This window comes from Eulemur rufifrons, chromosome 29 (genome assembly GCF_041146395.1).
Source record: "Eulemur rufifrons isolate Redbay chromosome 29, OSU_ERuf_1, whole genome shotgun sequence".
Classification (NCBI taxonomy): Eukaryota; Metazoa; Chordata; class Mammalia; order Primates; family Lemuridae; genus Eulemur; species Eulemur rufifrons.
In genome coordinates, this window is record NC_091011.1 from 38,443,286 (window position 1) to 38,515,374 (window position 72,089).

Genomic DNA, 72,089 nt, shown 5'->3' on the forward strand with positions numbered 1-72,089 from the left:
TACCAAAGCTTGTACCCAGGAAGGTCATGAGTGCCTGTTACATAATCAACCTGACTAAATCTGAAAAATGAATAAACAAGCCAACAAACTATTAAATAGAATAATTCTACCTTTATAACAACAAATAGAACTTTATTGGGACAAAGTTCTTAAATATGTATAAAGGAACAGTAACATGGATAGCACAATTTCAAAATTGATTTTATTTTCTGCCAAAAACATTGTGGGGCAAGACAGCCTGGGCAGGGAAGAGCAGAAATTTCTTGGTGCCTTTGAGGTTTGTTATTGCCCCATCTAGTCTAAGCCTGGAATTTTGGGGCCTCTTCTTTAAATATCTTGAAAGGAGCCTGAGGCTAGAAGGCCAGTTTCTAATTTAGAATTTTTAGACTCTACTCTGCAACTGAATATGGTGTTGGAGGACACTGGTTCCCTGCCCCCACCTCTCTCCACTCCACCGTCCTCTCCTCCCCTTCTGACCACCCCAGCATCAACCTGCATTTGAGAAGCTTCCAGTGCCTGCAGGACAACCTCACAACCAAGATCCATGGACATCTCTGCTGACAGCTGGGGACACCCCCGGCAGGCAAGCCAGCAGGAAGAGATACTCCAGGAACCCCACAGGGCTGGGAAGTGGGCTCAGGGCTCACGGAACAGGCAGTCCAGAGTGCCAGGTGCCCATGGCATGATCTACAAGGTGGAGCACAGGCTCTGGGTAGCCACATGCCCTTAGTCCTGTGGGGAGGACATGGTGAAGGGTGCCTCTAGCACCTGCTGAGGTAGAGGCCCTTCTTGTCCAGCTGTAAGAGTTCCATTGATCGTAATGCTATAGGAGTGACAAAATTTAGGGTGTTCAAAACATATACAGTTAACTGTGCTCAAAAATTCAATGTTCTAAGTAAAAAGCAGAATACTGGAGGCATATGACTCTGCTGCTTATTGGCAATCACATCTGGCCTTAGGAAGAATGTGAAGCATGTGGATTTACCATTTATGACCTTCTCACTCCCTGTCCTTTCTCAGGAAGTGAAATCTGCTCAGAACTTGATACAAGCTGGGCACAGTGGCTCAAGCCTGTAATCCCAGCACTTTGGGAGGTCTAGGTGAGGCGGGAGGATGGCCTGGGGCCCAGAGTTCTAGACCAGCCTGATCATCACAGTGAGACCCCATCTCTACCAAAAATAAAAAATAAAAATTAGCCGGGCCTGGTGGTGCACACTAGTTCTAGCTACTCAGAAGGCTGAAGTGGAAGGATTGCTTGAGCCCAGCCTGGGTGACAGAGCAAGATTCTTTCGCTAAAACAACAGCAGCAGCAGCAAAACTCTTGGTACAGGGTTGTCCCATCCAGAATTACTCTCCTCATAAGAGGTGACCTGATTATTTTTCTTCTCTTTCTCACCCTTTGATATTTCCTTTGTCTTGAGGAAAATGATATCAGCTCGGTAAAAAGGAAAAAGCAACAGTGAGAAGAGCAGTCCCCTCAACAGAATTCTCTCAGGGGATTTTTCATTTTAAAGGATGATATTTGTTGACAGAAATGAATCTTTCATTGGTGGAGACCCAGGTGTTACAGCAGAGCATGCTGAAGAGAATATTTGGGCCATTGTACTCTATTTTTAGCTACCTCGGTTGAAATTCAGGACAATATCACAATCACAGTGGTGCATTTTGGAACATATGACAAAAATATATAGGGTTGTGAGGCTTTCTTTTTAACCTGGAACATTAAGAGCACTATCATGGCACACAGATAATGTCAGTGATGGAGGACAGAATAGAAAGGCAAGATGAATATACATATATAAAAATAATGTATGAAATGTATATCAAGTTATAAATTAAACAGTTGAAACATCATTAAAATTTCTTCAGTATGAAAAGATGCATCAAAAAACCTGGCTGTCTCCTCCATAGGAAAAAAAATTTAGCAAGTATTTTTTTCAAACTTTTTATAGCAATTTATATCTTAAGTGTCTATACCAGATTCTCATTTTCCTTCTTTACTACCTAGAAATGACTTTTTAGAGATGTAATTAATGACCCCATTCTCTTTCACTAATATGAGAGTATAATTATTTCATGGGAAAGCACTACTATATATTATTTTATATTTTATTTCTTCCATAACTTTGTTCATATATTAATCTCATACAGCGCCTACCTTATAAGATATTATAAGAAATTATCAGGAGAGATCTAATACAGAAATAACAAGGGTATATAATGTCCCTACTTATTCATTTATGCTTACATAACTTCAAAGGTGCTCAAAGGGTTCCACAAATATTGAGTCATTAAAACTTAGTACCCCTGTGAGGTGCACTTGGCTATTATCATTATAGTTTATTATTATTCAGACAGATCGAGTTTCCCCTGGAGTCCTCAATGGCTCTTGCAGAAAGTGTTGGCTTTTTAATATTTTACATCTGAGAACCACAACTCAGGCTTATAAAATTAACTCATTTTTCCTGGAATTGTCTCTTTTGAGTTACCAGGCATCACCCACTTCAGGTAGCACAGCAGAAATAGTGCTCACCCAGCTTTTAGAAAACCTCTAGTTGAAAGGCTCCTTAGTCTCCTTCCAAAGATACTAAGAAGAGGCAAAATACTTGAGGGATGAAAAGTATTAAGTAGATGACATGAAAATTATTGGTATATTTGTTATCATTTGTTGAAAAATGTGCCTGGATTGTACTTTGTGCTACATCCCTTCCAAATACAAGGAACTGAAGCTCTGAGAGGTTATATAGGTTGCATATGCACAGCTCCCTAAGTGGCAGGGCTAGTCCCCAAACTCTGGCCCTTTGACTTCTAGCCCAGTGCCATATCCCCCATCCCTCAATTTCCCAAAATGTGATATGCTTGCTACTAGTGGCACAGGACTTGATTTTTCTGTGCACACAAAAGCACTTTAATAATTATATATTTAGCTGAATTTTAAAAATAATATAGTTTTCCCACTAAACTGTGATATTATAGAAATCTCTGCTTAGGAGAAAGCTAAAGTAGGTAGAATCTGGGTTTAGGGAGTAAGTAGAAATGATGATAAACATGAAGGTGGGACATTAAGGTGTAAAGTTTGGAAAACCTACTATGCATCTTTTCTCAGATTGAAGTATGTGTGGTAGTGTGAAGAGGGAATGCGGTTAGAATATAAAGATGAGAAAAAAAGGCTGGTGGCTCAAGCTCTAGTTTCTGTTTATTTTTGAGGAGACAAAGCTGTTGAAAAATGTATTCATGCTTCTGCTTCTAAATGAGTAAAAACTATTAAGAAAAAAAACCTTTAAAATAAGCAGCCTATCCTATCCTGAGGATTTAGTTTCACATTGATTGGTGCTGAAACCCTAGTATAGCCACTTACTAGTTCTGTGATCTTAGGAAAGTTAACTAATCTCTCTGAGATTCAGATTCTTTCTTCGTAAACGGTGATGATAACCTCTGCTTTTTAGTGCTGGGGGAGAATTAACAAATACAGTGTATACAGAGTACTTAACTTGTACTTGCAGTTGTTCCATAAAAGATATCTACTATTATTATCACTGCCATGATTATTATTACCTGTTCTGAAACTTGCCTCTTTAAATGAATCATCAGTTACATCAATCACTATAATTTTTAGCCCCTGACTCACCGTCACTTTCTCCAACTCTATTTCAATCTTTGATGAGAACATAAATAGTCCTTGTAAAACATGAGCCTATCAGTTTCTTGACCTCCTCTCTTCCCAAAACCTTCACCCTAATTCAGTCACTCATTCCCATAGTCACACCCCCTGACATTATCAATACCTGGCACCCCCTACCACTATAATCTCAGTATCTAGTTTCCTCATCTCCCAAATTTCAACAACATAATGCACAAATCCTTTTTACTGACCCTCACCTTCTTGTTCTGTCTCCTTCTGTATTAGTCTGCTCAGGCTGCCATAACAAAATACCATAGACTGGGTAGCTTAAACAACAGAAATTTATTTTCCTACAGTTTCAGTGGCTGGAAAGTCCAAGATCAAGGTGCCAGCCAGTTCAGTTTTTGGTGAGGGCTCTCTTCCTGGCTTGCAATTAGCTGCCTTCTTGCTGTGATCTTTGGGATCATAATCTTTCCTCAGTGCACAACAAAGGAGAAAGAGGGAGATCTCACTCTTCCTCTTCTTATAAAGATGCTAATCTCATCATAAGGGCTCCACCCTGATGATCCCATCTAATTCTAATCACCTCCCATGACCCCGCCTCCAAATACCATCAACTGGGGGTTAGGGCTTCAACATGTGAGTCTGAGTGAGACACAAACATTCACACCATAACACTTCCCTCTCCTAATCCAGTTTAAATTTTATGAATATAATCTCTTCAATGCGTACACACTTGACTCTTGGATCTCTCTTCCTCATCATTTTCACTTTACAACACTAAATTTATGATTAAATCTATTTTATAACTACTCTGGGTTTAAGTATAGGGAACTAACTGTGTCTGGAACAAAATGCACAAATACATTGATTACTTTCACTTTTAGTTAATAACAATGAATTCAAGCAGGTGCTTAATGCTGCTGGACACTCACACAGTTCTTTCCCGATACATTCAACTTTCTTATTTCTCCTAGAACTTTGCTACTCTAAGGGAAACATGGGCAGAAATGATTTATGCTAGTCTGGGAATGGAACCTAAAAACACTCCCACAAGATCCTTCATGCTCTTTTTTCTTCTCAGTTTAGCTTGCCACAGCAGAAGAGGTAGAGTAGGTATTCATTGTTTTAAGAGATGGAAACATCTTCATGATTCTAAGAGACAGCCATGAAACAGAATAACAATTAGCTTAGGACTGGAACATAAATGAGAAGTAAACTTTTATTAGGATAAAGTACTGAGATACTAGGATTATTTGATTTAGTAACTATCCTACTATAACTAATAACAACTACTAACTTCGTATTTTTAATTTTTCTACACCTTGAAAAATGCTTTATAGCTATTTTTTAATGCTTAGATCAGGGGTCAGACAAGTTTTTCTTAAAGAGCCAAAGAAAAAATATTTTAGGATTTCTAGTCCATATGGTCATTGTTGTGTCACAATTCAACTCTGGTGCTATGTGAAAGATGCAATAGACAATACATAAACACATGAGTGTGCTTGGCTGTGTCCCAATTAAACTTTATTTACAAAAATAAGCAGCCAGCCCATGAGTTTTCTGACCCCTGGCTTAGAACATTAATTTCTCTTGATTTATTTTTGTGAACAATATGGGGCATGGATTTAACTCCCCCCCCAAATGATTAGTGAATTCAGACACCATTTATTAAATAGTATGTCTTTACTTACTAGTTTTAAAGGCCAACTTTAAAGTAATGGGAGATTTATGGATCTGTATTCAGTTCCTAAACCTATTTTTCTATTTCTGGGTCAATACTAGGCTGTTTTCATTTCTATAGCTATAAAATATGATGTAATAGCTAGTATGGAAAACCCATAATTTCAATTTATTTTTCAAAAGATTTCTTGGCTAGTCTTGCACATTTATTCTTCTGAGTTTTAGAATTAGCCTGGCAAGTTCCATGACAATTTTTGTTTGTTAAGATTTTGCTTAAGATAACTGAATTTGTGAATCTGTAACATTTATCCTTCCAAGTTTTAGAATCAGCTTGTCAAGTTGCATGAACATTTTTGTTAGGATTTTGGTTGCGATAATGCTGAATTTGTAAATCTGTTTTTGGAACAGACTTTCTGTATTGAATCTTCTCATTCATGATCATGGTATATGCCTTAGTCAGCTTGGGCCATTATGACAAAATATCATAAACTGGGTGTCTTATAAACAACAAAAATTTATTTTTCACAGTTCTGGAGACTGGGCAATCCTAGATAAAAGCAATGGCAGATTTAATGTCTGGTGAGAGCCTGCTTTGTGGGTTATAGATGGGTGTCTTCTTGTTGAGTCCTCCCATGGTGGGAGGGAGCTCTCTGGAGTTTCTTGTATAAGGGTAGTCATCCCACTTAGGATGGCTCTGCCCTTCTGACCTAATCAGCCATCAAAGGCCCCACCTCCTAATACTATCACAATGAGAGGATTTCATCATATGAATTTTGTACTATGTTCTCTCTTTAATACAATCCTGTCTTTTTCTTGTTTTTTATTTCACAGTGATTTTTTTTTAGTTACTAGTTAATAGTTAATTCTAAAATTCTTCTTTTATAGTTGAGTAATTTCCTTTTTAAAAAATTAATTTGGGTTAGGAAGAATATGTTCTGCAGTATATGTTCACTCTAATATGTTAAAATTTGAAATTCATATTTACTTATTTATTCATATCAATATTCCAGAAAGAAAAATTCCTAAAACCAAAGTTGTTGGGTCCAGGCATGTCTATTTGAAATTGAAAGAAGAGTACACAATTAAGACCATTTCCACACATTTGTTATTAATGGTTAATATAAATCCTTTTAGTGTTTTCCAATCTGAAAGAAAAAAAAATCATATTTTATTTACATCATTTGTGAGTTCAAGTGTAAATTCATACTCAGATACTTTGATTAAACTTGGTATCTGAAATAAATGGATTTGAATTACAGAGGGTGGGTTTGTGTTAGTCTCATATTTTTAAAAATTTAATCTTAAAATCATAAACCTATGAGTGGGCTAAAAATCAAGCGGGCCAAATAATCACATGATTACATTACTTATGACATCACTGCTCATAAAGAGTAAACAGACATGGTTACTAGGTTGCCTTAATGCTTCAACTTTTCAGCTACAAAGTAACTTAGACTTGCAAAACAAATAAAGATAAATACATCTGCTATTTACACTAGTAGGAGTTTCAGTTAATTCTGTATACAGCCAAATACTCTGGCTAAATGTCTCTGCAGTTCAACTGGAAGCCTATTAGAATGAACTGTCTAAACTTTTAAATAGGTAGTTTGTAAAACAATTTAAAGTGGTGGCTTGCTGCCACTAGTTTGTCTACAGCTTTAGATAAACTAAATAAAAATGCTCACCACTGAGAGCAAATATTCTTGAATACTGTATTTCTACAATTGAAGAATGAAAAGAGTATCTGAAAAATGCTTCTGGCACTTGAAATCATGTTGCTTTATAAAGAATCTTTCAAGTGACTCACTCTATATAAAGTCATTTTGATTTCGTTGTAAATCAGTATGCCTACACAGCCAGAATTGGTATGTAAGATGGTTGTCCAGGGAAATTAGTTTTATCTTACTGCTGCTTTGAATTATACATATGTTTAAAAAATTATTTCCTTTGATAAGTCATAAAATGATAAAAGCAGATCTAAGTTAAAACCCAGAGTTGACTTGAGGGAAAAATTAAGTAAATAATACGATAGTCTATTCTAATCAAAATTTGGGAAATATGCCACATAGTACTTTCTGTCTGTTAATAGGATTAACGAAGAGAAATTAGTTTGTTCATCATCTCCTTAAAGCATAGGTGCTTCCCAACATTTATCCTCTGTGACATTCACAGAAAATATTTGTTCAGCCCATTAGGACAAACTAACAAGGATGCTCACCGTCTGAGATGATCAGCCACCTGGCCTGCGGAGGGCTGGCACGCCTGTAACCCATGTGCAGCACAATGATTGGAGAGCTCCGCTTAGACTCCTCATTATCTATCTTACCTTGTTTCATTCTCCGAGTCCCTCAAAATGCTACAGTTGTACTCCAGCTGTTCTCCAAAGCAGTATTGAAATTGACACTGAAAAGTAGAATAGGGTAAAGTGTCCAAGAGATAAAGGTGGTGATTCACTTTATTCTTGGCCATTATGCTGTCTTTTTTTGAGGTTGATGTTGGAACTGTATACTTTCATCTCATATCCCCTATAACCAAACACAGTGCCTTGTAGATAGTTGTTGGTGAGGTTTACTGGATTCAAACTTTGGGTACCCATCACCACACCATTTTGAATCCTTGCAGTTCTAAGTATCATGATTAGGTCTTTAGATCTACTATGAAAAATGATGAAAATAGTTTTCATAAAGGGACATTGTGGTACTCTTTACACAATACTTTTGACTTTAATAAATCTTAAAATGATAAAGGTCAACTAAGTTAAAACCCAGAGTAGTGTGCATCACAAGCAATGCATCATTTCCCCAACATTGTCAATGAGTTTAGTTTTTAGTTGAAAGATCAAGTCAAAATTTAAACCCCAAGGTGAACTAAGCCTCAGTTTTTTAAAATGGAAAATGGAAATGATTATATTACATACCTCATAAGGCTATAGATATTACACAAAATAATATATAAAGAATGCTTATTATAGTGCCTGACATAGAAAAATCTCTTAACATTTTAGCTATTACTTTGATCATTAACTTTACTTCATTAAACACATTGCCTGCTGAAGTAATTTTTTAAAGTTTGTTACATTTATATTCCTTAACAGATATTAAACAACTACAAAGATTATAGAGTACCACTATTTTTTTTAAAAGGTAGGTAAATGTATATGGCCTTGTATATGAACAGAACAAATTTTCCCTGATAGCACAACATACTTTTTCAATTATTTTTTTCTTTTTTGGAGAACCAGAAGTCTCTCTTCAAAATTTAAATAGTATCAAAATACAGACTAGATAAATGCATTAATGTGGTTTTTCATACAATCTTCTTCATACATTAAAATGTGAGTTTGACTTGCAGTAGTCATGTACATAAGGCCTAAGCTGACTTTTTAATATGACAGTGATGTTTTGGCCTCCTCTTTTTGAATCATGTCACAGATGTTACTGTTGAAATCACTAACGGTAAAGTAACAATGAAGAAATGCCCAGTTTGTAGCTAAATAATATTTTCATATTGACTATTACAAATGAAAACCTTGAAAATAATGGAACATTTTTAAGATTCTGTAAAAATCTAGTGATGGTATTTGACAAATATTTGAGTGATAAGTAATTTGAATGCTGCAGCAGTTAACGAAACAAATAAGAATCTCTGCTCTCAGGGATCTCTTACTGTTTCAGTATAAATGTGCAGATAATAAATACATAAATCAGTGGCTATGTATAGTATTTTACATGATGATAGGTCCTATGGAAAAGAGAAAAAGCATGAAAAGAAGAATAGGGATTTCCATGGTCCAGGAGTGCTGAAACTATATATTTCTTTTTTTTTTTTAAACCAGATACAGGCTTATAAAACATCCAACTAGTATTTTTGGAAGGAAAAGAAGATAATGGTTGAAGGTTATGCTTTTAAACTAGGTGTAATAAATGATATAAATATCAAATAATTTAATTTTAGGAAATTCCTTACCACTTAACTTAAAAAACACAAAAATAATCCAGTAAGGACAAAATTAGATCATCTCAGTTATGTGAAAGTTTACATTTGAGTAAAACACTCTCTGTGAAAAATAGGAGTTTAACCTTAATCTTAACTTTACAAAGGTTGTTACAGATATCAATGTTGTCTCCATTTAGATTTATTCTAAACAGTGGAAAGAATTGTTAACAAATTATCAATAAGTAAGAAAAATTAGTTTGGTTTGTTTGGGAGGGTGTCACTTTAAATTTAAGAATCAAATATCTAACGCAAATTTGGGATTAGGATTCTCGGTACTTTATTCTGGTAACGGTAAATGCTATTATCAATATATTCCATTATTGAATCTGGAATTCATGAAATGAAAATAAATGTTGGATTTCATTATGAAATCATTTTTAGATGGTATGCCTTGTACAAAGTCTCAAATTTCTTTTTTAAATGTTCCCTTTGAAAACTAAACATTTGAAATATATGTAAACATGGAAAATCACTTCTTAGAAAATTAGGAATTACATTTGTTTTTCTCTTATCATTTTCAAAGCTATTCATAAAATATAAATTTAAACTTGTATTTTCCCAGTTATAGATTATTTTTCAGTCATAAAGCAAATCCGTTTCGGTAAATCACACTCACTAAGTTAACATTAAAGAAGTGACTGTACACCACGCTCAAAGTCACTGGCTCAGGGGGCCCTAAAAGGATGAGCAGTAAGGACTCCAGGTCTCCTGCTCTCCACTAAATCAAAACATCTACATTTTGTAACATATTGGGGATATACATAACAGGCTGTTTAAAAATATACATTTCATAGCTTTCAAAAATTCTGAAAACCACTGATCAAGGAAACAGAAATCTACCAGAAAAGGCCTTATACATTTGTTAATGATTCTTCTCCAGTGAGAAACTGGCTAGGTGGAGCACACTTAAGTAATAAATCTTCTTTTTTTTTATTTTTCCCTATTATTCTACAAAGATATTTTTGGGCACATTTCATCTAATTTCTGATCATGCTACTTGACATAAGGTTTTTAAAACAGTAATTAAAACACTAACTCTAAGCTGACAAAAGTTGTTTGAATTAATGTTGATTAAAAGTTTAAAACAAGTGTTCAGTTCAAAACCAAACGTTTGAGTTCAAAAACCAAAACAAATTTTCTTTGTGATTGCGCATTTCCTTTAAAAGCAGTCAGAAAAAAGTCACCGAATGTTTAAGTTTGGAGGGAGACAGAGAGAGAGGGGTTGAGGGGTGGAAAACTTGAGCTGGGGATTGAAAAAGATAAGATTGGGGGTAAAAGAAATGGTCAAATAATTTTCTAAGAAAAAGGGAACAGCATGAGCAAAGGAATAAAAAAAAGAAGTGTTTCTAAGGGATGAGAAATATCTCAGTTTGGCTGGGAAACAGATGAGAGGCAGTAAGAAGAAATACTATTGTGAATTTAGGTTGTGGCTAGATGATAAAAGGTTCTCAACACCAGAGAAAGGACTTGGCCTTTTTTTCAGTGAAAAATAAGAAAGTACAGGCATATTTTGTTTTATTAGGCATCACTTTATTGTGCTTCACAGATATTTTATTTTTAACAAATTGAAAGTTTGTGGCAACCCTGCATCCAGCAAGTCTATGGATGCCCTTTTTCCAGCAGCATGTGTTCACTTCCTGTCTCTGTGTCACATTTTGGTAATTCTGGCAATATTTCAAACTTTTTCATTATCATTAAATCTGTTATAATAATCTGTAATCAGCAATCTTTGATGTTACCGTTGTAATTGTTGGGGGTGCTACAAACTGTACCCATATAACTGTACCCAATATAAGACAGTGAACTTAATAGATAAATGTTGTGTGTGTTCTGACTACTTCACTGGCTGGCTGTTCCCCTGTCTCTCTCCCTATTCCCAAAGATACACAACATTAAAATCAACAAATCTACAATAGCTTCTAAGTGGTCAAGTGAAAGGAAGAGTCGCATGTCTTTTATGTTCGATCAAAAGCAAGAAATGATTATGGTTAGTGAGGAAGGGGTGTTAAAAGCTGAGTTAGGCTGAGAGGCCTCTTGCACCAAATAGCCAGGTTGTGAAAGCAAAGGAAAAAATCTTGAAGAAAATTAAAAGTGTCACTCCAGAGAACACATGAATGATAAGAAAGCAAAATGGCTTTATTGCAGATATGGAGAAGGTTTTAGTGGTCTGGATAGAAGTTCAAACCAGCCACAAAATTTCCCTTAAGCCAAAGCCTCATCCAGAGCAAGGTCCTAACTCTCTTCAATCTTGTGAAGGCTGAGAGAGGTGAGGAAGCTATAGAAAAAAAGTTGGAAGCTAGCAGAGGTTGGTTGGTTCACAACATTTAAAAAAAGAAGCTGTCTCCATAACATAAAAGTGAAAGATGAAGCAACAAGTGCTGATATAGAAGCTGCAACAAGTTATCCAGAAGATCTAGCTAAGATCATTGAGGAAGGTGGCTATACTAACCAACAGATTTTCAATGTAGATAAAACCACCTTATATTGAAAGAAGATGTCTTTTAGGACTTTCACAGCTAGAAAAGTCAATGCCTGGCTTCAGAGTTTCAAAGGACAGGTTGATTGACTCTCTTGTTAAGAGGCCAATGCAGCTGGTGACTAAGTTGAAACCAACACTCATTTACCATTCTGAAAATTCTAGGGCCCCTAAGACTTATGCTAAATCTACTCTGCCTGTGCTCTATAAATGGAACAAAGGCTGGATGACAGCACATCTGTTTGTAACACGGTTTACCGAATATTTTAAGCCCACTGTTGAAAACCTACTGCTCAGAAGAAAATTATTTCTTTCAAAATATTACTGATCATTGACAATGCACCTGGTCACCCAAGAGCTCTGATGGAGATGTAGAAGGAGATTAAATGTTGCTTTTATGCCTGCATTCTGCAACCCATGGATCAAAAAGTAATTTCAACTTTCAAGTCTTATTGTTTAAGAAATATATTTCATAAGGCTATAGCTGCCATAGACAGTGATTCTTCTGATGGATCTGGGCTAAGTAAATTGAAAACCTTCTGGAAATAATTCACCATTCCAGATGCTGTTAAGAACATTTGTGGGCTGGGAGCGGTGGCTCACGCCTGTAATCCTAGCACTCTGGGAGGCCGAGGCGGGTGGATGGCTTGAGGTCAAGAGTTCGAGACCAGCCTGAGCAAGAGTGAGACCCCCGTCTCTACTAAAAATAGAAAGAAATAATCTGGCCAACTAAAATATATATAGAAAAAATTAGCCGGGCATGGTGGCGCATGCCTGTAGTCCCAGCTACCCGGGAGCCTGAGGCAGGAGGATCGCTTAAGCCCAGGAGTCTGAGGTTGCTGTGAGCTAGGCTGACGCCATAGCACTCACTCTAGCCTGGGCAACAGAGTGAGACTCTGTCTCAAAAAAAAAAAAAAAAAAAAAAAAAAATTTGTGATTCATGGAAGGTCAAAATATCAACATTAACAGAAGTTTGGAAGAAGTTGATTCCAGCCCTAATGGATGATTTGAAGAGTTCAAGACTTCAGGGGAGGAAAAAAACCAGAATTAGAAATGGAGCCTGAAGATTTGACTGAATTGCTGCAATCTCATGATAAAACTTGAACAAATGAGAAGTTGCTTCTTACAGATGAGCAAAAATGTGGTTTCTTGAGAGGGAATGCACTCCTGGTGAACACGCTGTGACCATTGTTGAAATGACAAGGGATTGAGAATATTACATAAACTTAGTTGATAAAGCAGCAGCAGGGTTTATGAGGATTGACTCCAATATGAAAAAAATTCTACTGTTTGAGTCTTTCATGAAGAGTCAATTGGGCGGGGCGCGGTGGCTCATGCCTGTAATCCTAGCACTCTGGGAGGCCGAGGTGGGCGGATCGTTTGAGCTCAGGAGTTCGAGACCAGCCTGAGCAAAAGCGAGACCCCACCTCTACTAAAAAATAGAAAGAAATTATATGGACAGCTAAAAATATATATAGAAAAAATTAGCCGGGCATGGTGGCGCATGCCTGTAGTCCCAGCTACTCGGGAGGCTGAGACAGGAGGATCCCTTGAGCTCAGGAGTTTGAGGTTGCTGTGAGCTAGGCTGACGCCATGGCACTCACTCTAGCCTGGGCAATAGAGAGAGACTCTGTCTCAAAAAAAAAAAAAAAAAAAAAAAAAAAAAAAAAAAAGTGTCAATTGATGCCACAAATTTCATTGCCTTACGTTAAGAAATTGCCTCAGCCATCCCAACTGTTAGCAACCACCACCCTAATAGGCCCGCAGCCATCAACACTGAGGCAAGATTCTCCACCAGTAAAAAGACTATGACTCACTGAAGGCTCAGATGATCATTAGCATTTTTAGCAATATTTTAAAAATTTTCTGTTTTTATAGAGACAGAGTCTCATTCTGTCACACAGGGTGGAGTGGAGTGGTGGATCATAGCTCACTGTAACTTTCAACTTCTGGGCTCAAGTGGTCTTCCTGTCTCAGCTTCCTGAGTAGCTAGGATTGTAGGCAGGAGGGCTAATTTTAATTTTTTTTTTTTTTTTTTTTTAGAGATAGAGTCTTGCTATGTTGCCCAGGCTGGTCTTGAACTCCTGGCCTTGAAGCAATCCTCTCATCCCAGCCTCTCAAAACAATAAACTATTTATTAAGGTATGTACATTGTGTTTTCAGACATAATGCTATTGCACACTTAATAGACTACAGTATGGTATAAACATTACTTTATATGCACTGGGAAAACAAAAAAAAGTGACTTGCATTATTGCAATATTCACTTTATTGATGTCACCTGGAACCAAACCTGCAATATCTCTGACGTGTGCCTGTAACAGCAGCAGAGATTTCAAGTATGAAATAGATTCCACATATATTACAGAGGTAAATGGATAAAATTTGAGAACTCATTGGAAGCTAACTGGATGAAGAAAAATCAAAGATGATGCTAACATGGAGTTCAGGGAAGGACTATAAGGATTTAAGCTTAAAGCTAAGACTTTCACTATCTACACTGATTGGTTTATGTCAAGGGAATGTCAAAAGCATAACCAAAATACATGAATGATACAAATTTTATTTTTCATGCTAAAATTTTTACAAATTTTATTGTGTCATACACAATTACAAGAGTAACAGTTACAACTGAATTAAAAAAATAGCATTTGGGGGCATTTCTATTTGCTACTATCATATGCATGTTTTGTTACATGGCATGTTTTGTTACGTGAATAGCAATCATGGTTACAATTACAGAACTGCTTAGTTCACAAATTTAATAAATGTGTCATGATGGAGGCCACTACATAATATAAACAAGGACTAAGTGCCCAAACATATTCTCATTCTATATTATTCTTTATTCCACAATTAGAATCAATGGTTAGAATCTGGTAACACCATCATTCAAATATCTGACCAAGTGGGTCAAGTGACCAAGCATTTCAAATCATTTCCCAAAATCTTTTTTAGTTTAGTTCTGAAGAAAAATATAAGACAAAACACATAAGGCATGGCTGGCGTGATATTTTATGCCTAAAACCAACCATTACATAACAAAATCTGCATCTTTTTCAACTTGCCATTTGTTTCATCTTACATAATTAAAAGATTAAAGTACTGACAGCACTTAGAATCACCCAACTACAGCGGCTATAGTATCTCCCAGACTTCTAGTTTCTAAAATTCTGGGGGAAATGGGACAATTTGAACTGTTAACAGTCTACATGGTAGTAATATTACCGTTTGGCCATTGGCCCAATACTAATCCTTTTTGTTTTTTAGTATACAAAATATGCTGAAAATATTTCTCCTAAACACATTTCAATTAATGTAATTAAACAGAAGGCAACAACTTCCTTCTAAAAGAGCTAGATTTGCTATGAAAAATTTGCCATATGCTTGTTAAATTAATTTATAGAATATTTTTAGGGTCAAATACAGATCATACTATATTCTCCAATTGAGAACCTGTGCTAAACACTCGTAAAAGGAACTACAAACATAATCACATTAGTTTAAAAAAATGGTTATTCTTATAACTTTGTATCACTTAATTTTATCCAAATTAAAGATAAATTTCAAAAATCCACGGTGAAATTTATATTCTGGCTAAGCATAAAAATACATAAATTTTAGTTCTAATCAGAAATTTCCACTGACAAGTGAAAATTTTTACTTTGAAATAAGTAGATCTGGGATATAGAAGTTAATTTTTGATCTGAACAGGTCACAAATATATTTTATTTTAATGTAAAAATAATTTTTAAAGAAATAATGTTTAAAGTCTTTTTACCCCACCATCTGAAACACACAATATTTTTTCCTTAAAGTAGTTTAAAATAAACATCTCATTTAAAATCTGATTTTACAAAAGAGAAATAAAACTAATTACTCTTAGATGTACTTGAGCCAAGTAGTTGCTGCTTCCAGATGCTGTGAGCTAAAAATCCTTACCTGATGACATTATGGTAAGTAAACTTTTGCTTATAACCTAATAACCTGAAATTCAATTGATACTGCTTATCAAAGAAGACTGATACATATTTGTAAATTTAAAAATTTACATCTTTTAAAAAGTACCTAACAATTTTCTTAAATAAAATATAATTATTATATAAAGAACTGTTTATTCTAAGAACTTTAAAAAACAAATAAACAAAATAGGGGGTGCAGGAGAGTTGGGGACATGTCCTCCAATGAAATATCCAGAATTATTTGCAATAATAGAGCTTAGAACCACAAAAGATTCACTAGGCTAAAGTTTCAAGTCTACTAATATTTTACTTTTATTGTGTTTTGATAGTCATTTCCTATGCATTGCACTTTCATTTCCAAACTATAAGTCAGATGTGACGTGAGTTATATTTTCTTGTCATTTTTTTAGAGAAAATAATTAACTCATTGGCCTAAACAAAAAAGACACAAAAAAACTGCACACAAGTCATTTAAATGTTATGTACTATAATAAAGAAAGTCATTTAACAATTTCAAGCAATTTATCTGGTATCTAATATTTGCATACTATTATTTCAAATCTCAAATATATTTATATTATTCATAAGTAATTTACTCTGACAATGCATCAGTCTTATCTTTATTGGAATCATCAAGAAGTACTAAATTTTAGCAGAAACATTAAGCTATAGATTATGTTCCAAAGTATTTTACAAGTGTTCATTCCCCATTTAAAATATTTCAGATAGCAACTTAAAGCTGCCAAAATCTTAGTCTATCAGTATTGTTTTGATTGTCACTATTGGCTATGCAAATTTTTCTTCTTTTAATCATACTAACCTGAGGCAGCTGGGCTTTCCAATGGACATTTTAAATGACAGAGCACAGATATGGGAGGCAGAAAAACTAGATCTGGTTCCAATTAAACTATTTACTAAATATGTGATCTTCAGCAGTCCTTCAACTTCTCCATGCCTCTCCTTACTCTTCTTAAAGATCAGGATTCTATTACTCTCCTTTGACTGACTCCTAGGACTATGGGAAATCATGTAAGAAAAACATGAAAGAACTCTAAAAAGGGCCAACATGCTATAAATGGTATCAACACACAGAGGCTTGTTATAGTATTGGATTTGGTTAGAATGACCAGTCTATAAGGGTGTAACTTTCAAGTCATTCTGGGAAGTATCAGAAAAAAAATTTTAATGTCTTTATCATGTCCTGTGGATAAAGTCTGAGAGCAATTTTAAAAAATATATTGAGACACCCTATTTTATGTAAGAAACCACATGGGACATTGACCTAAGAAAAACTAAAAGCTTCATTTATTCTTCCCAGATTTTTTATGGCTATACTTCTGCTTCACCTGAATGTGTTTGTACAGTTTTATTAATTTGCAGCCTGTTTTGTTCTGGCAGTTACTTAAGTCTCTCTGATAGTCATGGGCAATCCTTATTTCTCTTTTGCTATTTTTTAATTTATTTTAAATTTTAGTTTTTTTCTGACTCAAACTCCACTGAAACTAGATGTAATAAAGTGTTCTTAATTTAAAAGATGAAGAAAGAAAGATTTGAGTCACTAAACGATCCCTCCATTTTCCTGTCACTTCAGGAAACACTGTGCTTGCACTCTAACAGGAGGTAAGATTCACAAATCATAAGAAAATATCTGTTTAATTTATACAATGTAATTTCCCAAGGTTAAAAGACATAATTCAGGAAAAGTAAATAAGGGTTGATTTTTGTATGAGGTGTATCTGAATGATGATTTTTTTTTTTTTTTTTTTTTTTTTTTTTTGAGACAGAGTCTCACTCTGTTGCCCAGGCTAGAGTGAGTGCCGTGGCGTCAGCCTAGCTCACAGCAACCTCAAACTCCTGAGCTCAAAGGATCCTCCTGTCTCAGCCTCCCGAGTAGCTGGGACTACAGGCATGCACCACCATGCCCGGCTAATTTTTTCTATATATGTTTTTAGCTGTCCATATAATTTCTTTCTATTTTTAGTAGAGATGGGGTCTCGCTCTTGCTCAGGCTGGTCTCGAACTCCTGAGCTCAAACGATCCGCCCACCTCGGCCTCCCAGAGTGCTAGGATTACAGGCGTGAGCCACCGCGCCCGGCCTGAATGATGATTTTGAAGAAATGAATGGTGATTTTGAAGTAAATGGAACATGAGGATAGGGTGGGAACAAAATAGAAACTATATGATCAAATTTAACACAGAGAATTATTGAAGCACTGTATCTCTAGTTCACTAGCTAAATAAACTAGATTAGGTATGGAGAAACAGATTTGGAAGCCCTACTATAGATACAGGTGATTTTTGAAGTCATAGGATTAGAAAATTTGGGAGAAATGGGGGCCTATATCATACATAGACATAGATGATGTCAAAATGAGAAAATGATAGGAAATGAAAATGATTTTAAAAATACAAAATTAATGTATTAGAGAAGTGTACAGTTTTAATGAGAATGGTCATAGTCAGGAAAACACAGCAGAGGAAAAATGAAAATAAAGATTGGTTTTGACAAGAAAGTCCATAATGAATTTAAAAGGGTGATTTGGGTTCAGTAGTAAGGATGGCTGAGTTAGCAATGGATTAAGAGAAGACTAAGTCATAAAAAAAAACGTTAAACTTAAAATGTTCACTCAGGAAAACTTAGAGAAAATAATATGAAAGCTAAGAAGACCTGAGTGTGTTTAAAAGCAGAGTTGAACAATTAAATAAAGTTTATGTTTTACAACTGAGAGAGTCAAACTAATAAATAGGCTGGTTCAGACCTAAGGTAGGCACTTCGGGGGTGGGGAAAGGGAAACCTGATTTCTGTCACTAGAAAACAAAGAAATTAACTTCAACCCAATTACTCTTTTGGTATCATACATAGCCCCTACATTTTGTGGTATATATTTAAAAGGTCCTTAGAAATTGGTAAATGAAAATGCTAAAAAAGATCAAAAATGGAAAATGGTACTGAAAATATAAAACAGCCAAGTGAATAAGTCAATAATCCATTTTGAAAACAATTTTAAATAAAATTAAAACCAAAACTAGCCTTTAAAAATGTAACTGCTAGAGGCATCATATCCGTATGATGTGCAAAGTGATTACATTTTTATATAGGTTTTATTTCAATATAGCTACCATCATTGAATAACAGGATTTCTTGAATAATTCTATCAAAGAAATACTTTCCTCCTGTAAAACATTTGTAAAATTGATTAAGTGGGTACCTAATAGTTGTTAGTTTCATACCATTCTTTAGTATGAAAAGCAACATAAAAAAAATGGAGAATCAAAATACTTTATTTCAAATCTATTTTATGTCAGATTCAACATGTAATTGGAACCTATTCCCATTCTATGGGTTTCTGAATTTCATTTTTCTATTATTTTTATGAGCAACTTGCTTTAATTTTGAATCGGTACCACTTTATTTGACATTTATTAAAGCTGTATAAAAGCCATGCACAGTTTATTTATTTACAATATTGTACATTAGATGACTGTTTGAAGATCACACAAAAATTTCACAAAAGTATAACTAATATGGAAAGATGTGAAACACATTATTTAAGGGCTTTTAAAAATTTTAGCTATGGAATTTTTCAAAGATTATTTTGGTTATAAGTGTCACACAACCACTGGCTTGAAATAAGACTGACAAAAACATGCAAATGAGTAGAATTTCAATAAATGAAAAGCTAAAAACATTTAGGTAAAAGCTAAAATATCATGTAATTGAAATACTACCATGTAATAATGGGAATTTATAAAACAGGAAAAAAAGGTTATTCTTTAAAAGTCTTCCATGAATAATAGGGCTTTCAGTAATTTTCTATAAAAACATTCAGAAATTAAATTTCTCAAATTATGTTCATCACTAAAATTATGTTTTCAGTAGTGATTAGAACTATGGTTTTTAAGCAATTGTTTATTTTACTATAGGGAAAGTCTTTGTTTTTCCCCTTTGGAGAGAGGGGGTAGAAGAAAATCAATCAGTAAATTTAGATTCAAGTAAAAGGTCCTGGTACAAATATATCATTAACATAGAGTGGAGATTTGCAATAATTATAGGTCCATGTACTTTTAACTGTACTCTTAAAATAGAAGTGTAAACTTTAGGTTTGTTCAATTTAAGATCTCCTATTAGGAAATAACTCCTCTTTACGAGTATGGAAAATATCAATAGATATTTGTTCTTCTCTAGATGTACCTCTTTCAGTTTTTACTGTTGTGGCTGAAGTACATTTAGATATTCAGACTGTCCCAACTGGTAAGTTGTGTTCCTTCCGCAGTCGACATACTGGTACCTCTCCTGGGATATCTGTTCAGAGTGGCCAAAGTATGTTGTTGTCACAGTAACCCTAAAGATAAAATAAGTGGGGAGAAATACTTAATAACTATATTAAAATATTTTCTACAGTGAGACTACTTTTACACATGAAAATTCTCTCCAGAGAGAGATTATTTGATTAATGATAACTTAATATTGTGGACACAGTCCTCTAAGGGAGTATTTCCCCAACAGACAACAAAAATGCTAGTTGAGCAAGCCCTATCCAAATAATTATACACAATGAACATAATTTTTAAAAATACTTATCTTTAGTTAAAAATATAAAAGTTCATTATATGCTTAAAATTAAATATACAGTTCTTTCATTATAGAAAAAAGGTTAATCAAATGTCAGCAAATGGCCCAAATACCAAACCTATAATCAACAATGTTTTATTGGCTCAGATAACACCCAGTTTACATGCCAATAAGGAAATGAATGCTATGCTCAGTCCTCTTTATCTTAATCCTTGGCATTTTCCTGAGCTCTTGTCATGTCAACATTCACTATTTAGCAGTCATGTAATCCTACACTACTTCTCTGGGAAACCATTTCCTAATTTGTAAAGTGGCATAATACTTACTTGACCTTATAGCACTCTTGTAAGGCTTAAAACCCAATTGAGATGGTAATTGTAAAGATGTCATGTATGCTATAAGACAATGTTATAAATCTAAAGTTGTTAAGAAGAAATAGCTCTTTCAGAAAAAATTCATACTTACTGCATCATGAGCACTATGTTATGTACTTTGATGGATAGCAGTGTACAGAAATCACTGTCAAAGAAATTAAAATGTAAATAAATATAAGTTGTAAGTGACTAATTTAAAATTCTTCGTATATTAAAATATTAAATATATAATAAGCATTTGTTGGTTGAGCATTTACTATACTTCAAATAATGACTGATATGTTCACAATTTACTCTAAAAATATATATGCATTCATACCACTACAGTTGTAGGGTTGCTTTAACATGGGCTACAGATTACTTATACATTTTGCTCAACTTTTGAAATTTTGGTAAACAGTTTGCTAGTTATCAAGAAATTCTATTAGTTTACCTATTAAGAGTTAATAATCATTTAGACCCAAGTTAAAAACTTCAGAACTATAAACCAATACAGTAGCATACATCATTAGCACTTTTAGTTTTCCTACACTAAAATATCAGCAAATACAAGAATATATGAGAATATGCTTCTTATAGTAACTAAAAATAAAAGGTGACATGGTGTATATGATCCTAATTCTGAAAAATAAAAAAATAAATTTTATGTGTATAGGTTTATGTACATAAATGTTATATATGTTGAAAAAGAGAAAAGAACAGAGATGATCACAGGCCAGAAGGAATATTCCATAATGTAGTTTTTCTGACTGATAAGATTATAGAAATTAAAAAGAGAAAAAATAGTCTTTATACTTTATATACTTTATTGTTTAATAATAAAAACTTAGTAAGAATTAGAACTTACAACATGTAACTCATTTCCTCTGCTATAACAGTAGGTACTGTGTAGTCAATCTGAAAAGCAAAAAAAAAAAAAAAAAGACACAATAGAGAATAGGATCAAACATCAAATATTTCAGATATACTTCATAACTTCAAAGAGTTAGAAAACTCTCCCTTTAGAAGCTTGATTCTACAATTCCATCTTACATATATATATGGGACACATTTCAAAATTAAGGTTTTGGGAAAATATTCCACCCCCTAAAGTTACAATGATATGCAAAGGTGAGACTCATTTAACTCCTCCCAAGTATTTCATGACTGAGACTTACTTGTTTCATATCAAGCGGACCAATATTGGTTATGTTGTTTAAGCGTGCCTTTCCAATAACTGTTTTTGAAAACTGAACTTGAGCAGTGATGTTTTCAACTTCAACAGAATAATAGTTATTGTTCGTAATATTTAGGGTATTCTACAAAAGAAAGGAGGCAGAAAAATATACAAGGTTAGCTAAAAATAAGCATATAGATATTCATAATTAACAAAGAAAATTACTTCAGCTGTAGCTATGCTTCATTTATTAAGAGAAAGAAAAGTATTGCCAAAATGTCAACATTAAATGAACCAGTTATTTGCGTTTATGCATGAGCATTATGTATATAATACGTCTACAATAAATAAACAATTCAAAATAAAAAAAATAAACCCAGAAAATGTATAGTATAAGAATATGGAAAAATAAATGTTAGAAAATGTATTTGTGGCCTTAGTTAGCAGGACTTCAATAAAAACAATTTTAAAATTTCATCTATATTTTTATTAACTCTTCATATATATCTTTTCATTAACTATACTAGTAAGCTGTTTCCTATTCTATTAAATAAAAGATGACATTTTAAAAGGCTAAAAACAGTACTTAAAATAAGCTTTTTGTTTAAAGGAAATTGTTATTTTAACTTATATACTGGTAGAGATTTATACCAGGTCACTATGGAAAAGAAATGAGACAGATTAAAAAGTCTGTTTGATTAGAGAGAAATGTGGTTGCATCATTCCTATACTTAAGTAACAGCTGGGGTCAGCTTCTACATTTCTAATTCACTATTGTTTCACATTACTTTAGAAAACAGTCAATACAAAACAAGAAAAATATTAAATCTAGAAATAAAAAAATCTAAAACAGTCACAGCAAAAGATATCATAAATAAAATCAACAGACACTAAATGATAAATATAGAAGAAATATTTATAAGACAGATAGCAATGGTTATCATCTATAATACACAAAAAGCCCTTATAAATTTAAAAAAAAAGAGAAAGCTATAATAGGAAACAAAATAAAGAGCAAAGGATATGCATGAACAAGTCAATCAAAAAAGTATAAATCTAAATGGTCAAGAAATATTTTTAAATTCTCATATTCATTTTTAGTCAGGAAAAAGTTAATTTAAGTAAAAATGAAATATTGTTTTTCATCCCTCAAACTAGTAAAATTTGTAAAAGGCAAACAAATTCCATTCCTGTCAGAGATGTGAGTAAAGGGTATATTTTTACATTGCTGGTATATATGTGAAGTGTCACAACCATTTTGATAAGTAATCTCATGACATACACTAAAATAAAAATTATGATAGCTTTTGACCTAGCAATCCTACTTCTGAACATCTATTCCACAGAAATAGAAATATTAGGATGTTAATGACAGTATTCTTTATAGTGGCAAAAAATACACTGTTAAAATAAAATAAATGGCTATCCATAAAAAGAATGACTGAATATATTAAGTCCTTATATAGAATATTATGCAGCCATCAAAAAAGAATGGATTTAACTCTTTTCTTTTTTTTTTTTTTTTTGAGACAGAGTCTCACTTTGTTGCCCAGGCTAGAGTGAGTGCCGTGGCATCAGCCTAGCTCACAGCAACCTCAAACTCCTGGGCTTTTAAGCGATCCTACTGCTTCAGTCTCCCGGGTAGCTGGGACTACAGGCATGCGCCACCATGCCCAGTTAATTTTTTCTATATATATTTTAGTTGGCCAGATAATTTCTTTCTATTTTTAGTAGAGACAGGGTCTCGCTCTTGCTCAGGCTGGTCTCGAACTCCTGACCTCGAGTGATCCACCCGCCTCGGCCTTCCAGAGATTACAGGCGTGAGCCACCGCGCCCGGCTGGATTTAACTCTTAAAACAGATAATTAGGAAAGATTTCTACAAGGTATTAACAAATGAGAAAATCAAAAATGTGAAAATATGTACAAAATATTTTTTTGAAGATACTCATTTTTATAAAGTTAAATATGTTTGTACCTATATAAGTTAACATGGATATGGAACAAGACATAAAAAGAAGATATAATATGGAATGAATGGAAAGGAGAAAACAGTTTTACTATAAAGGAATAAAAAAGACATGCTGGAGATCAGCAATTATATGATCACACTTAGTCATTTACATTAATTATAGTTATAAATGTAAACAAATATTTTAAAAAATTCCCTAACATAGTAGAAATCACCTTTATCTACCTACATATAAATTTGATCTATTTGGTTCTTAATATTCATGTCAATTTCTAGAAATGATAGGAAAAACTGTTAATTTGAAGTCAATGGATCTTCTGATGCAGACCAAGGAATGGGATTATGAGAATCTTGCAACCCTCTATATATGCAAAATACTGTTGGTATGTCTTTTTTTGAAGTGTCCATAACTTTCATTAGAGTATTAAAGGGATCAATGATGCAAAGAAGTTGAGAACAAAAATACTTGTGAAAACTAAAAAAGCTACACTGAGAGCTAGAAAGGAAATACAAAGATAAACATTCAGAAAGACAAAGAAAAGATAAGACAGAATAAAAAAAAAATTTGTACTAAAGGTCAGGCATTTTGTTGTTGAGAGGAGAGAGAATCCATTTAATTTAAAAGACAAAAAGGGACTACAATCATAAGCTTTAAAATAATGATTTTTTATCAAAGGCTTAAAATATCTACAACCTTGAATTAGCCAATTTAGTTTCAAGGCATTTATCCTAAAGAAATAACCTATGATGGAAACAAAGTTTAAACATAGAGACATTTTATGAATGAATATTTGTAATAGCAAACCTAAACATCCACTAAGAAAATGGTTGAGTAGACTTCTGGCAAGATGGATAACTAGAGACATCCCTTGTCAGATGGTCCTCGTGGGAAGGCAGGATATAGGATACAAGAGATGGGAGAAGACTTGCTGCTCAGGTGTAGATCACAGAGAGAGATATCAGAGATGGCTGGGAACCCTAGGGAGAAAATTATGAAGCCAAGCAGGAAGAAGATAAAGAGGATTAATCAGCGAGGATTAAACCCAGAGAGGCTCTGAGCCCAGTGAAAGGGTAAGGGGGGATTTCCCACCCCCTAATACGTGTCTTCGGTGAACAGTGGGACACCAAGTTTACTGAAGGCTTTTCCACCCTCCATGAGCCCAGGCATGGCGGCAAATGCGGAATACTGGGGTGAACTTGCAAGCCTATGGAGTTTGGGCACTCCATGAAGGGCACCCTACAGGAGAGTGCCAGGAGAAGCTAGAGTGCCAGGAGGAGCTAGACTGCCAGCTTTCTCCCATCCAGACGCTTCCAACCCTGCACCTCCCCTATCCACTGCAACCCTGCAACTGGTGCTTGGGCTGATGGTGAGCTGTGGCCCCTTCCCCACCCATTACAACTGCAAGCACAGCCTGACCTGAGAAGTTCACGAACAGCCGTTTCTTTCCCACGGGTGTACATATGAGGGTAAGGTCTCCACAGAGAGTGAGACCCACACCTCTTCCCCTTGAGGAATTGTGGTGGAAGAGGGGTGTACAATTTGGGAACTTCCTGCCCTCCAGCATTTCATGGAGTTGCATGCTGGCTGCTCAGATAAGGAAGCCGGTCCTGGTACACAAAGGACTAGAGAGGGGTGCCGGGGGACACAGGGGAGAAGTCTGGGAGCTGGACTCAGGTAGCAAGGAAGCCCACATGGACATATCCAACAGGAGAGTGTACTGGGGTGCTGAGGAATGAAGATTTAGAAGCACACAACGTCCCTACTGGAGAACCACCATATTGGATAAGGGTGTAGCATTCAGAGAGGAACAGCCCAGCCCCTGGTTCCATAGGAACCAAACGCCTCCTACTCAGGCCAGCCAGCTGACCGGGTGCTGCGGCCTCTCCCCCAATCATTACAATTGGGAGTGCAGTTTGAGCTGAGAAGTTCTATAGTGGCCATTTCTCTCTGTGGGGCACGAGCTACAGGGTGAGGTCCTTACAGATGGGGGGGGCCCATACTCTCCCTCTGAGGACTTGTAGTGGAACAGGGATACACAATTTTGGAGCTGCTACTCACTGGCATTTTGCAGAGACGGATGCTAGCTGGGTCAGACATACAGACGGCGGGGGGGGGGGGGGGGGGGGGTAGTTTGAAAGCTGCACTTGGGTGGTGAGGAAGCACACGTGGACTGAACTGAGGGAAGTGTGTTGTGGGGGTCCAAGAAGTGACGATTTGGTGGAGCATCACCCCATCACAAATAAACTCCATTACTAGATAAAGGCAGAAATATCCCACCAGGAGGCCTTAGCACTCAAGCATTTAGGCCCCTCCCCTGTGAACAGCTCTCCACATTTGGAGAGCTCATTCTGACTCCCATACCAGTGGCTCTCCCTAGTGGCCAGTAAAGCAACTTCTGAGCCCTGCTGAGGCTTTCCAAAGCGTCTTAGGCTCCCACAACCTGGCCACAAACTTCATTGCTCCTTCCTCCACCTCAGTGGTGGTAGAGATCAAGCAATTCCCCTGGGAGCTACAGGGTCCTAAAGCTTGGGACACTCAAGTACTCCACGAGAAGGACCAGACTTTACCATGGGTACAAAAGAACATCTTGACAGCTGGCTCTTTCACACAAATATCAACCAAAGACAGGGAGAACAACTCTATAGCTCATCAGAACATTGTCCAACTCAAGCAAATGGGGTGTGGCTGATTCATACTCACAAGTACCACCCCCTGTATCAGAGATTAAGCTGGGGGACTGAACACAATTCACACTGTTGAGAAGAGGTGAAGACAGCAGGACAGATGCAACTTGAGAGGATCATCAAATCTGCTTAAAAACCCCACAGGCAACTTGGGACCAGCACTCTTTTCCCTGGCAGAGTCAGGGATTGATCTTTGGGGACCCGGGGAAGGGCCCAGCTGCCAGGCCCAGTAGCCCCAGGCCTTGATCCAGAGGCCAGATGAGAAGGAATCACTGAAAGAACTTCAGAAGTATGAAAAATCAGAGTGAAAGGTCACCCCCAAAAGAAAACAACAACTCTCTGTCAATGGATACCAACCAAAATGAAAATATTGAAATGACAGAAAAAGAATTCCAAATTTGGATTATAAGGAAGCTCAATGAAATGATAGAGAAAATGACAAACGAACAGAAAGAAGCCACAAAAATAATATAGGAAATTAATGAAAACTTCACTAAAGAAAGCAAACTATTAAAAAAAAAAAACCAAATAGAAGGTCTGGAAATGAAAAATTCACTCAAGGGAATCCAAAACACCGTGGAAAATTTTAAGAATAGGCTAGGCCAGACAAAAGAAAAAAAATCTCAAGAGCATGAAGACAACAACTTCAAATTAAACAAGTCAGTCAAAGGTAAAGAACAGAGAAATAAGAGGAATGAACAAAGCCTATAAAAAACGGGATCATGTAAAGACTCCAAACATAAGAATCATAGACATCTGGAGGGTGAAGAAGAAAATACATAATGGTTGAAAAACCCTATTTGAGGGAATAATTGAGTAAAACTTCCCTGGTTTTGCTAGAAATTCAGATATCCAGGTATAAGAAGCTCAACGAACACCTGGAAGATTCATCATAAAGAGACAATCATCATAACACATAGTCATCAGACTGCAAAGTTAACACAAAGGAGGAACTCATGTGAGCTGTAAAGCGAAAATATCAGGTAACTTACAAAGAGAAACCCATCAGGATAACTGCAGACTTCTCAAATGAGACCTTGTAAGTCACAAAGGATTGGGGTCCCATCCTCAGGCTTCTTGAACAGAATAATGGCTAGCCTAGAATTCTGCATCCTGAAAAACTAAGTTTCTTATATGAGGAAGAAATAAAGATGTTTTCAGTCAAGCAAACACTGAGGGAATTTGTCAAGACCAGACCAGCCCTGCAAGAAATACTCAAATCTGCATTATACATCAATCAGCACAATAGATCACCAGTGTAAAAGCACCCAAAAGCTAAAGCTCAGAGTTCATATACAATAATAGCTCAACAGGTAAAACAAACCAATAAAGTACTACACAACAGGATGAAAAGAAACACACTCTACTTGTCAATTTTTTCAATAAATGTGAGTGGTTTGAATTCCCCACTCAAGAGACATAGGCTGGATGAGTGGATTAAAAAAAAAAAAATACAAGCCACATATCGGCTGTCTCCAGGAAACACATCTACCCATAAGGACTCATTCAGACTTAAGGTGAAGGGATGTAAAAAAAATATTCCATGCAAATGCAAATCAAAAGAAAGCAGGTATAGCCATTCTTATATCAGATAACATAGACTTCAAATCAACAATAGTAAAGAAAGACAAAGATGGTCATCATACAATAGTAAAGGGAGAAATTCAACAAGAAGATGTAATAACCCTAAATATTCATACACCTAACATAGGTACGCCCAGATTCATAAAGCAAACCCTATTAGATCTAAACAAAGTGATAAACAACAGCATCGTAATATCTGGGGACTTCAACATCCCGCTGACAGAACTGGACAGATCCTCCAAGAAGAAAATAAAGAAACACTGGACTTAAATGGGACTCTAGAGCAAATGGGCCTAATAGACATTTACAAAACTTTCCACCCCCAAAACTACTGAATGTACATTCTTCTTATCAGCACACAGAACATTCTCTAAGATTGATTATACCTTAGGCCACAAAACACAGCTCAACAAATTCAAAAAAACAGAAATTATACCATGCATCTTTTCAGACCACAGTGGAATAAAATTAGAAATCAACTCCAACAGAAACACTCAATTCCACACAAAGTCATGGAAACTAAACAACCTACTGCTGAATGATTATTGGATCAAGCAGGAAATTAAGACGGAAATCAAGAGATTCCTTGAACTAAATGACAAAGGGGACACAAGTTATCAAAATCTATGCCATTGAGTAAAAGCAGTTCTAACAGGAAAATTAATTGCCTTAAATGCCCACATTGAAAAGACAAAAAAATAACAACTCAACAATCTAATGATTCATCTCAAGGAACGAGAAAAGGAAGAGCAAACCAAACTCAAACCCAGCAGAAGAAAAGAAATAACTAAAGTCAGAGCAGAACTAAATGAAATCAAAACCAAAAAAATACAGAAAATTAATAAAACAAAAAAATTGGTTCTCTGAAAAGATAAAATTGACATGCCTTTTGCTAGATTAACCAGAAGTAGAAAAAAAAGGACCCAAATAAGCTCAATTAGGAAGGAAAAAAGAGCTACTACAACTGATACCACAGAAATAAAAAATATCATCTGTGAATACTATGAAAATCTCTATGCACATAAACTTGAAAACATTGAGGAAACGGAGAAATTCCTGGAAACACATAACCTCCCAAGGCTCAATCAAGAAGAAATAGAAATCCTGGACAGATCAATAATGAGCAATGAAATTGAAGGAGGAATAGAAAATCTTCAAACAAAAAAAAGTCCCAGACCAGATGGTTTTACAACTGAATTTTACCAGATCTGCAAAGAAGAATTGATACCCATACTACAGAAATTATTTCATAACATCAAGAAGGGAGGAATCCTCCCCAACTTGTTCTATGAAGCCAGTATCACCTAGATACCAAAGCCAGGACAGGACACAACAAATAAAGAAAACTATAGACCAACATCCCTTATGAATACAGATGGAAAAAGTCTCAACAAAATTCTAGGAAACTTAATTAAGCATCACATCAAAAAAATAATCCACCATGACCAAGTCGGTGTCATCCAGGGGATGCAAAGATGGCTCAACATACAAAGCAATAAATGTGAGTCACCACAAAAACATAGCAAAAAAAAAAAAAAAGATAATATGATCATTTCAACAGACGCAAAAAAGCATTTGACAAAATTCAGCATACTTTTATGATAAAAACTCTTAACAAAATAGGCATAGATGGAACTTATCTCAAAATTATAAAAGCCATATATGACAAACCCACACTCAACATCATATTGAATGGAGAAAAGTTCAAAGCATTTCCACTCAGAACTGGAACAAGACAAGGATGCCCACTGTCACCACTTCTATTCAACATAGTGCTGGAATTCCTAGCCAGGGGAATCAGGCAAGAGAAGGAAATTAAGGGTATCCAAATGGGGAAAGAGGAGGTCAAGTGATATGTCACTCTTTGCTGATGATATGATCTTATATCTAGAAAATCCTAGATTCCACCAAGAGACTCCTAGAATTGATCAACAAATTCAGCAAAGTCTCAGGTTACAAAATCAATGTACACAAATCAGTAGAATTTCTATACATCAAGAACAGTCAAGCTGAGAATCAAATCAAAGACTCAATACCTTTCACAACAGCTACAAAGAAAATAAAACACCTGGGAATATATTTAACTAAGGATATGGAAGACCTTTACAATGAAAACTATGAATCATTGAAGAAGGAAACTGTAGATGAAATAAACAAATGGAAAAACATGCTCATGGATTAGAAGAATCAACATGGTTAAAATGCCCATACTACCCATAGTGATTTACAGATTCAATGCAATCCCCATCAAAATACCAATGTCATTTTTCACAGATCTAGAAAAACTAATTCTTTGTTTGGAACCTGAAAAGAGCCTGAATAGCCAAAGGAACCTTAAGCAAAAGAAAAAAATTTGGAAGTATCATGTTACCGGACTTCAAGCTATACTACAAGGCTATAGTAACCAAAGTGTCATGGTATTGGCACAAAAGTAGAGACACAGACCAATGGACCAGAGGAGAGAACTCAGTTATAAAACCATCCACATATTGTCATCTGATCTTTGACAAAGTAGACAACAATATACACTGGGGTAAAGACTACCTATTCAATAAATGATGTTGGGAAAATTGGATAGCCACATATAGAAGATTGAAGCAGGATCCACATCTCTCACCACTTAAAAATAATTCAAGATGGATAACCGACTTAAACCTAAGATATGAAACTTTAAGAATTCAAGGAGAAAATGTTGGAAAAACTCTTATAGATATCTGTCTAGGCAAAGAATTAATGAAGAAGACCCCAATGGCAATCATAGCAACAACAAAAATAAATGGGACTTGATTAAATTAAAAGGCTTCTTCTGCACAGCCAAAAAAAACAATCAGTAGAGCAAAAGACAACCTACAGAATGGGAGAAAACATTCACATGTTATACATCTGATAAAGGGCTAATAACCAGAATCTACAAAGAACTCAAGCAAATCAGCAAGAAAAAATCAAACACCACCATTAAAAAGTGGGCAAAGGACATGAACAGAAGAAGCTTTTCAGAAGAAGATAGACCAATGGCTAACGCATGAAACAATGCTCAACATCACTAATCATCAGAGAAATGCAAATCAAAACCACAATGAGATATCACCTAACCTCAGTAAGCATGGCTTTTATCAAAAAGTCCCAAAACAATAGATGCTGGTGTGGATGCGGAGAGAAAGGAACACTTATTCCTTGTTGGTGGGACTGCAAACTAGTACAATCTCTATGGAAAATAGTATGCAGATTCCTCAAAGAACTAAAAGTAGACCTACCATTTGATCAAGCAATCTCACTATTGGGTGTATACCCAAATTTAAAAAAGTCATTTTATCAAAAAGACACTCACACTTGAAAATATATTGCAGCACAATTCACAATCACAAAGATGTAGAACCATCCCAAGTGACCATCAACTCATGAGTGGATTAATAAAATGTGGTATATGTATACCATGGAGTTCTACTCAGCCTTAAAAAAAATGAATTAATACCTTTTGTAACAATCTGGGTGGAATCAGAGACCATTCTCCTTAGTGAAGTATCACAAGAATGGAAAAACAAACACATGTAACTCACTATTAAATTAGAACTAACTGAACAGCACTCATGAGCACAGATAGAAGTAAAACTCAATGGAAATCAAGCAGGTGGGAGGGGGAGGTGAGGATGGGGGAAATCAAACCTAACAGGTACAATGTACACCATCTGAGTGATGGGCACACTTATAACTTTGTCTCAAGAAGTACAAAAGCAATCCATGTAACCAAAACATTTGTATCCTCGTAATATTCTGAAATTAAAAAAAAAAAAAGAGAAAATGGTTGAATAAATTTTATACACAGTCATGTAACAGACTACATGTCACCATTTAATATGGAAAAACGTAGTGTGATCTCAGTCAAAATGTGTATATATGTGCATTAATGTGTGCATACGTATCTTTTATATATTACATATGAGAATATTTGATTACATTCGTAAATGTATGTGTGTATATGAATTTATACATACATTGGTCTAGGCAGTGGAAATAAAAACCTTTATACATTATAGGAGTTTTCAAATGTCTTTAATGATAATTAAATATTTTCATAAGTAGAAAAACAATAAATGTTACTAAAAAATAAGTAGTACTAGTATACACTACTTATTTTAAGAAACAAAAGCAATGTAATTATATGAATATAATTCAATATAATTTCAAAATACTGATAGAGAACCTACATGAAACTCAGGTTCTTACCTTATTATCACCTAGTTAAGCTTAATGTTTATCTAAATAATAATCCTACTTCTTATTTAATGTTTAGTCTTTCTCAATGTAATTAAGTGGTAGTATCCCAAACTATGGGAGTTCCTACACAATAAAAATATAATATTCACATTTAAATATACTTCCTGGTATTTAAAAGATAATGTCACGTGGTTTTTTATTATTTATTATTATATATTTAGAGTATGTGATAGTAACAGGCTTTGGAGGTAGACCAAAAAAATCTGGCCACTGTTTTAGACGTTGTAGAGAAAAGGAACGAAAATAATACGTTCCTTATTCCAAAGGGCTTTTAAAGTGGGAAAATACCCAACAATAATTCCCTGGTCATATGAAACAATTTGCAATTAGCATTGTGTTATGAATGTTTTATTCACATATATATTTTTCCATATAATTTTTTTAAAGCTCTTAGATTGGCAACTTTTGACAGTAAGCAATAAAGATAAATGGATCCATGGGAGCTCTTTTTTTCCTGTAATTTAGTAGTGATTCTACTTTAACATATCATCCTGTCCCTCTAAAACTCCCTCCTCCTATCCATAACCACAGACATCTCTACTTTAACCTTAACCCTATCATCTAACTCTGCAAGGAAAACTAAGTCCAACATCACTCTTCCAAGCAGATTATGTCACAGAGATACACAACTGAGACCTGAAGCCATAAATGATTACTAATGGCATGACTAATACATATTTTCCTTTTCCCTAATGCAGTGGTTAGCAAACCATGTTCTTTTCAAACAAATGTTAACACAGTAATATAAAACAAGTAGAAGACATTTTCTGGGTTCTTTGTTTTTTGGTTTCAAGAGTGGAGAGGCTACACAGTCCTTTTAAAAAATACTATCTTAAGAAACACAGAGGACATTTTTACACATACTAATTTACAACAGAGAAATCAGTCACTTGTACTTTATTTTTAAACACAATAAGAAATGGTCTGTCAAAGATGGCAAAATATTGTATTTCACAAAATACAAGGAAATAAAAATGTTACATTTATAACATCAATCACATCAACTGTTAATACCTTGCTAGGAGCTATTCAGAGTTAAATGATGAAAGGTAAATTGTAATACTTTTTTTCTTTGCCAGCAATTAGTTGTTTAGTTTAGTATTTATATCCTCTTAAAAACATCTTAAAATACTAAATTATTGTATACACATAGAATTGCCAGCATTTATTAATTGCCATTTTTAGCAGAACCAGAAATGGTAGAGGTCAATATAGCAAATGCATACACAAAGCAAACTGAGCAGTGTCACATTTAACAAACATTCTCTCAACAGGGACAAAGGTACTGCTTAACAAGATAAAAGGAAAAAGCCAAATATTTTTCATATAAAATTATACTTACTGTGATATTTAAATATATTGTACGCTTTTGAACATCATAACTGACATATGCTGATTTTACGCCAATGTATTTCACGTCGATAGAGCGAGGGAAAAGGAAAAACACAGCCAATCCCGAAAGGAGCAGACAGACAAACACAGAAGCCATCACATACAGCTTTCTGAAAAGGAAAAGGGAGTATTTAAATATATGTGCGTCAAAAATTACATAATGCAATATTCAGAGAATATATCTTCAATTTGAATTTTCCCCCATACGTTATACCATCAACATGTATAAAATGCATAATTTTACCAAATTTTCACATTCTAGAAGTATAGGGTAAGGTTGGTTCTGAGTCTATTAAGTGTTAAAATGTTCTCCTTAAAAGGATAATTCACCTTTTTGGGGACTAGGATTTCAGGCTTATAAGTGATAGAACATTTACTGTAGTGATTCCCAAACCAGTCTTCATACTAGAGCCAAGCTGAGGAGCTTTATACAAATACAAATTGCAAGACTTCCTTCTGAATTCACTGAAGCAGAATTTTCACGTGAGTTTGTATATGATCCCATACAGTGATTGCTCATCAGAACCACCTGAGAAGCTCTTAAAACTAATGACATACCCACATGCTGCATCAACGATTCTCACTGATTATGACCAGTCCTTTCTGAGTCTCCTTATCCTAAAGTATTTAAGTATGGTTTTAAAAATATTGTTTACACTGATCAACCCTGCTTTGAAGGTGGTGTCACACTGTTGTTTTTAAATCAAGAGATAACTACATGCAGGTATAAAACAAGAAAAATAATAAACCCTATATATCTTTGCCATTCTTCTAACTACCCTAAAATGTATCTCTTTCATCTCTTGCTCTTTTCTTTCCAATCTCCATAGATGGAAATTACCTCTTTTCTTCAAGACTAACCTCCAAACTAGAGTTTTATGAACTATTTTCTGACCTCTCCAATATACAGTCCTCTACTGAAAACCCACAGCACCCCTTTTTGTTTCTAAGTCTTGCATGTCACTTACTTATCTTTTCCTTATATTCTGGTAATAGAAAAAATTTTCATTTTATCCTTTCTTCCACTCTCTCCTCCCCACTAACTCCTTTCTAAATGCATGGATGAATTTAATCTTTGTATGCCTCACAACAGCTATTAAAGTGCTTCCTGAAGATGTTTTATAAATATTTCTGTGTATTTTAAGTTGCTAAGTTAAGAGAGAAAAATGGTTCACCAAAAAACAAAATAAAACAAGCAAAAAAAATTTTTGCTAAATTACTGCTACAGTCGTCTTGAGCAAACAAAGCAGTTCCCACTCAACTCACTTTGGACTTTCTCTCAACCTGAGTGGGGTAGTGATCACTACTGGGTTACCTAATAGGTAGTTTAAACAAATGTTTATAGTATCTAAAATATACAGAAATATCTAAAAAGGTATAAAGAGTTTAAAAATCATCACAATAAAAAATCTGAACTTTGTTGGAGTTTCTATATTTTAGCATTGTTTTATTTTTAATTACTTATGGGTGGGTGAGCCCACCATAATCTATTTAGTGCTTAGTGCCTATAAATCAGCCCTAATTGTGACTATGAGTCAGGGTTCTAAATTACTTTGGACAGCAAGTTTATAGTTATAAATATTATTGAACCTGGTAGGACAATAAAATAACATTCTGTGTAGCATTTCATCCAAAATAAAAAAACTGGCTAGTTCACTGACAAAGTATATAGATCTTCATTACAACATTCATCAGTAATATTTTTTCTTATGGCTCTAGGGACAGCAACTGAATCCTGATGAAGTTATGAAGGTTGTGAGGTATATTTGGAGTCAAGTTAGAATTCTATTTCTGCCATTTCCTATCTGCAGTGTTTAAGGCAATTTACTCCTTTTCTGCTTTAAAATCCATAGGTTTTGAGGATTAAGTGACATAGCTAAAGTATATAGACAAAAACAATTAATAAATATTTTCTAAATTCCTTACCACAACCCACCCAATCTGTAAACAAATAAAAGACCAAAAGTTGTTCCCAAAATATTATAATTTTACTATAAGCTGAGAAACAGCAATTATTCCTGGCCTTGTGTGAGCTCTGAGGATTAGTCCTTTCGTTCCTATTAGGTGGTCTTTGCACAGCCTCAGGTACTTTCCTTACACATATAATATATATTGATCAGGACTCAGAAGTACCCTCTGGAGCTCTCTACCCGCTGGTACTCGGTCTTGGTAACTCTAGTCATCTGATTTCCTGGAATCCCAGCTCAACTGCTTCAACTGAGGGAGACTGCTGAGTTCTGCCTGAGTTCTTTTCCTTGTGCTGTAGCTTGGAACCTTTCTCTAGACAGTAAGCTGGTACAATCATAGGGCTTATCTCCTTTGTTTTCCCTTTCTCAAGAATCACTGTCCTGTGCTGCTTGATGTCCCATGTCTGAAAATATTGTTTCATGTATTTGTCCAGTGTTTTTAGTTATTTCAGGTGGGAGAGTATATCTAGTCCCTGTTATTACATCTTGGTCAGAACTAGAAAATCTTATTTATTTGATTTTGTACTCTTTGCTCTTATGCTGAAAATCTTATTCCTTAATGGCATTTCCATAATTACTTATTTGCTTTACATATAAAATTTCAAAATTATACCAACAGTACTCATAATCATGCAACCATTGAGAACAGTTTAAAATTTGTTCTGGTTCTCTTTACCATTTAGAATGTATCTTACTAGATATTAACAGTCAAAATACAATGTTTTCAAGTCACTTAAAGTAATTCTTTCAGCTATGTTTATGTCAACAACTTGATATACAGTTAAAATCATTTGTTTCCTTTTGTTTCAATTTTTAGCAGTTGCTTTGTTTTTAACTTTTGATTTAATCTTTTAAGTTATATTAAAAAAAGTACAGGGTTCTAAAACTCAAACAATACACAGACACACACACACACACACACACACACACAGGCTTTTACTTGTTTATCTGTTCCCTCTTCCAAGTTCCCTTCCAAACTCTGACAGTAACCAATTTTATTAGTTTTTGGTTTATCATTCCATTGTTTGTGTGTATGTATGTCTGGTGTGTGTTTTCAAATAAAAACATACTCTGAATATTACACTGCAGTAAAATACTGTTCTTCCTCATTCCATTTTACTGCTGTGTACATGTAGCACCATTTTTTCTACCAGTCCTCGACTACTGGCTATTTACATTGTTTCTAGTTGTTTGCTATTACAAACATTGGCATAGTGAATAACTTCTGCAAATGTCATTTACTATATTTGACAACTGTCCTTAGAATAAATTTTTCAAAGAATTCCTGAGTCAAAAAGTAAACGCATATGGAATTTGGCTAGCTAATGCCAAATTCCCATTCACTAGCAAGGCATGAGTATGCTTGTTTTCACTGAGTGTTGCTAACAAAATATGTTATCAAAAGCTTAGATTTTTGCCAATCTCATAGAAATGGTAACTTCATATAGATTTAATTTACATTTCTTTTATGAGCAAGATAGAACATCTTTTCAAATGTTTAAAGGTCATTTGCATTTCCTTTTTGTGAACTAGCTTCTATTTTCCTTTGGTGGTTGGCCTTTTTCCTCTCAAAATTTAAAGCCCTTTATATAGTAAGGATATTGGCTCTCTGTCTGTGACATGATTTGCAAACACTACTTTGCAGTTTACCCTTGTATTTTGACTTCAATTAAGGTTTTATTTTCGTTCTACAAAAGTTTATATTAACATTTGTCAAATTTATCTATTTATCCTTTCATCACTTCTATACTCTAAATCATCATTGGAGAACCTTCCCACTAGCAGGTTAGAAAAGGATTAACCCTAATTTCTTTCATATTCATATCTGTCTATACATCTCATAATAAAAAGTCAGACTGATTATAAAGTCTTTGGTTCATTTTATTTCCCTGGTTACTAAATATGTTACTCTACCTCTCACTTTTTTGTGGTCAACAAGTAGCATGTCAATCTTATTTTCTATTTCTTATAAATTAATTGATCCTTTCACCTGGGTGTTCAAAGAGGATTTTGTTGCTTTTTTTTTTTTTAAACCTTCAAAGTCCAAACATTTCACTAGACTTAGTTAATTTTTTTCAGGATTATAGGTCTTTTTAATATGTAAGTTTCTGTCTTCTTTTACTTCAGGGAGTGCTCTTGAATTAATGTTCAGTATTTGTTTACTTCTACTCTTTTGATTTTCTCCTTCAGAAGTTCCAATTACATACATGTTCAATTTTCTTTTTTTGTCTTCTGTATCATTTTCTCTCAAATCGTTTTCATTAATTTGTGTGTGTTATGTTGTCATTCCCCCTCTTTATCCTCTATTTTCCTTATTGTAATTTCCAGGGTATGTATTTGTACTTGCGTTCTTCCAGTTTTGTGGAAATCTTTTTTTCTAATTTTTTTGTAGAGGTCTGTAAACTCTTTTCACATTCTTGCATTGTTTAGTTATCTCATTTCTGAGCTTTTCAATTTCTCTTATGCTGTTTTGTCATAGCTTCCATAATATTGAAGTTTTCATTTGCCTTTCTCATATGCTTTTATCATCTGTCAGCATTTTGCTCAGTTCATTTTCTCTGACTTTTTAAAGAGTATCTTTGTATGATGGTTTATTACAATGCTTTCCTGTTGCTCATGTTTAAATGAGAAGAGTTTTTGTAGTTTTAAGAAAAGATTCCATTTTGGGTAAAGGGATATGTCAGGGTTGCTTTCCTAGCTTCACTGCTCAAGGGCTCCATCCTCTGTTTTTATACAAAGCGTTAAAAAAGATGGTCTCTGTGTTTTCACATCCATAGTTCTGAGATTATCTCCCTAGTATGAACCTGTTTTCTCTTTTATTCCTAATTCTTGCGCTGTATAAACTGGATTCTACCCAACAGCTTTTTTTATGAGATGTCTGTGTTCTTTTGCAAGAGTTTTGTGGGGGCTTTTTTTTTTTTTTTTCTTTTTTTTGATGTTTCTTAAGGTCTTTGAGGACTTAGGATGGTCCAGTTCCTTCTGATTCTCTCAAGGTCCCTTAGTAGATCTCTGTGGCCTTTTTACACTCTCTCCAAGATAGAGCATTCATGGTCTTCTCATTTTAGCAGGTTATTCTTGGAAGTTATTTGCTGGGAGTACTCAGAATGGGATCCTCTTCTTTTGAGAAAGGGCATTTGCTTTGCAAATCAGGGCTCTTAGGATCCTCAGGAACTCCCTTTTTCTTCCCTTCATAACTACCACATAGCTGCTAAGCATGTTTGAGTCCCTGCTATCATCATGGTCTGAATATCCATTTTTATTCGGAGGCTGTTGGGAACACCTTATTGCCCATTTTTTATGAAAATGATGTGTATTTTGTGTTTCCTACTGCTATTCTAGATCTGTTTTAATAACAGATTTGAGAAGATACAGATATCATGCTGCTTTCAAGACCTTACCACAACCAGGAATCTTTGTTTTGTTTGTTCAATGACACAAAGCATATGATGGCATAACTTAACAACCTGACAGCATTTTTCCTTTTAATAGTTTTAACCAGAATTATTTATATGTAATTTGAAAAAAAATACAAAAAATGAAAATAAAACCTAAAATACTTCCATTTTCTTATAATCACTTACGTTCTTCTTGGCCTTAATCTCTGGTCACTATATGGAATCAATGCCACCAGTTGGTTTTCTTGCCCTAAATGTGAAAGAAATAGGTTTAGAAATTTATTAACATGATTAATTAAGAATATAGTGGTACCCTACCTATCACAATCTGATTTGTAAAGACCAGAATACCATCTGGTTCCCATTTCATTCCTTCAGTAAACTGCTCTCCAAGTCTTTCAAAAATTATCCAGCAGAAGACACTGTGTTTTCATACCTAGATGTCTAGTTAATCAAAGATAGTATTATGAATGAGGGCTCCATTACTATTTCTTCCAGTGGAAAAAATCTAAAAAGTCCCAGCTTTCGGAAGACCTGAATTTACCAGGCCACCAGGCCTTCCTTCAACTCCATTGTTTTCCATTAAGACTCTGATTTAGTTATCTGGATGACATCAGAAGAAAAACTGCTATCTTCCTTTCCTGAAATCTTTATCACTGCAGAGATTCTTACACTGTCCTCCTTGAAAACCCAAACTGACAAATACTAAGTCTAAAGCTTCAAGAGCCCCTACATAATGAGCCTTTCAGAGCCCTTTCAGGTCACACCCCAATCCATATTAAAGTCACTTCAAAATCCATTTCTTTTTTGGGTTGAGCTATATCTAAAAGTTTTTACAGATACATGGAAGTTTAAAAATGCCAATTTTCTAACCTTATCAGAAGTTGGCTCTTCACATTAACTACTAAAGTACCAGAGAGTCAAAAATTCTCTTTAAAAACTTTCTATAATATTATTCCTTCCTGCATCATCCATGCTCCCCTATCACACCCACAAAAAATTATATATTATATATATATATGCACACACATATGTGTGTATGTGTGGGTGAGTGTTTACATATGCCATCTTGTTTAGTGGTATTCATTTGGCTAAACTATAACCCTGGTTAAAACCAACCCTCTGGCCAGTATGTATATATCCACACAGCTAAATATGGATAAAGAAAAACATACAACTACACTCACCAATCTCATTTTAGATCACTAATCTTAAGTGGCCCTTAAAGATGCCAAGAATCATCTTTAAGTTCACACTCTCAGTCTCTCAATCTGACTCTCCAAGACCACAATTTAATAACTTCAACTGTCTTTTCAAACCTTTAATATCTTCTCCCCATTCTCATTCTTAGTTCATGTGATAAACAAAAGTGAACTTCCATAAGCTCCTACCATCACATCTACCCACCTACCTGCTTCTGTGTCCATACACTCTACTTTCTCTCTTATTACTAAAATAAACTACCCTTGCTACTCCAGAGTACTCCTCTGTCTGCACTTGTGCACTATACCCCATTGACTTTTGCCTACTCAGGAACAGTAATTCTCTCATCTCCTACATTACTAATGTTTTCTCTATGGATAATTCTCATCAGCATACAAACATCTATTATTCACTCCATCTTTAAAAAATCTCTCTCCTGACCTTATAGATCCCTCCAGTTACAACTTTTCTTCTCTCCTCTTCTATAGAGCCAAACTCCTCAAAAAGGCTATTTTCTTTCTATATAAATCATCTCCTCCTACATGCTCTTAAGATCACGCTATATGCTACATATGACCTAACAAGCTACCAAAACTGCTCTTTTAAAGATTTCTGGTGTCTCCCGTATCACCAAACCAACAGTCAGTTCTCAGTTTTCACATTACTTGATCGAACAGTTGATTGCTATTTTTCCCTTGGCACACTTTCTTCACTTACCTTGCAGGACACCAGACACTGTGATTTCCTCCTCCCACTTTTGCTGCACTTTCTCTTTGTCTTTTGTTAATTTTTTCTCATGCCACTGACCTTGAAATGTTGCAGTGTCCCAGGGTTCAATGCTAGGGTCTCATTTTTCTATCTGCCCTGACTAGCTTGGTGCTATCATCCAGCTCTGCTTTAAATATCACCTACACATTGATGACTCCAAGCTAGGCCTTGCACTCAAATTCCAGACACTTATTTAAACTAACTGCCTATTGAACATATCCACTTCCATGTTAAATAGGTGTCTCCAAACATACATGTCCAAAACTGAGCTCCTGATCTCTCCCCTGAGACGCACATTCAAATAACCTTTTCTCCATTTTAATAAGTTGTTACTTCATTCTTTCAGTTGCTCACATAAACAAAAAACAACTCTGGAATCATCCTTGATTTCTTACTTTCCACAATCCATATTCAGGCTGCCAAAAAATATCTCAAAAATATAACTAGACTGCTAAAACATTTCCTCCCCATCCCAGCCTGGTGCATCAATCCCTTCAATTGCAATAATTTTTTTTATTTTTAACAGCTACTATCCTTGCAAAGATAAAACAATCACATTCAAAGGCCATTTCAAATGTAAACTTCCCCAACTCCAACCCATGGCATTTCTCAGAAACTACGGTCTACCTTACACTGTTAGTTTAGGGTCTCTCCAAGGTCACATATCAACTTTTAAGATGAGAATTGCACAAGGTAACATTATTATTTATTATTGCCACTGCTACTAAAGTAGCCTACAAATAGCACCTAGGGAATTATTTCTCTCTGACCTCCCCTATGATACACCACAGATTGAGTATTTCTTTTCCAACATGGCTCATCTTCATATACGATCCCTCTTCATGTAGTTCCTTTCAGAAATAACTGATTAGGGAATGGCCAGCTTATTAATATTATTTAGATAATGAATTAAAAATATTAGGTCACCAAATTCCTTAAATTGCTTCTGTTATTTACAATAGCAAAGTGACTGTGGTATGACCACTATAGATGTTAAATAGAACTAAAAGTTTTCAGTCAAGAGACAGTGTGTATCTACTATAACAACAGGTGGGAAATAAAAAATACTGGAGGTAGTGAGATGGTTATTACTGCTTTAGGAACTTTATTTAATATTTTTATGTTTTTTTTTGTATGTTTCTGATATGAAATTCTGACTTTAAGTCTAAGATTCTTTTAAAACAGAGGGTTGCTTAGACCCACAGGTTTTATAAAATTTGTACAAATGCCTGAAGTCATTCTTTACAGGAAAAACAATGCAGTAACACATACCCCTGGGAATTCTTCCTGTTCCCTGACAAGTGGGGCAGGTGACACTATCTCTTCCTGTAAATTCCACATATGGAAACTGGGAGACATCTCCATTTCTTCCATCTTCATTATGGACTTCATTATTAACCAGTCCATTCCTCACATTGTCAGAAGATATGACTCCATCATAAGCATCTTCTTTACTTGAATGCAAAGGCAAATGAGAAAGGGACTTTCCCATGTCTAAAAAAAAACAAAAATCTTAGAGTAAATATCATGGGAAAAAGTACACCAAGAACTCTATAACAGATTATACAATAATCTAATTAATTTAGAATGAACTTCAAGAGTGCTCAAACAATTTTGGATTAGAATTCAATCAAAATGATGTCTGAAACAAGGAAGCCATTTACTAAAGTTCAGAAGTGTTTCTCTAACAAAATATTATGAAATGATATCCTATCAAGTAATGAGAATGGGCTTTCAAACATTAACATTTGACAAAAGTCTACACCTTAGGGTTCTCTGTAAAGAAAAGTGCAGACTTCGTTTTTCTTAAAAAAAAAACAAAAACCAAAAACCACACATTCTATTAATCCCTTTAAGCCAGTTGATAATAAAGGCAAAATGGCTTTTGGGCAAATGACAAGTAGGTATCTGGTATATCATCAGGTAATTTCAAAGTAGTACTTTTCAGACTTTTAAAATTTGTGCCTTGCTGTGATAAACAAAATCCACAATCCTTCCCATCTTCACTTCCATCCTGAGATTTCTTGTTTTAAACACTTGAACACTTGCAACAACAAAAATACCTCAAAAATCCCAAATCATGCAGATTTTTCTTTCATTCAACAGATGGCAGAGTTAAAATTAGGAAGCTAATATTCCAAAATATTTAATATAATTTACCAACACAAAGCAACAAAATTTAGAATATTAACTTCAAAATATTAGGATAATAGTATCAAAATAACCTGGGGAAAATTAAATATTAATTTAAAATCCCAGTGAGAATAAGTAATTTAGTATTAATACTAATACATAAATAACCTATGTAGGTAGGTAAAATAGTAACATTGCAGTTAAGGTCATACAATTTTAAGGCTGAAAAGAACTTAAAAGTCATATAATCCAATCTGCTGATATTCTGAAGAAAAGTTAATAAAGAGGAATGCAAAATTTAAAAATAACGTAATTTTACTCTAAGTTTGATCATATATCTTCTATCAGTTCCTAAAAATGGATTGTAGACATACAGACATTTCTTTTAAAAATTCTCATTTATTTGAATAAGGAAAACTGACATTCCAAATAATTCAATTCATTCTATAATATGAAGAAAAATTTGTTTTTTTAAAATTGGCATGCCATCCATTTGATGCAAACATAGTATAAACAGCAGAATAAGAACCATACAACTAGTACACAAAAAAAGTGTAAAACGAGAAAGATTTTTTCACTATTAAAAAAGATCTATGTAAACACTGTCCAAATTCAAAAACATACATGATTTATGACTTCTAAAAAAGCATTATCTTAATATGGCTCAATTAGATTCTGTCTGAGCTAAACAAACCCTTTCTAGCCACAGGTGGTTCAGGGGTGAATTAACATCACTGTTCCCATACACTGTGACCTTGGGGTCTATATGGAACATGAGACAAACTGGGATCACTGGGCCTCGGCAGTAAGGCTTCAGGAGCACCCTTTCTGGGATCTCACTCAATATAGATGGGGTGTAAGGTGTATCTCTCTTGGTCTGGACCAGTTTTCTCTTCTAATCTAACAGTTACCTTCATTGATTCTACTTTAGGTAGGGGTTTGGACAAGTGCCAGACTATGTCAAGGTACTTGGAATCCCTGCTTTCCCTACTAGTTTTCTTTAGAGAACTGACAAGTTTAATCATGTCTATTCTTGGAAACTTCTCGGTTTAAGAAGGGGTGCTAGGCCACGTTCTCCTCCTGCCTGTGCTCAACGTTTTTATACCAGTCTCTTAATTTACCAACAAACACGTATCTCAGATTCAGTCTGGAGAGGGGGGTAAAATATATGTACACACACACATACTATATGTGTGTCTATGTGTTTATATATACACACACACATATGTACCACTCTATCCAATTTAAATGGGTCGTGATCTTCTGTGCAGACACTGGTTTTAGTTCTGAAAGGGCTTGAAAACGAAGAAAACCAGCGCCTTTCAAAAAGCTCCATAAACAAAACCCAGCACAAAGTCTACTCTGTAAAGGTTAAAAATAAGATCCAAGGTACAGTGCAAGAAAATTCAAGAACAGCGAAACCAAGGGCCACCTGGCGTTCAAGGTGTGTGTGTGGGGGGCCTAGAATCAATCCCGAGGGCCGGGCTTGGGCCAAAAGCAGGTGCTCCTTGGCAGGAGGCTGGGCCAGGGTTAGAGGACGTGACACCATCTCCATCACTGGCTTCTGAGCAGCCCCCGGCGGCCGGTGGGCCCCGCTCCCTGGCGGCCTCCCCTCCTCCACCTCCTTGTCAGGCCCGGCTCATCCCAAGGCGCCGCCGCTCAGCCCCGCTCTAGACATGGGACTGCTCGCCCGGGGTCGCTCACCGGCACGCGGGGCGCTGCGCAGTCCACGGCTCCTTCAGCGCAGAAAGGCCCTAGGACAGGGTCGCGGAGTCCGCAGTCCCGGGTGCTGGGGGGTGGAGCGACTGCCCCAGAGCGCGGGGCAGCTGCGGCGTCCGGACGGGGGAGGGGGGCAGGACAACAACAGCATCAGCTGAGGCCCGGCGCTGCCGCAACCTGCGCCCGCGCCTGCGCAGAGCGCACCCCGAAGGGCTGGGGGCGGGGGGATGCCGGAGGAGCGCGCAGGACGCATGCGTCTTTCTTCCGTCTGCTTAAAGCCCGGAAGAGCAGGTCCTGTAGTGTTTTCGGGTTTCCTTTTACCTTCACGTCCCTAGACTTCAGAGTAAAATTTGGCCACTCTAGCTATGGATGATTTAGGAATAGCCCCTCTTCCCTGTTTTCCAAATCCGACCATTTCCTTTTTCAAGGGGAAAAAATGTGCACCATGTGACTCAGCTCTCAGCTGAGCAGCCTCCTTGGTCACGGCTCTGTGAGTCGTCGCTGACGGGCTCGTCCTTGTGAAGAGAATAAACCGGTTGGTACAGAAGCCTCTGGCAGCAGAAAATTTACGTCTAGTTTAATTTAGAAACTTTTGCCAACTAGAAGGAAACTGCAAGCTGTAAAGGCCCTGTTTTTTTGTTTTGTTTTTTTTTTTATGTTTTTTCACATGTTCCGTCTCCTCACCCCTTAACTCAGTGGATAGTTACAGGTGTGTGAGGAGAGACCCCAGCTCAAATCCCAGGACTTTGACTCATCGCTGTGAGTTGGGGCAACTCGTCTTCCCCCATGTCTCTAAGCCTAGGTTATCTCACTTACAAAATAATAACAATACAGAGTTGTTTTGAGGGTTCAACCAGATGCCTGTAATAACTATCAAGGGCTGACTAGACTCATTGCCTTCGGAGGGTTTAACCTTGATAGTCATTGTTATTACCATAGTCACAAATAACATAGTAACTAAGGAAGGCGGTGATAGTAATTTTTTTCTCTCTTCTGACAGGATCAGTGTGTTTGGCCAATGGAGTATGAAGATACTTAAGAGTAAGAAATGCAAATCAAAACAGTATACAATTTAATGTTTAAAATGATCACTGTATATCCACGTGTTAGATGATGAGCCTTTGCACACAATTATGTTGAAGATACAAACTCAGATTTTCTGGCAGGCAGGCAATGTGTATCAAGACTACTAAAAATGTTCACATTGTTGAGCCCAGCAATTGCACTTTTTGAGATTTATCCTAAACCTGATGAGAACTCTAAAAAGATTTCTGTACAAGGTGTGTCCTTGTACAGGTGTGTCCATTTAAATAAACTAAATGTCCAATAATGGAACATTGATTAAATAGTTATTTTTCAGCCACATTTGTTTAGCCCAGATTTTCCAAAGGGTGGGGCAGGGGTATCCTCCATTAACATTGTTTGAAATATCAAAATGTAATAAATAGCTGAGTTAAAACAAATCAGAATCATGGTAGAAAAAATTTCCTAAATTTATTCTGACAGTCTACCTGTGTAGGTATGACACTCCTCTTCTTAGAATTACTGAGTTACTTATGTTATGGAATAGCCATGCAATGAGTTTCTATTACATAAAGCCAGTAAAAATCATGTTATAAAGATGTTTTGTTGTATGAGGAGTGATAATATAACATTAAATTAAATTGATATCCACTAGATAGGATATGAAGTATTATAATAGGATGTAAAGTATTACATATTCACATTTAGAACATATAGGTGTAAATATTATGTATCTGCTTTGAAATGAAAGGAAACATACAAAATATAAATAGTCATCTGTAGTTTGAGCCTATGTATGGTTTTTCTTCATTATATATATTGTTGAATTAGCAAGTGTTTCTATAATTTAATATATATTACTTTTCTATGAAAAAACAAAGTGTTTTTTAAAATACTTCTAAAGGAACTACTTAGCTGGTATTCTCTCATTTAACCTTATCGTTTAACTTAAGACGTACTGGTATAGCACAGTCCTTGTCCAAATTACTGGAATTTACATAGGAGTGAATCTTTCTTGGAGAACATCCCGGTAAGAAGGAGTTTAGTGGCATCACAGCCTTAGGCGTCAGATTGCCTGAGGATAAGCCAGGGATATACTGTTAGGACAGGAGCCAAGAGGGAGACACACGAAGCCTCATGTGTAGCAACATGCTGTTTATTTTGAACATTTAGGTGTAGATGGGGGGAGGCCGAAAACAGGATCCACACCAAGGAGAGGGTAGTGCCTTGGGTTTTATAGAGGATTTTTCCAGGGGGAGTGAGCAACTGGGCCAGAACAGCAGCAGCTGTAATAAATTCTTTTCAAACAACTGGGAGGGATAAGAAAATAAGTTCCCCTCTGGCATTCCATTCTTTTATCTGCCTAGGGAACAACCAGGAGGAATAAGCCTCTTTCTTATCAGGAGGGATAAGGAAAGTAAATTCCCTTCTTGCATTCCAGTCTGTTATCTCCCTAGGGGTCTGGCAAAGGCTACATACCTAATACACCCTTAGGAAGGGGAAAGCCGTGGGTTTTACAGGAGGTTTGGATGAAAGTTTGAGGAGGGTGAATTCTTTAAGCCTGACATACAAAGTCCAGGTAACAGTGGGCAAAATACTTAACCTTCTTTATACCTAATTTTTGTTATCTGTAAAATGAAAATAGTAATAATTCCTATTCCAAAGGGTTGTAGCCAGGAGCTGACACCTGCATGGCACTCAGTAAATATCATAATAGATGTTGTTATGACACACTTACTGTCCATATAACAAAGAAATATTTTAAAGAAAGATATTGAATACTTAATACTTTTGCTCCTGTACCCTGATTTTTCATCATTAAAGCATATCTTGAAAGGAAAATTTTCTGAAAACCTTCCAATTATTTGATTAACAATGATTTCCTGAGTTTTGAGTGTGAACTAAAATAAAATCTTAAGGCTTCCCCTGACCAGCTGACTGAATGGACCTTCTTGTGGCCAAAGGGATATCCTAAAACTAAATTGCCTGCCATGAGGTGGGAAGTCAGACATGCCTCATCACACCCCACTCCCTTCTTGGAGATATGGTTTGTAACTCACTAACAGGCCTAAGGCTGTGCAAGGCAAACCTGCAAGTCCTCAATTTGCACAACAAATATATGGCTTGTCTCTGATTAAGGACTTCCTTAAAACATTCCAAGCCTTTGGACAAAATTTTTAACCAGTTACAAGTCAAGGAGTCTTTAAACCCACCTATAATGTGTAAGCCCCGCCCCCCCTTGAGATGGCCCACCTTTTTGGGCCAAACCAATGTCTGCCTTCTGTGTATTGATTTATGACTTTACCTGTAATCCCTGTCTCCCTGAAATGTATAAAACAAAACTGTAACCCAGCCACAGCAAGTCCACTTGTTCAAGGCGTCTTGTGTGTGGCTCCAGGTTATGGTCCTCAAATTTCACTCGGAATAATTTTAAATTATTAAATTTAAATTATTTTGCAGAATAATTATTTTACAGAATTTGGCCTCTTTTCTGTTGACATAGGTCCAGTACTAATCTGTATGCTGTCAGATATAAAGGCAATGATTTTAACCATCTAGGATAACTTTGAGTATAAGACCATTTTTCCTCAGTATTTCTGGTTGTATTCAGCACAGATGCTGAAGCTAAGAGATTTGCTCCATGTTAAATTAAATCTTGAAAACAGCCTTATCTCTCATTCCATTTCTCTCTTTAATCTCCATTAATGGTAAGTCACCCAAATCCTAATGGCAGTCAGCCATATTGCAAAAATTACTAGGAATTTGCTGTTAAAAATTATAAATAGGCAAGTAATTAATTATCATTCTGCTTTCTCAATTTTTCTGAAGTATACAATTTGTCAGGTGTGTAAGGTTTTTGGATGGTCGGCGCCAGAGAAAGAAAGACAAGCAGAGCAGAAAGGGGTAAGCAATGAGGCTTTATCTGAGCGCAAGGGACCCAGTGGAGGTTCACGGGTCCCAAGAGAGGGGTCCGAGAAGTTGCCCCGCCTGGAAGTTTTGTGTGGGCTTATATATGTTTTAGAGCTGGGAGATGGGGGTCCCCCCCCCCCCCCCCCCCCCCCCGTTCCCTTACAGTTTTAGGGTGGGTATTGAGAACTAGGAGAGGCTGGTGATATGTATGGATTCCAGGAACTGAGACCCTTATCAGGGTAACCATCCAGGTGTGACTATTCTTTAACTTATCTGGGCCCTGCAGGCATTGTTTTCGGCAGGTCTGGTGGGCTTCTTCTTTTTTTCATTAGGGAGGGGAGGGGTGCTCACCACCAGCCTTACAAGGTGTTAACATATAAGTCTCTTTCACACCACCCCCTTCCACTTTCAGGCTGGACAGGCTACATTGTAAACCTTGGATTTAAAGAATTGAGGTTTTTCTGGCTGGATTTCAGGGATAGCTCCCAGATACATAGCAGAACTACCATTTCCTGTAGTCACCTGACCTAATGGCAGTAAAATCGTGGTTGTATTGACACAACGTTGTTATGCCCTCCCTTTTAAAAGGTTTGGGCTTTGTTAAATCCTGCAAAAAAACTCATCTCTCCCAACCTCTTGCTTATGTCTCTGAACTTCTCTTTTTAGGCAGGATCTTATATATCTCCTCACTCCCTATGTGTTAAAACCTCCTGTCCCCAACATGAATTTAAAACTATTTAGTGGCTTTTCATTCATTTCATCTTTTATAGGGTTGTTGTCATAATAATAATTTCTAATGAAAATTAAAATTTAGGAGTTTGGTAAAGTTTACTGAATGAATGAATTTATTGTGCCAGATATTGTGTGAAGTAGTTTATATCATCTCATTTAATTTTTATAGAAACACTATGGGTTAGGTTCTATTATTATCCCATATCTTTTTTAAGTAGAGTATTTAAGGTATTATGACTTGCCTATGGCCACACAGCTAGCAAATGGTAAAACAAGAACTCAGATACTTTGATTGCAAAGCCTCAGCTATTAACCACTATGGCGTGAATATCTGTATTTAGTTGGGGAGAATGAATTTTGTCTGGAAAAAAAAGGCTAAAATACATGACTACTGAAAGATATATAACAACATAAAATTAACTCAACCTTCATATTAAAGACTAAAGAGAATATAATTGCTATAGACTTTTATAGAAGAGAATGATAAAGGCAGCAAGAATAACTTTTTAAGCTTCTTAGAGAAAAAGGGTCTTAAGCAAATATACTTGCAGACATTTCTACTTTTTTCCACATATTCTTTCCCAATAGCTTTAGGATCTTACTATTCTTTCTGTTTTCAAATCTTATCCTAATACTTCACATATGATACTACCATAAGTTCTTCTTTTAAGAGATAACAGGATCTAGCAAATTGGAGTTCATTCAAAATATATTCCAGAGCAGTGTTGTTAATAAGTTTTTAGGTCACAGATCTCTTTATAATCTAAAATATGATATGGGCTTCCCTTTCCTAAGAAAATGAAAAGAGCCATGCAAAAAAAAGAAAAAAACCAAAAACCTGTTGTATACATTTTCAAAGGGTTCACAGATTCCCTTGAGGTTGTTCATGAAATTAGGTTGTTCACCAAATTAGGAACCCTGCATATAAAATAGCTAAGGATTAATGTGGCAAGGAAATTGATTATAAAACCCTAATAGATAAAGATGGCTTTATTTAGACTTCAAGTATTATGACAATGATGTTATATTTGCTAGCAATTATTTCTCTTCCTTTTCAAAGGTGGTTTTGGAAACAATTATGAATTATAGATAGATGGGATTTACCTGTGGCATCTCAACACTAGTTGATCCCACATGCCTTTGCAGAAAACCAAATGAATTTATCTTCTTCTTTTTGGTAGTTTTCCCATATCCTCTCCTTAAAAAGTGTTATTATTATTTAAATTTCCATCTAATATTTAAAAGAGTAAGTTTTTATTTGTGAAACTGGATAAAGCTTGAACACTCTTGATTCTGACTATAGGCTTTCATCAAAGTTGCCTCAGGAACCACCAATGTGAGAAGCGGTGGGGAGAGATCTGAGTGGATTTAGCATTATATAGATTGTCATTTAAAAAATGTCAACACTCTAATCATATGAATAATCTTTTAAATATAAAAATAAATTTTATTAATTCATTAATTAAAATTTTAAAGTTTAAATCTCAGGGGAGCTCCTATATGTAGAAATGACATCACTTCCACACTTAGTATCCCACTTAGCTCAAAACAGTGGTTCACAAAATCTAGTTGGAGCCTGTAATTAAATAAATTTGTTCTTTCTCACTGGATAATAAATCTGAGATTGGAATCAGAAGTGGATAAGAAACTGAAAATATCTGGGTAGAGAGAAGACCCAATGTGTCCTCCTAGTTCTTCAGTCTTCCAGAGTCACTCCTTGCATTGATAGGTAAATGATTACTTGAACCCTCTTCTCCAAGGGCGTGCACTCCCCAATTTTTCTAAAGATTTCTAAGAAGGAGGGCTTACAGATTTTTGCTGATAATTGATTGTCACTGTTCTCTCTGCTTTGCTTTGGCTGACGTCTTGGTCACTTTGTGCTTCCACTTTTGGATGCTTTATTGTTCTCTGTGTCTTTTTGCTACAATTTAAACATGGTTCCTTTCCATCATACTGCAAGTCACCATGAACAGAGAGCTGTATCTGCAACAGACTATTACCAAAGGTTTGTAGATAATAAAAAGTAATTTAAGCTACAAAAAAGGAAACACCTTGAAACTGAATAACAGACACTACTTTTTACTAAAGTTCAATGTTCATTTTCTGCCAAGAGTCATATTGTAGTGCTTACCCTTTCTCTTGAGCCCAGTCTGCCATGAATTTGCCAGGGGCCCATTCTGAGTCTCCAGTGAGTTTTTCCCCACTGCTATTTATAAGTCCTTGAGTCTAGACTCCCCTTTTTCAGGCTGCTGCAAGTGAAAACTGAAAATTCTTCTTCTGCAGGCAGACCAGTTTGGCTCTATCTTTATCTCAACTTCTCTCTTAAAAGACTAGCCTAGGGACTTTTCTTTTATAGCCAAAATGTCCCCTAATATTTCCTCCCAAAATAGCAGTTTCCTGCCTACACTTGAGAATATGGTGACATTTGCTATTAAAAATTTGGAAATGTTTCTTCTTTTGTTCCTCTATTCAAAGTAGAAATAGAATAGAAGTAGAAGTAGAATAACTAGAATATAAAAATACTAATTCAGAGGATGGTCTTCCTCTGAAACGCCACTTATCAGATCAGGCACTGGTCAAAAGTGTTATTCTTTGTATCAGTGCTGTCCAACAAAAACATAATTTACCAACAAATGCAATCCATATAGATGATTTTAAGTTTTCTAGTAGTCATGTTTAAAAAAGTATAAAGAAGAGGGTGAAATTAATTTTAACCCAATATGTCCAAGATGTTATAATTTCAACATGTAATTAATGTAAAAATTATTAATGAGATATTTTACATTCTGGTTTTTGTACTTAGTCAAAATTTGCATAATTCAATTGACAGAGCCACATTTCAAGTGCTACATAGTCACATATGGATAGAAGATATTCTTTTGACCACAACTCCATACAGTGACACAAAACACTAACAGATTTCGTAGGACTTTTTGATTACATTAAACTAAAAGGTTTTAGTTCAAGGAGAAAAGAATAATACATTTCATCTTAATGTCTAATAAGATTTTTGTGCTAAGCCAAATCTTTTCTTCAATTTTTCATTGTTCTTCTGATTTTCTCTTCTTGAACACTGCTTTCTAAAGTCCCTTTCCACTATGATTGCTAAATTATCACAAGTAGATGCTGCCTACCCTATCGGCATTATTTTTTCTTATGTTACCCAACAGGAAACACATAACAGAGTTTCTTGAGTGTTCTCCTGAACCACAGACATGCATGGCTGACTAGATTAGTTTCAGATTTAAGACAGAAAAGTCAAGTAGAAGCTGGCATGCCTACAAGAGGTGTGTCAGAACACATATTTTAACGTTCTGATTTCAAGTTCTCAAAGTTCCTGAATATCACTGTGAAAGAGACGTTCAAATCTCCTGACACCCTGGTTTAGTCTTCAGTCTTCAAACACTAGCAATTATTAACAATGGCCTTTTTAAAACCTCACAGATAGTAGCATATAGAAGTGGATCTTGGACATTGGTACTGGACAATTCGTCATTCTACTTTGAACAGAGGCAACGTGTGTTTTCTGAGAGGGCATGTTTTATCCCCAAGAAATCAATCTCAAAAATACTATTTCTCTTTTCATGTTTAAAATCTAGTGAGGTTATAGGTAAATCAACAAAAATAATATCTGATAAAATAAATGAATGATGGAAGTATGCAGAGAAGAAGCCTATCTAACTGGTACTAAAAGATTGAAGAAGATTCCTAGGAGAAGGTGAAGAATGGGTAGGAGTTATTTAGTTATTATAGCTTATTGAGGTACAATTGACATATCTTAAACCGTACATGTTTATGCAGTTTCACAAGGTGAATATAAAATATATTTGTGAAACCATAGCAATAATCAAATAATAAACATATTCATACCTGTAAAAATTTTCTTGTGTTTCTTAGTAACCTGGTACTTTTGCCACTCCACTAACGTGTCTTCTGTCATTATATATTAACTTGTATCTTCTAGAGTTTTATAATAATGTAGTCCAGTACTATGTACACTTCTTTGGCTTCTTTTATTCCGTCTGCTTACTTTGAGGTTCATCCATCTTGTGCAAGAACCGATACAATAGTCCATCTCTTTATTGCTGAGCAGTTTTTCTCAATAATATATACCACAATATGTTTATCCATTCACCTCTTGATGGACATTTGAGTTATTTCCACTTTGTGGCAAAGCTGTACATTAATGTGCAGGTCTTTCCAAGGACATATTGCTTTCATTTCTTTGGAGAATATACCTAGGAGTAGAATGGCTGAATGATATGGTAGATGTATGTTTAAAGTTTCAAGGAACTGGTAACCACTATTTTTCAAAGTTATGTTACCATTTTTACATTGCCACAAGCAGAGTTTGAGATTTTCTATTGACCCGTACTTACCAACACTTGGTATGGTTATTCTTTTTAATTTTAGCCATTTAATAGTTGGTAGTGGTTTCTTATTGTGATTTTAATTTACATTTCCCTAATGGTTAATGATGATAAGCATCTCTTCAAGTACTTATTTTCCATTATCACATCATCTTTGGTGAAGGATCTGTTCAAAATTTTGTCTCCCCCCCCCCCCACTTTTTTTTGCGATAGAGTCTTGTTCTGTTGCCAAGACTAGAAGGGAGTGATGCAATCACTGCTTACTGTATCCTCCAGCTCCGTGGCTCAAGCCATCTTCTTGGCTCAGCCTCTCAAGTAGCTAGGACTACAGGTGTACCACACCTGGGTAATTTTTAAATGTTTTGTAGAGACAGGGTCTCACTGTGTTAGGCTGATCTCAAATTCCTGGCCTCAAGTGATCCTCCTCCCTTACTTTCTCAAATTAAAAATTTTGCACATTTTTAATTATTTTTATTTTATTTTATTTGTGCTGAGTTATGGGAGTGAAGAGCCAACATAATGAAAGTTAAGAAGTGAAGTAACAGCCACTAAGAGATCAAGTAGCTTTTTACTACATGAATGCAAGTGATGATCATGAGTTAAGTTGTTAAGGGAAAAAATAAGGGAATATTTTTGCTCTTTTTCTAAGTGATCATCACTGCTGTTGAAAAGAGGAGAATTGGGTCCAGAAATCCTTGAGGCAGTGTTTTGAAATGAATATAAAATAAGAAAAACACAAAGTCCAATCAGGATTTGTAAGTTACGAGAGACTATTTCTCCATTTCACAACAAACACAAGCTAGAGACTTAAAAAAAAACTTAAAAAAAACTTACCAGAGAGATGAAGACACAAGTAAGTTTAAATAAACTTAAATCCAAAAGATAATGTGAAGTTTCTAAAAAAGAATAGAATTATAGCTGCTTTTATCTCTTACAAAATAGTGGAAGAAGGAGTGGACCATAAACAGGGGCGAAGGGAGACAGCCAGATGTTTAATGGCTGTGTGGGGCTGGAATGATACATTATAATCTCATGGCATTCCAGTCATAGAGTGAGTCTGCACCCACCCTCCAACTCTTTTCCAGAGGCCTTCACCTAGTGCTCAAATGTAGTATGCTAAAGGCAGGGTGCAGGGCAGGATTGGTGAGAAAAATTTCTTTGTAGATTCCAAGCCTCTATCCAGTGAACTGCAGCCATTCTTCAAAGGCTGGACAGAATTCTCCTGAGGCACAGAAAGACAGGCAGGACTGGAGAACAACCCATGGATCTAGTGGAAACTGGGCTTCTGAGCTAAGAAATATCAGATAGTTTAGTGGTATGAGCTATAAGGTACAAAGAAATGGTTAACTGGATCTAATTAAAACTTCAACAAAACCCAATTTCAGCAAATCCAAAGATTTGATTGATTCAGCATTACAGACAAGACAGGTAGAAAAAGTGGCAAGATATATTTTAAGGAACCTATTATTTACTGTTCTCTTTTATACAATATCTAGCATACAATAAAAAGTATGAGACATGTGAAGGAATAAGAAAATATGAGCCATGGTCACAACAGGAAATAGATAATACAGGCATACAAAGAAATGGCCCTGATTTGGAATTAACTGATATACTTTAAAATCACTATGATAAATATGTTACAGGGTCTGTAGAAAAAGTGAAAATATGCACGAATAGACAGGGTATTTTAGTAAAGAAATGGGAACTGTTTAAAAAATTGAAATACTAAAAATTAAATAAAATATTAGACATGAAAAGTCCACTTGATAGTATTATCAGCAAATTGGACACAGCAGAGGAACAAATCTGTAAATTTGAGACAGGTCAATAGAAATTATGCAAACTGAATACAGAGAGCAAAAACAGGGGCAAATGGAAAAGAGTATCTATTAATAACATTTGTAGGACAATATCAAATCGTCTAATATACAAGCAATAGAAAGAAAGAAGACAGAATAAATATTTGAAGAAATAAAAACTGAAAAATCTTCAAAATTGACTAAAAAATACCAGAAAAAAAGAAATGAGAGTTGTGTCCTGCTGAGTTGGTGGATTAATTCCACACAAGTGTGCCCTTTTGTTCGGCTGGACACTTTGTTGCAGCTTTTAGCCCCACAGTGTATGACCCTAGGCATATAGGCCAGAGTGGCTGCTTAACAGGCGACTGATGCCTTCTGCTAGGGAATCCAACCACACTCTGCCAGGATTCTTCAGTCCTTGTTCTTCCTGCCTCTGTGGTTCATTTCTGTTCTGCTTTCTTCTTTGAATGTGCTCGTTACCTTCCTATTGCTGTTTTGTGTGTTTTTACTGCTTTTAATCAACTTTTACCCAGTACTTTTAAGTACATAGTGTATTATCAGTGCCTCACTTTTATTATCCTTATTATTAAAAATTAATGCTTTACATGGAAGTGCACTTTTCTCTCACTTGCTTACAGATTTACTTGAACTTTTTTCTTAATGTAATCATTCCCATGACATTCACCAAAGTATTTTCATTGAAATATTTCAAAGGGTGCATAGAATACTTGGCAGCAGTACTTTGAGATTTGAGACACAAATACAAAAGTAAACAACATGCAGGGAACATTTGAACAGGCTTTGGCACCAGCTAAGTAAACCAATTGAAAGACACAATCTGCTGCTTAAATCTACTAACAGATGACTAATGGAAAATTACAGAGCCTCACTTCTAACCTTGACATTCTTATATGGCTTTAGTTTCACAAGAGACCAGGCATGCATACGTAATAGACCACCCAAACAAAAATATGCCTTGTGAAAAACATTCATCTATGAGAAGTTTCTGCTTATTTTGTTTTTCTACTCCTGGCATTGGCATTTGGTCAGAATAATTACATAGGGGTCATTGTTGAATATGCCTGGGAAGATTCTTATATTTGCAATTTATGAAGACTTATGTTTATGTTTAGAACCACTGAAGTCACTATGAAATGAAAACTATGTAAATTTTACTATACAATCAACTAGGACCATAATTATGTGCAGCAATGGGTTTCCAGATTCCTTTTTTTAACTAAGAAATTGCAACAAAATTTATCATATGTGTAAGGATGTTGCCTTCTTTTTGATCAATCTGGGTTCATTTCTTGTAGTTTCCAAATTCATTAGCTATTCTGTTGTATCTCTTAATGCTTATGTTCCATATTGGTTTTATAAATTTTTGTAATTCTTACTCCAAGTCTTCAAAGTTAGTTTTAATCATTATATATATTAGTTATATTTCTAAAAAGATTGACATCTTTCTTATATTCTTTATAAAATGCTTAGTGTAGTTTTATTATAGTTCCAGGTATAGTGCATTTTTCTTTTTAGAGAAAGTGTGTTGCACCTATTTCTTTTTCTATTATATATTTTCTGTATTCTTTGTGTTGCTGCCCAGGTGATCTACTTCCATTAATGCAATAAGAGGAGTACAGAATTTTGCTAATTTGGGAGAAAAGCATCTAAGTTGAAAAGAGCAGAAATACGTTCACCATGTTGCTTTTTGTGTAATACCACAAAATAGCCCCTGGAGTATTAACTATAAACTAATTATGCTAATATGTAGATTATCTACAAATAATTTTGAACATAGTGTAAAGGTTATTGAATCTCAACAGTGTTGGTCACAGTATCTGAAAACAGGTAGTTTAAATATAGTCAATAACAACCAAAAAAACCTGAAGGTTTTCTTAAATATTAAGACCCAGCTGCCAACAGATGATATGATATATAATAATTGTCTTCATATTAATTATATCATTTTTACAGTGAAGATGATTTTTTTTCTCTGAGCACAAGTCATTACAAATTTCCATTGATGTGTTTTCCACACTGTGATCTCAGATAGACTCTAGATGAGAAATTATACTTTCAACTATTCTCCTAATTAACATTTTCTCACATAATAGTAAATATAAATTTTGTTTTGAAAAACTGCCTCAGGAAAAAATTTTTGATCACTATGGTGGTTGTAGATATGTGAAATTGTTAATGAGATATGTAAATAGCCTAGACATCTCTCAGGTGTGGCAAATGGGCAGACCAGGTGTTCTTCCAAACTGAAAATGTAGCCCTGTACAAACACTTCTCTGCCTGGTTTGCAAAGTCGAATGTTTGAATTCAAAGTTTCTTCATATATTTTTAAAGTTATATAGATGTTCTTGTTCTGTTATTATGTTTCATCCACCTTTTAAACATTTTTCACAGGTTGAACTCAGAAGGTACCTATTATATGTAAGTACAAAAAGCAAGGGACTTAAAATTCATGTTTATCAGGAAGTTTGAATAGTAAGTTTATCCCAGATTACATTGCCTGAAATATCATAGGTGGACAATAAATAGTTGTTGAATGAATAAATGAATCTCAAAAAGAAGAATAGCACCTCTGTTTTAGAAGCAGAGAAAAGCAGCAGTATCTTCCCTTCCTTATTTGTAATACCCAACATCTGGTAAACATTTTTCCTCCCCCATTTCCTCCACCACCTAGTGGAAAAGGGACTGTTTACTACAAGAACATTGATTTTAAGATTAAAAATTCATGTGATTGTGATTTAACTTTCTTAGTTTTCTACTGCTCTCTTTATCTATGTACTTCCACGCTACCATTCTCTTCTCTCTAAAGCCTCCCATCTTCTTGTTCTTCTATAGCTCACCAACTATAATTCAACATGTTTAAGTAGATTGAACTGAAATATACTCTTAAACCATTTTAATTTACGTTCATGTGTTAATTTACATTAACAAATTACAAATTTACATGAACAAAACCACACTAGCATTTTGGCGCAGTAGAAATTCCTGTGACTGGCTTCCTTGCAATAACTTACTTTGGATATTTGTGAATGCTGTAATCAGTAGTAATGGTGGTATAGCAAAACAGTGTTGATTAATCATATTGACGTCAGTATGAAATAAAATTTGTATAAGTGATAAATAAAAAGTAGACATACTACTAAATAGTTTTATTAGGAAAATGCAAAGTAGTGTAATCATGAAATATTAAAAATAACATTATGACACATGTTTTAACTTTAAGGAGAAAAATGAGATAGCTGAGGAATGGCAAAGCATCAGTCTTTTAATATGACATTGCATACTTGAAACAGATATGCTTTTCGTTTGTCACACAGTACAGCTATTGTAATGTGAACAAGTATAACAGTCATTGATAATAGTTATGTAATATTCTACAGAGAAATTGCTCTTAACAGGATCATAATTCTGCAAAGTAGCACTACCCATATTGGTTTACTGTTCTGAGCTTCCCCCATGGATTCTCTCCACCTATAAGATTTGGTTTCCTAACAGTCTCCAAAAGGGAAGACAGTATTTTGTTTCACTGCAGCACTTTGATGCTTTTATTATATCAAGGTAATAAGATGTATTTCAGCTTAATTCATGTTGTTTTTTGAGTTAGAGCACAGGACAACTAGATGTAATTAAATAGATTGGTGTAATTCCTGGAATTGGCACTGGTAAATTTGCTGAGAAGACCCACCAAAATTATTTTATCAATTATAGAATTGCACATGATACAATGGAGACCATAATAGACTCCAGATGTAGAAGATGTTGAAATTTAATTAACAAGCAATATGATTAAATGTCATTTTCAAATAAACAATACTATTGATCCAATGTCAGTAACACATGTAACTCATAGCTCTTCTCCTTCATATGAGAATCATTTATCCTCATTCAGTGTGCTCACTTTTTGTCTTGCACTCTCTGTTTCTGTCTGTGTCTCACTCACTTTCATACACACAGACATATACATATACATGCACATGCACATCACACATACACAAATAGAGACACAAACACACAGTTTTAAGATTTAAGGGTATGTTCTGGAGGTATACAAAAGACTGAAGTTAACCGATGCATAAGTGAACCAAAGTTTCATTAGCATACTGCTCTTATCAACTAGTTAATTCGTCATTTATACTCTCCTTTTTTGCATTATTCAAAGGCTTGAAGAATTAAATTTCAAAGTCAGAATTTTTCCTAGTTTATATATTATTTATATTGTAGTATGGTTATTAAATGTTCTATTCAAAAATCTATTAATGGTCAACATATATTAATCAAAAAACTTGGATTAAAATTAGCATATTCTTTATGAAATGTTACACAGAAAAAGAATTGCTTTCTAAGTTGTCACAGAACACATCAGCCTATGGGTGTTGTCAGTATTAATTTACTTCAGAATATTCTGGATATTCTTACAATGATGCATTTACATGTGGGTACAGACTATACGCTGGTTATTATTGTTAATAAGGGTTTTTTTTAGAATTTATTATTGCCTCATAGATGCAGTAGAGTTTGAAAATAAGAAAACCAAAAAAGAGTAGTTATTTTGATGCTATTGCCTTCTTATATAGGAAGTAAACTGGGTGACTGGAAAGCACAGAGTGGAAAATTAAAAGAAATAAGTCTGAATTCAGATTTGTGTATGTATGAATAGACTAATACGTATGCAGGTAACCTCCTCCTCTTTGTAAGGTTGATGCTATACTTGAAGTAGTACATGCCCATTAGGGGGATGTTATGGTACATCTTTAGTCTCTAACATAAACACTGTAATATTTTACTTTCCATGTGTGGCTAATGTAGAAATATATTGTGATATATGACTTCAGATTTAAATAAGATAAAATACAAAGATGATATTGTATACTAGCACTGAAAGATTTCATTGACCAATGGATGGTGAATGATCTTTGTGGACCTCCTCATCAGTCTGCAATGTTTCTATGAGATTGATTTATTTTAATGTCTTTGAGAATGGCCTCATTTTAGCATATCTTATTTAATATGAATATTTTAGCATATTTACTTAGTATGAATATTCATGTTAAATGAATAAGTATGTGTTGTCCAATACTTTAATGTTTTTCTGTTTGATTCATTTGTCATTCTCATTTTAGACTTAATTTTTATCATGTTAAGGAAAACTCAGTGTGGTTTACTAATGAGTATACAAATTAGATCAGTATAGTGACCAAAGTTTCATAGAAATTTAGTCAAGAATTTCATAGTATTCCTAGAGCAATGGGTAGTTTATGAATAGTTTCTTTCTGAAAAGAGAAATAAGAATGCAGAGGCATAGTTTATAAATTTTATCTTAGTACAATAGTCAATGGAGGAGTTTCTTACCATGTGTGGGTAATCTTCCAGACATTGCTGTATCCAACAGACCTCAATTAAGTTATCTGCTGCCCAGGCTCTGGGCGTCTATGGGATAGCACTACAATGGTGAAGGGTATCTGCACTAATATGACAGGTACTAGCCACATGTGACTGTAGCGCACTTATAATGTGGCTAGTGAGACAGTAAAACTGAATTTTTCATTTTATTTAACTTTAGTTTACTTAAATTTAAATTTAAACAGTAACTGGTGTTTAAATAGAGTGGCTACTCTATGGACAACACAGCAACACTTTCTCTCTTTTGTGGTATTCAGTGGTATTCATCTCAGGGGAGATGTTTATATAATTACATTTTGATCTTTGATAACTTGTATTATTGAGGTTCATTGGTTTTTTTTCAAGCAACAGAAGCCAACTTTATCTTAAATTAAGAGAAAGATTTATTGAAAGGGTATTGAAAGAAGAGTTGATTAACCTTCAGAAAGGCAGGCACAAGATGTATCTAAGGACCTTGGTATGAGGAGCCTGATAATTTTGAGGGGCTGCTGTTAAGTGACTAAGGTCTAATAATCATCTGGAAAGAATCTTGTAGTCCTCTTGCATTAGGTGTCTCCAATTGAATCAATATTCTATGGCAGTGGTGGAGGTGGATGGGAACTGGTATTGAGATTGACAAAGAGACTGGAAGGATCAGTGTGTGCTGGGTAGTTGCTCCAACTTGCATCCAGCACAAATACCAACTTGGATTGATATTTAGAAGAGTAGCATGGCCTGTCATAGGATAATATTTACAATGGTTAAGATACAGTGTGTCAGGAATTTCCTAGAATCTTTTCTTGATACTCAAATTCTGTTACATAGTGTATGAGCTCAGCTGGGACCCTGGAATGGAGCACCTACACATGACATCTCCTGAAAAGTGGTCTCAGGGTAGGTAGTAGGATTTCTTCCACAGTGGTTCAGGGCTCCCAGAGTGAGCACTCTAACAAGATGGGTGGAAGCTGCATGGATTCTCATGACTTAGTTCATTACATCCCAGGACATCAATCCCACCACCTTCTATTGGTCAAGCAAGTCACTAAGGACAGCCTGGATTCAAAGGGAGGGGAATGGGACTTGTTAATGAGAGGAGTGGCAAAGAGTTTGTGACTATCTTTATTCTTTATCCTGACTTACACCTGGGTTATAAATGCTATCCTTCAGCGTTTTAAAATCTTACTTCACTTCTTTCCTTTTCCATCCTTTTTCCCTCCCTGCTGTCTCTCATTATTATTTTAAAGATAATTGTTTGCTCTGTCAAAAATGCACTGTAAGGAGCCAAAGTTGGGAGACCAGTAAGGAAGCTTTTCATGACTAGGATGGTGAGCAGTACTCATAAGTGGTTAGATTAGGGACATGAAGGTTAAGCTAGCTGGACTTACTGATGGATTCAATGTAATAAATGGGAAATAAATCATAGATTACTGCAACCTTGCCCTGAAAAAAGTGTAAATTGTATCATCAACTGAAATGGAGAAGCAGATTTAGCTGGAGTTATGAATGGGGATAAGAAAATTTCTTTGCTTTGGACATGTTCATTTTGGCACACCTACTTAACATCAGGTAGAGATGTAGAGTAGTTTGGGGCTCAGGGGAGAGAGCAAGGCCAGCTATATTCACTGGGTTGTTGTGGTAGACATTATGAGTCATGACCTTCGAAAATTCCTTCCCCTGGAGTGTGGACAGAACCTGTTACTTGCTTCTGACAAACAGACTATGAGAAAGATGATGGGATGTCAGTTCCATGATTATGTTTAGTATTATAAGCTTGTCTTAGCAGACAAATGCATTGTTAATTTCTATAAATTACAATCATAATTATGCATGAATTATACTTAACTATTATGTGTTGAGTGAAATGTCTTAATTTATTAATCTCTCATCCATTAGCTCACTGATTATGATACCAAGTTAAAGTATAAAATGTACATGTCACATGTGCTTTGGTTGTTTAAGCCTCATAATGCTTTATGTAAATTTTTCAAAGTGAAAGAGCCATTTGGATATTAATACTTTTTGTGATTTTCTGAAATTGTTTTTAAAATAATTTGAATATTACACAATTAAAGAGACTTTTTTATCTTTACTAAGCCAGTATTCTCCTTTGCATTTTCTTTATTTTTTCTCTTATTTTATCCCCTTAGTGTTCTTGATCATACAAGGAGTCTGAACCATTTGAAATTGAAATTTGTGCAGCATCTTTCATTTGGATCAAATTAATATAAGAGAAATTACAATGGAAATGGAGAAATGTTTATTATACTGAGAGTGTTTGTTTTTGAAGGTCCAATAAACACTACTATGTCAGTATTTTTCTTGGGAAAAAAGATAAATTGGAATTACTACACAAATCTTAGATTTAGCTTCATCAGTATAAACACTGTATTTATTAATAGCTTCATCAAGATTCCAAGATCAATTTATCTGAGGTTAATCATATAGACATTTTTATTTACTATAAAATAACATTTATTAATATCTTACAAAGAAGATACAATATTTCTGCATGAAAGTATACAAAGCATGTTCCTTCCTGCTTATTTTGTCTTTAAAGTTAGATAAATGATCAATCGTCCAAAGTACTGAATTGTAGAGTCTGTGTAAATTTCCTTTATTGTAAAAGTAGCCTACCTTGATAAAATGATCCTATAATGCCTTCTTACTTTATAAACAGGGTGTAAAATTGATAGCCTTTTATGTAAATAAATAATGTGTAATGGTAAATTTTAATTAGGTTCTATGTTAATATAAAATAATAACTAGATACCTATTGATTCATTCTTTGTTTTAACTAGATGAACTGTTACACAGCGATGATACAAACAAATGGGAGTCAGTATTAAAACCTAATACCTAATTCGTTTTTAATAACTAATTAATACCTAATTTCATATCTTTTACTTTGGTTAGGTTAGGATTTGGAGAAATATTTTTAAAAACTGAAAATACTTTTACCTCTTTTTATAAGTGCTGTCACTATTGGTACATGTATAAAACCACTTGACATTTGGTGAAAGATACTCAGGTATCAAGACAGATGAGAGAAAATAATATAAAACTTTTTAGAATTAATGGATGCAGGAATTTTTAGTTTTTAAGAAAATATTGTTTGGAGTTAGGCTGAACAAAACTACAAAATCTGTCTATGGCAGTTCTTTATAACATGTTATTTAAATTACAATATGAAAATGGAATGAACTTAGTAGATTTAGCACAATAAATTTCTTAAGTAATTTTCAAAATGAGCTTTATAGATGTTGGATAAATTATGTTTTGGTGGGATTAAAGGAAAAGAAGATATAAAATTAGGCCACAGGTTAACTTTATCTTGAGATCTGTGGCAATTTTATTCTATCACAGAAACATTTTATTCCATTCTTCCTTTGCCTCCTCCTTCTTTCTTTGCCTCTTCTGTCCTTTCCTCTTTCCCTTCCTTCCTCCTTCCTTTCCTCTTTCTTTCCTTCCCCTTTTAGTGGAATTAACACAAAGGGGAAAAAACGAGTTGAATAAGAGAGATGAGAAATGCTCTTAATACTGCAAAGACTTTCAATGACAAGATGACAATCTTATAGATAGGGAAAGATTTGTTAATTTCTTCTCCCATACATTATGGAGTCTTTTCTCCCCATTAATGCTATTTGTGAGATGACAGTGATCTATCTTAGATACCCTTAGTGTTACCCTATCACTCTCACTGTAAGGCTCTTTATCCAATTTCACAGATAATAACTTCTAGTTTGTAAACCATTGGTTATCAATTAAAAGAAATCATCCAGAACTAACTCTTTGGCTAGTGTAATTAATCTTTATATAGTCTAATCCCTATTTTATGAAGTGATCTGCATCAAAGAATGGAGTATTTACTCCAGATCATACCCTTGGTGTTATGATAATCAATTTTTACTATCATTAAGTCATTTAGAAGAAAGGGGAGAAAATGATGTATCTCACATAAACACTATCATTCATCATGTTTAAAATCATACAATTTCACTAATTGAGGAATTCTGAATTCTTCATCTTCCTTTACAAGGTTAACTCTGAATATGAAATTACATGAGCAATTAAGAATAATCAATGAATAATGACAAAAGTATTAAAGATTAATATTCATTTAGTTTGTAGTCTATAACATATATCCCAACTATTCACTTGCACCAATACTATATAACAAATTATTATATTGTAGTAAAAAATGTTTATTAAATCTTGCTTAAAAGTCTGTTTTTGATTTCTGTAGCTGCCCCTCAAGATTGGATATGTCATTATTTTAGACCAATGGTTCTCAACTCGGGGTGATTTTTTCCCTCCAGGGGATATTTGTCAATGTCTGAAGATACTTTTGTGCATCAGGACTTAGGATGTGCTACTGGCATCTAGTAGGAAGAGGTGAGAAATGCTGCTAAATATCCTACAATGCACGGGACAGCTCCCTACAACAGAGAAGTATCTGGCCTAAAATGTTAGTAATACTGAGGTTGAGAAACCCTGATTTAAACAAATAACACTGAATACTTCCTACATGCTTGATATTGTGCTTAGGAACATTTAAGAATACAAAATAGGCCGGGCGCGGTGGCTCACGCCTGTAATCCTAGCACTCTGGGAGGCCGAGGTGGGCGGATCGTTTGAGCTCAGGAGTTCGAGACCAGCCTGAGCAAGAGCGAGACCCCACCTCTACTAAAAATAGAAAGAAATTATATGGACAGCTAAAAATATATATAGAAAAAATTAGCCGGGCATGGTGGCGCATGCCTGTAGTCCCAGCTACTCGGGAGGCTGAGACAGGAGGATCGCTTGAGCTCAGGAGTTTGAGGTTGCTGTGAGCTAGGCTGACGCCACGGCACTCACTCTAGCCTGGGCAACAGAGTGAGACTCTGTCTCAAAAAAAAAAAAAAAAAAAGAATACAAAATAAGCTAAGTAATCAGTACGCTCAAGAACCTTGAAGTCTCACAGATGAATTGAGTTGAACGTCCAAAGAATTATGATAATGATGATAGCAAATATATATATCACAAAAAGGCAAAACAAAAAGCCATATGTGCCCTATGGAGCCCAACTCAGCATTTGCTTGGTGAATAGGTAGAAGTGTGACAAAGATTACAGCTTTGTTTATGTATTTTTTTACTTTTTTAGGGTAGGTAATTCATGTGCATGGTTATAAACACAAAAGACACAGAAGAGTACTCACTGAAAAATGTTTCCTTCTTTTCTGTTGTCACCCTGGTCATCGCTTCCTTTTCTTCAAGGCAATGTTATTTCTACTTTTTTTTATTTCAGAATATTACAGGGGTATAAACATTTGGGTTACATGAATTGCTTTTGTACATTTTGAGTCAAAGTTATAAGTTTGTCCATCACCCAGATAGTATGCATTTCTACTTTCTAACAGAGGTATCCAATTCCTTTACAATACATATACTGTATATCACATTGTATAGATGCATTAAAATTAGTTAGATGCCTTTCATAAACATTTAGATTATTTTAGTTTTTTTACTATTTCTAACAATGCTGAGATGATGCAGGCATACGTTGTTTTATTATACTTTACTTTATTGTACTATATAGGCATTGCATATTTTACAAATTGAATGTTTGTGTTACTCTGCATCAAGCAAGTCCGTTAGCGCCATTTTTCCAAGAGCATCTGCTTACTTCATGTATCTGTGTTACATTTTGGTAATTCTTGCAATATTCTAAACTTTATTATGATCTGTGATCAGTGATCTTTGATATTACTATTGTAATTGTATTGCAGCATCATAAACCATGGACATATAAGATGGCAAACTTAATCAATAAATGTTGTGTGTGTTCTGACTGCTCCTCCAACAAGCTGTTCCCCAGTCTCTCTTCCTCTCCTCATGCCTCTCTATTCCCTGAGTTAAAATTATATTGAAATTGGGTGGATTAATAACCCCACAATACCCTCTAAGTGTTCAAGTGAAAGGAGGAGTCACCTATCTCTCAATTTAATAAAAAACTAGAAATGATTAAGCTTAGTGAGGAAGGCATATAGAATGCAGAAATAGGCTGAAAACTAGGCCTCTTGCATGAAACATTTAGCCAAGCTGTGAATGCAAAGGAAAAGGCCTTGAAGAAAATTAAAAGTGCTACTTCAGTGAACATATGAATGATAAGAAAGTGAAACAGCCTATTGCTGATATGGAGAAAGTTTAATGATCTGGATAGAAGATCAAAACAACCACAACTTTCCCTTAAGCCAAAAGCTAATTCAGCGGAAGGCCCTAACTTTCTTCAGTTCTATGAAGACTAAGAGAGGTGAAAAAGCTGTAGAAAAAAAGCTACAAATTAGTAGAGGTTGGTTCCTGAGGTTGAGGGAAAGAAGCCATCTCCAGAACATAGAAGTGCAAGGCGAAGCAGCAAGTGCTAATGTAGAAGCTGCAGCAAGTTATCCAGAAGATCTAGCTAAGATCATTGATGAAGGTGGCTACACTAAATAGATTTTCAATGTAGACAAAACAGCCACCTATTGGAAGAAGATGCCATCTAGGACTTTCATAGCTAGAGAGGAGATATCAATGTCTGGCTTCAAAGCCTCCAAGAACCCTTTGTTAGGGGTTAATACAGCTGCTGACTTTATGTTGAAGCCAACACTCCTTTACCATTCTGAAAACCTTAGGGCCTTAAAAATTATGCTCAATATATTCTTCCTAGGCTCTATAAGTGAATCAACAAAGCCTGGATGACAGCACATCTGTTTGTAACTTGGTTAACTGAGTATTTTAAGCCCACTGTTGAGAACTACTGCTCAGAAAAAAAGATTTCTTTCAAAATACTATGGTTCATTGACAATGCACCTAGTCATCTGAGAGTTCTGAGGAAAATGTACAACAAGGAGATTAATGTTTTCATGCCTGCTAGCACAACATTAATTCCATAACCCATGAATCAAAGAGTAATTTTGACTTTTAAGTATTATTATTTAAGAAATACCTTTCATAAGGCTATAGCTTCCATAGATAAGAGATTCCTCTGATGACTCTGGGAAAAGTAATTTGAAAACCTTATGGAAAGGATTCACCATGCTAGATGCCATTAGGAACATTCATGATTCATCGAAAGAGGTAAAAATATCAACATTAACAAGAGTTTGGAAGAAGTTAATTCCAACCTTCATGGATGGCTTTGAGGGATTCAAGACTTCAGTGGAGGAAGTCTCTGTAGATGTAGTGGGAAATAGCATGAGAACTATAATTAGAAGTGGAGGTTGAATATGTGGCTGAATTGCTGTAATTTCATAAAACTTGAATGGATGTGAAATTGCTTCTTAAGGATAAGCAAAGATTTCATTTCCTGAGATGGAATCTATGCCTGGTAAAGATGCTATGAACATTGTTGAAATGACAAAAAAGAATTTGTAATGCTCCCTAAACTTAGTTGATGAAGCAGTGGCAGGATGTGAGAGGATTGACTCTAATTTTGAAAGAAATTATATTGTAGGTAAAAATGTTATCAAATAGCATCACATGCTACAGAGAAATCTTTTGTGAAAAGAAGAGACAATCATTGTGACAAACATTATTGATGTCTTATATTAAGAAGTTGCCACTGCCACCCCAGCCTCCAGCATGTGTCACCCAATTAGCAGTTAGCAGCCAATATCAAAGCAAGAACCTCTACTAGCAAAAAGATTATGACTTGCCAAAGTCTCAAATGATTGTTAGCATTTTTTATCAATAAAGTATTCATTAAAGTATATATAATTTTTTAGACATAATTCTATTACACACTTAATAGTCTGTAGTGTGAACAAACTTTTGTATGCATTGGGAAACAAAAATAATCATTTGACTCCCTTTATTGAAATATTTACTTTATGGTGGTTTTCTGGAACCAAACCCATAATATGTCCAAGGTATGCCTATATATTCTTTTGTACATTTGAGCATATATCTGAAGGATAAATAACTAGAAGTTAGAATCTCAGTTTCAGAACATATGTGCAGACTTTTAAAAATTTTGTTCGTAATTAACTCATAATAACTGGAGGTATGCTGTAATGTTTATGGGGTATGCTGTGATGTTTCAGCACATGTATACATTGTATAATGAACAAATCATGATAGTTGGCATGTCCAACACTTCAAATCTTTATCATTTTTCTTATGATGCTTTCAAGATCTTTTCTTGCTATGTAGAAATATACACTACATTATTACTACCTATAGTCACCCTAGTATGTAGTAGATCACAGAACTTTTCTTCCTATTTGACTATAACTTTCTACCCAAACCTCTTCCCATTTTCCTCTCTCCCCTCTCCTCTCCAGTCTCTGGTAATCACTGTTCTACTCTCTGCTCCTATGAGATGAATGTTTTAGGTTCCAAATATGAATGAGATAATGTGGCATTTATTTGTCTTTCTGTGCCTTGCTTATTTTATTTAACATTATGTCCTCCAGGTTTATCCATGTTGTTGCAAATGGCAGGATTTTATTCTTTTTGTAGCCAAATATTTCACTGTGTATATATACCATTTTTTGTTTATCCATTCATCTGTTGATAGACACTTAAGTTGATTCCATTTCTTGGTTATTACCAGTGGTGCTGCAATAAACATGGGAGTGCAGATGTCTCTTCAACATACTAATTTCAATTCCTTTGGATATATACCTAGTAGTGGAATTGCTGGATCATATGGAAGTACTAGTTTAAATTTTTTGAAGAAACTCCATATTGTTTTCCATGATGTCTATATGAACTTACGTTCCCAACAGTGTATTAGAATTCCCTTTCTCTACATCCTCACCAATATTTGTTATTTTTTTGTCTTTTTATATGGTCATTCTAACTGGGCTGGGATGATATCTCATTGTGATTTTGATGTGTATTTCTGATGACTAGTGATGTTGTGTTGAGCATTTTTTCATATATCTGTTGGCCATATGTGTGTCTTCCTTTGAGAAATGTCCTTTCAGGCCTTTTGCCCATTTATTTAATTGGAATATTTGGTTTGGTTTTGTTGTTGTTGTTGTTGTTGTTGTTGTTTTGTTTTTTGCTATTGAGTTGTTTGAGTTCCTAATATATTCTAGATATTACTCCCTTGTCAGATGCATAGTTCTTGAGTGTTTTCTCCCATTCTGTAGGTTGTCTCTTTACTCTGTTGATTGTTTCCTTTGCTGTGCAGAAGCTTTTTATTAATAGTTTCATGTAATCCTATTTGTCTGTATTTGCTTTTGTTGACTGTACTTTCGAGATCCTATCCAAAAACTCCTTGCCCATACCAATGTCATGAAGCATTTCATTTCACCAATGTTTGCGTCTAGTAGTTTCATAGTTTTAGGTCTTACATTTAAGTCTTTAATCCTTGCTTTTTTTTTGTATAAGGTGAGAGATAAGGGTTTAGTTTCATTCACCTGCATGTGGATATCCGGTTTTCCCAGCACCATTTATTAAAGAGATTGTCTTTTCCCCAGTGTGTATTCTTGGCACCTCTGTCAAAAATCAGTTGGCTGGCCGGGCGTGGTGGCTCACGCCTGTAATCCTAGCACTCTGGGAGGCCGAGGCGGGTGGATTGCTCAAGGTCAGGAGTTCGAAACCAGCCTGAGCGAGACCCCGTCTCTACTAAAAATAGAAAGACATTATATGGACAACTAAAAATCTATATAGAAAAAATTAGCCGGGCATAGTGGCGCATGCCTGTAGTCCCAGCTACTCGGGAGGCTGAGGCAGTAGGATCGCTTAAGCCGAGGAGTCTGAGGTTGCTGTGAGCTAAGCTGACGCCAGGGCACTCACTCTAGCCTTGGCAACAAAGTGAGACGCTGTCTCAACAAAAAAAAAAAAAAAAAAAAAAAAAAATCAGTTGGCTATAAATGCATGGAATTATTTCTGGGTTTTCTATTATGTTCCACTGGTATATGTGTTTGTTTTTATGCCAGTACCATACTGTTTTGTTTACTCTAGGCTTGTAGTATATATATCTTTTTCCGATCCTGTACCTGCAGGAATAGCTTTGTAGTATATTTTAAAGTCATAAGTAGTGTGATGCCTCCAGCTTTGTTACTTTTACTCAGGATTGCTTCAGTTATTCAGGGTCTTTTCTGATTCCATATGAATTTTAGGGTAGTTTTTCTATCTGAAAAATGTCATTGATATTTTGATAGAGATTGTATTATATCTGTAGATCACTTTGGGTAGTATGGACATTTTAACAATATTAATTCTTCAGATTTATCAACCTGGGATATCTTTCCATTTATTTATGTCCACTTCAGTTTTCTTCATCAGTGTTTTATAGTTTTCATTGTAGAGATATTTCACCTCCTTGATTAAATTTATTCTTAGGCATTTTGTTCTTTTTTATCTATTATAAATGGGACTGCTTTTCTGATTTCTTTTTCAGAAAGTTGGCTGCTGCTCTATAGAGATACTACTGATTTTTTGTATGTTGATTTTGGATCCTGAAATTTTACTGAATTCATTTATTCTCATAGCATTTTGGTGGCATCTAGCTATGGTTTGTCAATTTTCTCTATCTTTTCAAAAAACAACTTTTTGTTTTGTCAATTTTTTATTATTTTCTTTTTAAATCTCTTTTTAATGTATTTCTGCTCTTTGTTATCTCTTTCTTTCTACTAATTTTGGGTTTAGTTTGTTCTTTTTCTAGTTCTTTGTGATATAATGTTAGGTTGTCTATTTGAGATCTTTCCACTTTTTGAAGTAGGCATTTATTACTACGAACTTCCCTCTTAGAACTGCTGTTGCTTTATCTCATAGGTTTTGGTACATCATGTTTTCATTTTTATTTGTTTCAAGGAATTTTTAAATTTCCTTTTTAATTTCTTCATTAACCTATTTGTTGTTCTGGAGCATGTTGTTTAATTTCCATGAATTTGGACAGTTTCCAATATTCCTTCTGTTACTGATTTCTTGTTTTATTCCATTGTTGTCAA

The 72,089-nt window shown here is 35.0% G+C and overlaps 1 protein-coding gene across 3 annotated transcripts; it reads right to left on the bottom strand.

Moving 5' to 3' along the window:
* Nucleotides 1-7,646: 7,646 nt before the first annotated feature.
* On the bottom strand, nucleotides 7,647-45,083 carry TMEM106B (transmembrane protein 106B). 3 transcript variants are annotated; one of them, XM_069461782.1, is made up of 9 exons: nucleotides 44,919-45,083; nucleotides 42,354-42,575; nucleotides 39,297-39,360; nucleotides 33,699-33,858; nucleotides 21,844-21,984; nucleotides 21,534-21,583; nucleotides 20,778-20,831; nucleotides 19,932-20,082; nucleotides 7,647-7,708 (listed from the first exon to the last, which is right to left on the bottom strand). In XM_069461782.1, the coding sequence occupies exons 2-8, from the start codon at nucleotides 42,571-42,573 to the stop codon at nucleotides 19,944-19,946; spliced, it is 828 nt and encodes a 275-aa protein (XP_069317883.1). In that variant the 5' UTR covers nucleotides 42,574-42,575; nucleotides 44,919-45,083; the 3' UTR covers nucleotides 7,647-7,708; nucleotides 19,932-19,943. The 3 variants fall into 3 exon arrangements, with proteins under 3 accessions (XP_069317883.1, XP_069317884.1, XP_069317882.1); XM_069461783.1 differs by lacking the exon at nucleotides 7,647-7,708 and adding an exon at nucleotides 15,953-16,754; XM_069461781.1 differs by lacking the exon at nucleotides 7,647-7,708 and having other exon boundaries at nucleotides 19,552-20,082.
* Between the last annotated feature and the right edge of the window lie 27,006 nt (nucleotides 45,084-72,089).

Coding starts and splice junctions, on each gene's coding strand:
- TMEM106B (XM_069461782.1), bottom strand. CDS start 42,573: ATGGGAAAGTCCCTTTCTCATTTGCCTTTGCATTCAAGTAAAGAAGAT. Junction 33,859..39,296: donor AGATTAAGGCCAAGAAGAAC/GTAAGTGATTAT, acceptor TTTCCTTTTCAG/AAAGCTGTATGTGATGGCTT. Junction 20,832..21,533: donor GAGGAAATGAGTTACATGTT/GTAAGTTCTAAT, acceptor TTTCTTTGACAG/TGATTTCTGTACACTGCTAT.